Source organism: Lupinus angustifolius, chromosome LG02, assembly GCF_001865875.1.
Source record: "Lupinus angustifolius cultivar Tanjil chromosome LG02, LupAngTanjil_v1.0, whole genome shotgun sequence".
NCBI classification, from domain to species: domain Eukaryota; kingdom Viridiplantae; phylum Streptophyta; class Magnoliopsida; order Fabales; family Fabaceae; genus Lupinus; species Lupinus angustifolius.
Window position 1 is genome coordinate 19,067,810 of NC_032010.1, and position 68,005 is coordinate 19,135,814.

At 33.5% G+C, this 68,005-nt stretch overlaps 4 protein-coding genes across 6 annotated transcripts; 3 read left to right on the forward strand and 1 right to left on the reverse strand.

Annotated features, from left to right (window-relative positions):
• LOC109337724 (ubiquitin-conjugating enzyme E2 34-like) lies at positions 25,878 to 30,677 on the forward strand. Of its 2 annotated transcripts, none has more exons than XM_019574761.1 (10): positions 25,878 to 26,042; positions 26,852 to 26,976; positions 27,704 to 27,758; positions 28,059 to 28,097; positions 28,193 to 28,256; positions 28,350 to 28,411; positions 28,528 to 28,567; positions 28,754 to 28,781; positions 29,966 to 30,057; positions 30,162 to 30,677. In XM_019574761.1, the coding sequence occupies exons 2-10, from the start codon at positions 26,920 to 26,922 to the stop codon at positions 30,439 to 30,441; spliced, it is 717 nt and encodes a 238-aa protein (XP_019430306.1). In that variant the 5' UTR covers positions 25,878 to 26,042; positions 26,852 to 26,919; the 3' UTR covers positions 30,442 to 30,677. The 2 variants fall into 2 exon arrangements, with proteins under 2 accessions (XP_019430306.1, XP_019430312.1); XM_019574767.1 differs by having other exon boundaries at positions 25,880 to 25,963.
• LOC109337708 lies at positions 31,930 to 36,684 on the forward strand. 2 transcript variants are annotated; one of them, XM_019574745.1, is made up of 7 exons: positions 31,930 to 32,115; positions 32,685 to 33,059; positions 33,162 to 33,214; positions 33,561 to 33,598; positions 33,719 to 34,037; positions 34,813 to 35,111; positions 35,969 to 36,684. In XM_019574745.1, exons 1-7 carry the CDS (start codon positions 32,103 to 32,105, stop codon positions 36,543 to 36,545), a joined length of 1,674 nt encoding a protein of 557 aa, XP_019430290.1. In that variant the 5' UTR covers positions 31,930 to 32,102; the 3' UTR covers positions 36,546 to 36,684. The 2 variants fall into 2 exon arrangements, with proteins under 2 accessions (XP_019430290.1, XP_019430296.1); XM_019574751.1 differs by having other exon boundaries at positions 32,688 to 33,059.
• On the forward strand, positions 38,432 to 41,388 carry LOC109337715. The gene is made up of 3 exons (XM_019574752.1): positions 38,432 to 39,798; positions 40,000 to 40,249; positions 41,004 to 41,388. The coding sequence occupies exons 1-3, from the start codon at positions 38,573 to 38,575 to the stop codon at positions 41,178 to 41,180; spliced, it is 1,653 nt and encodes a 550-aa protein (XP_019430297.1). The 5' UTR covers positions 38,432 to 38,572; the 3' UTR covers positions 41,181 to 41,388.
• LOC109337735 (protein STRUBBELIG-RECEPTOR FAMILY 7-like) lies at positions 50,953 to 58,891 on the reverse strand. The gene is made up of 16 exons (XM_019574777.1): positions 58,608 to 58,891; positions 56,669 to 56,798; positions 56,489 to 56,560; positions 56,346 to 56,411; positions 56,185 to 56,256; positions 56,008 to 56,079; positions 55,799 to 55,870; positions 55,649 to 55,714; positions 55,485 to 55,547; positions 54,973 to 55,280; positions 54,464 to 54,753; positions 53,854 to 54,125; positions 53,167 to 53,299; positions 52,342 to 52,478; positions 51,963 to 52,119; positions 50,953 to 51,355 (listed from the first exon to the last, which is right to left on the reverse strand). Exons 1-16 carry the CDS (start codon positions 58,702 to 58,704, stop codon positions 51,212 to 51,214), a joined length of 2,151 nt encoding a protein of 716 aa, XP_019430322.1. The 5' UTR covers positions 58,705 to 58,891; the 3' UTR covers positions 50,953 to 51,211.

A 68,005-nucleotide genomic window follows, 5' to 3' on the forward strand; every position in this document is an offset into this window, starting at 1 on the left:
TAATATACCTATTAATCTTATTTCAAATGAATCCCTTTGAAGGATATTTATACAAGAAGAATGCATATTACCTAACATTCAAGTAACCTCGCCTAATATCCCAAAATAGAAATATAGACAACAAACTCCCTAACCAACTTAACTAATATTTCCTAATAAATTTTTTAGAAGAATCGACCCATCCCAGTACAAAATATTGAAGAAAAACCATAATATGTTGTTCTGAATTCTGATGTGCCAAGTAGAGGCCTTATGCGCCATATGACTCGGTCATGACCCAAGGCCACGGTCAGAAACTCATGTGCCTTGGTGCGCAGTCCTTAGTCAGAGATTCTCGGTCATGGCCATGCACCTTGATCAAAGATTGTTGGTCATGACCATGCGCCTTGGTCAGTCTGTCTTGGTCATGTCCCATGTGCCTCAGTTAGTCTGTCTCGGTCATGTCTCATGCACCTCGACCAACTTGTCTCGGTCACGTCTCATATGCCTTGGTCATTTTGTCTCGGTCACAGGTTACTCAGTCGGTCATCCTGTCTTAGTCATGACCCATTGTCCTTGGACATGATACCTCGATCATGTGTCAATTTGTCTCGATTATCTTGCCCATCCTCAATTCCCCGGTCATAATATCTCGGTCATGTACCATCTTCCCTTGGTCATGAGCGAACTTGTCTCGATTAGGTTGGCCATGTCTCTTGGTCACGATACCTAGTTTTTGATGGGTAATGTGCTTGGTTGATTGAGTGTGTTTGGTTGATATCTTCAATATCCTCACCCTTATATGAATGATCTTCTTCTAAATATTGCATGTCCAACATGAAGATCTAGCATTATGCAACCACATAAGCAACTTCCTTGTTGAAGTTAGAATTTGATTTGTTTTTTAATTTCATGCAAAAGTAGTATTAAAAAACTATCCATTTAACAATATGCTCATAGTTAAGACCTGAAGAATATAAACGATGTACAGGACCACCCTTTGTTTAAGTCAAGAGTAGGGACAAATCAAGGACTATATAATTACAGCCTAACAACCAAGCAAGTTCATGTGCAAAAATAAAGTTAGTAGTTAAATTAATTAATTGCTTGTGTAATGAGATCTTGTGCCTATATTATATGTTTTGGATGGCAAAGGGGAAAAGGGTCAGAATGCTAAAGAGGCTTGGAATATGGAAATATTCTTCTTTAGCTTAATTATTGAGTAATATTTATATGAATTAAGGCTATGCACATTCAAGAATGATAGAATACGCACTTCTCACTTTTAGAAGCTATTCTATTTTGTTGTATAAAAAATTCAAAAGTAGATCATTTGATCTTTAACCAAGAATAAGTGAATGTCATACCTATCTGTATTGTTATCTGGACTCCAATAACAATTTCCTTTTCAATTAGATATTGTTCTTTTCCTCATCCTTCTTAAAAGCAATTCAAATATACTATAAATATGGAAATAATTGAGACTTATCAAATCAAGCCTCTTCAGCCGGTAGGTTGTATCATTTTTGTAAACTTCACTATTCATTATGGATTTAATATGTATTTATTGACAGTGTAGAAATTTTTACACTATCGACAAATTATCTATCACTGACTTTCAAACAAAAATAATACAAATTAATGGTTGATGATGTACTGATAATATAAAAAAATTTACACTATCAATATATAGATTTTAAACTCATTCATTATATTTCCTAACACATTCAACAAATTAGAAGCAAGGTCGACAGTGTACTATACTTATTAATTAAATTGAATGTAACATTTAATATTTAAGTCTAATATATTAGTTAGACTCAAAATATAGTAGGACTTTCTTCTTGTATGGAAAGCTCCCGTTTCTAAAGATTTATGCACATGACAAAAACTTAATCTAAAAGACTAACTTATTAATGTAGAAGTTTATTATGGTAAAGATTAGTCAAACTTAAGTTTAAGTCGATCCAAATAATTTATTATATAAACATAAGTTGTTCAAACGATAAAATGATAAACTCTAATAATGACTAATAAGATAAAAATAAACTATAGATAAACTCAAATAAAATGAAACTAACTTAAAGATAATGTTCTACCAATTCAAATATATCTAACAATTAGGTGGGAGAACTTCATGCCTTAAGTACCACGTTGAGTTTGTCATGCTATCCAATGTGGAACTCCTAGCATTGACGTCTCTTTCAAGGGTCTACGTCCATAATGACTTTCACTCTGCCAGTGTTGACTCAATGATAGCCCTTTTTCTTTTTGGCAGCCTCCTATCAATATACGGTAATATACTTTAATCCAACCTATAGTTAGTCCTTTACATTGCACAACTTTCAATGAAAGCACCAATTGTTAGGAGTTAAATACACAAGGAAAGACCAATTCAAAAGACATTAAATTTGCTATTATACCCAATGTGAGACTTCTAACATATTCATAGACAAAAATAACTATTCTTAACTCCTACACTAAAATATAAAAAAATATTGTTTTACTCAATTAAAAAAGAGAGCTTCTTGATTACTAAAGGTGAACATTAGTACAACCAAACTTCCAAATTGATATTTTAGCATACGCACCAGAAAATTGGTGTATAAAGAACCAAACGGGTGTCACAAATAAATACAAAGGGATTATGAAATCCGCAAGAGCTTGCTGTGAACTAACCTTTCAACAAACAATTGTTATTCTAATTTGATTTTCAAAGGGTTGTTTGATTGGTTTTTACTAACTAAATGTAATTTAAATATTAGATGATATTGCTGGAATTTAGATGTTGGGGTTGAACTTTACTACTCACTATCCATGCATACTAAGATCAATCACACAAAATAGTTGAACAATGATTCTTACACATCAAGGAACCACAAAGGTACTAAAAACTAACGTCTTAGTCAATTTAGTAGTTTATGCAATAAAGCTCTATGTCTAGTATCTTTACACACAAGATGAAGAATCATGACCCATAAAACATACATCTATGTCTAGTAGTCTATGCATGTGAAATTGAGTTAAGTGCAACACCTCAAATCTATTAATCACCAATGTCTTGATCATATTAATAGCTCATTAAAATAGCTTTATGTCTAACAACTAAATTAACAAGATGAAGATATATGAATAGTTAATCATATCTCTATGTCTAGTAGTCTATATTAACATGTTTTAGAGTTATTCGATGTTCATACGAATCTATGTCTAGAAATCATATTAACACAGACACACATGTGTCCAATTAGCACAAACTTATGTCTAAAATTATTTTACTAACAATATGAGTTTCTAATTTAGACTATAAAATCAGAATTTCTTCCTAAGTTCATACATCCAAAAATTATACAAGGGAGATCGTCACTCTCCAAATAAGCATTAAGCATAACATAAGCACTCGTAGAAATCAATACATCACAATTAAACATGAATCGAATCCAAGTTTAGACAACAAGTGAGTATTATATTCAATCTCAGCAAGGGAGAAGCTGAACTAAACATTTTCATGAAAAACTAAAGCAAAGATACAAGAGGAAATATGATTTGAAAGATAAGAGATACCTCCTCTATGAACTTACATCAACTCCTCTAATTATTCTTCTTAGCATTTACATCTTGTTTCAAGCCTATACTAGCCTAGAAGCTAAAGGAAATAAAAAACATCCTAATTTACACTGAAACGATATGTATGAACTATTGTTGGTATCTCCAATGTGTTTTTGGTCCCATTTTATCAATATGACTTTTTTAATGTTTCATTGGGTGTACGTGAGCTATGGTTAGCCCATCTCTTCGTCTGGCTCGACCTCTCGCCTAGTCAAGTTGCACTTGGGGCATCATCTACGCTCAACATGACTACATTTGGCACAATTCTTGCGCTTGACGCAAATTAGCTAATATGACCTTAGGTTGATTTTTAGTCTCTTCACACCAATCCTTGCCCTTTAAGTCATGAAGTGACTTGAAAACTAGAATTATAAGATTAGTGCAATAATTCATCAAAAATGCTAAGTATGAAAGCACAAAATTAGCTTTTAAAATCAAAAGGTATTATTTTTTTTCTTATAAATTAAGGTAATTTTCACACCTAATAATACAACATTCCTATACAATTTAAATTAGGAAGGTTAATGAATATCCTTGGCATTGTTTTAAGAAATCATTTTTTGAATATTGACAATTATATTTATCACATTTTCAATTAAAACACATAAGCATAATTTGAGATCCATGTGCACTATTATGAGAAATAAGAATAATTAATATAGACTATTAAATCTTATTTGAATTATCAAAATTAAAATATATATGTACATGACTTTTTTAAGTGATCATAGGATTAATAATTAATTTTTAATCTAAACTATGATAGTTGTAAGACTTAACTTCTTTATTACTTAACTTGATGAGTCCTTCACTCTTACTATTTGACTATCTTATGACTCCCGATCGCTCTTAAAGTATATATTTGACAACTACTATTACATATATATATATATATATATATATATATATATATATATATATGAGTGTGTAGGAAGAATAAGCAAACTTCTCTCATTTAAATATACAATAACTCTTTTTTAATGAGCATCTTAAAATTAGAGGATCTATATTTAAGTTGTGTGAACATTCAATTTTTTTGTAATTGGATAGAAAATGAAAATACATGATAAAATATAAATTAATGTAATACAAAAGTTTTAATCATATTTGGTTAAAAAAATGATAAATGAAATATTTTGTTTTAAACAAAATAATTTGAGAGAAGAAATTATCTGAGATTTCAAACTCATATAGAAAAAGAGAATTTAGATAACAAACAACTAGTTATAGACAACCTCAAAGTCAACCTCCCTCCCAAATTTAGTTTTTTCTCAAAAAATAAAAATTTTGTTTGATTTGGTGAGAGGATATTTTATCATTTGATAGGATTAAATGTGAGATTTAATTTAAAATAGAGTATGTGTCAATTCCTACTATAGATATGGGATTTGACAATCCATCCCAAAAATACCAAGAAAAAATTAGAAACACACCACAAAATCATAAGAGAGACATATATGTTGTTACTCTCCTCTTTTCTAATGTCAAATGTATAGAGAGATTTGTGGTATTCCCTTCCTCCTTTCTATTGATAGATGTAAGTATGCACTTTCTTTTCATCTTCCTTTTTCATTTTATGTAATTTTTGTAGTAATAATTTTTCTTTTTTATTATGTCACTAAATAATGATTAATTTATTAATTTCCATTTTTTAAATAATAATAATAATAAATATTTATTTTCATTAATAAATTATGGTATAGTATTAATAAATATTCTTCTTCTCAATTAAATAAATTTTTTAAAGATTTGAGATGTAGTAATACAAAACTTATACTTTTAAGTGGAGTTGTGATGTAGATATGAGTATTGGTTCCTCCCTCACTTAAAGTTTGTCAGTGAGTAATTAATTTAAAAACTTATTCCTTCAAGCTTAGATGTTGTGAGTACACGAATGTTGATGCCTCATTCACTTGAAACGAGTAATTAATAAAAATATATCCTTCTAAGACGATATAAAGAGGAGACACTAGAACTGCTATCTTATTATCTTATTCTCCATTTGGTAGAATAGAAAGATAGGAGAAAGGGAAAGAGGGGAGAGAAGTTAAAGAGAAATAATATTTTTCTCTCATTTGATGTAAAGGAGAATATGGGAAGACGGAGAGAGAAAATTAAAGTGCAATGAGACCCATGCATTGTTTTTCCTCTCAAATGGAGAAAAAATGAAACAAATATATGTTGTCTCAAATCATGTCTCGTATGAACGATAATTAAGCAAAAATAGAAAACATAATGAGTATTTAATTTTTTTTCCTAGTGTACAACCAAATGGAGCATTAAAGTGGATAAACATAAATAATTGTTAAATCATCTTTCAAAAATAAATAAAACAAACCCAATCAACAAACATTTTTCTATAAAGAACTATGTAGTCTTAATTCTATAATACTCATAGGAATGCGTGGGAGCGAGATTATATCTTATCAATCACAACAAAAAAAGAAATAATTTTTTTCCTTTGAATAATAAATATTTAAACAAATTTAGGATATAGAATAATTTGTGCAATTAGTCAAGGTATGGTTTTGTAATGGGGGGAACTGGTGCTAATATTTTTACAAATGCTTAATCGATTCTGAACTCAGATCTCTTATTGAAAAGATCATTTTATCCTAAATGCATAGAAAGGGTTTTATGTGTTTTAACCACAAAAAACGTAGTGGTGACTTTAAAAAGTTACATAATTGAAAATTGGGTCACAACAACTTTGATACATCATTTTTGGACTACCAAGAATATTCTCTCACCTTTTTGGGTAAGGAATTAATCTCTTTCGAGGTTCGTGGTTGCCCCTTCCAACAAGTGTCGCTCCCAAGAATCAAATCATTGATCTTTTGGTCATCCTGAGTATCTAATGGGACCTTACACCACTATTAAATCAACACCTTGTTGTTGCATAAACTCTTATTTATATTATTTGAACCAATTTTGTTTTACAATTGAATATTAATTATGAGTAATATTATACACATAATTAAATTTAATCGTTTCTCTTATAATAAATTAAATTATATCTATTTCTAACTCATTTTCATATTTATTCTTACAGGGATCTAAAAATTAATATAAAAAATGAAAGAACAACTAATTTTTTTAATATTTTCATACATTCATGTTCAAAATAACAATGTCTTTATCACAGTATTATCACTTTTAAAGTTTCATAACCTTTTCTATCTATGCGGTAACATAACACATAAATATACTTGTGTTTTTTATTTTAAGGATAAAATCGTATTATTATAAATTAAATGATAAAAGTGTCGTATATTATTTTGTTATTTAGAACACCTAGCTCTCAAGTACCATAAATAATATTTAATTGCTTCATGATGATATATATCATCCACTTTCCACTTGAAAGGTTATGAAGTACCAACTTGTCTTCTTTCATGTAGTGGTCCAAAATACTCATGTATGAGGTCTTTCCTATGCAGTCACATTCTGCACGTGGAATGTACACGAATATATAATCATAGTTTCTTCTATTGTGTGCCACATTAGGAACCAAGTGAGACTATTATTTGGTGGAATTTGTTTTATGGAATGTAGATGTACACAATCTTATTCTAATAAGTAAAATAATTGTTTTCGAATATTGTGTGTACACTAGTTTAGGATTTTCTTCATAAAAAACTCCAGGGGGAATTAAGGATTTTGTCTCTTAAGATAACTACTTTCAATATTATAATAAATGCATTTTTATCAACAATTTTTTTTTGGAAAATCCTAATCTAGTATCCATGAACATACAACAGAAAAACCAAATGTAATGCTAAATATATTTCACTCACAGCAAAAATTAGAATAAAGCCATGAGTTCATTATACGGTTTTCTCATTTCATTCCTCTCTTGTTGGATCTCTTATATTATAACCCTCCCATCAAGAAGTACAAATATCAATATAGTTATATAGGTGAAAGCGTACAAATATCTTCTGTCACCAACTAAGAAAGGCATTCAATTGTACTATCAATCATCACAATAATTGAGTAAAGAATCTTAAACTTATTGACTTATGAGCAATCACGTCAATTTTGGAAACCTATTCCTCTTTCTGTCACTTTAATTAGTAGATATATATGTTTCTACACGTGCCCTCTTAAAGTCTGATTATTTTAATACTCAATTATTTCCACTAATTAGTTGTACCAGAAATTCAAATTGGAATAGTTCAAAACCATGATTTGTGCCTTTGGCATCTTGTTGGTCCCCATCCTCAAGTGTCTTATATTTTGGTCCTTTGTGCCTTTACAATTTGTGATTCATGTGCATTTTGCGTAAATTAAAGGACTATATTCAAATGCGTGAAAAAAGGGAGTTTTATGCACTTTTTATTTCTTATTAAATGGTCTTGGTCATAAATGTAGTTCTGTCTACTGTAATTGCAATAATATGTGACTCATGTAGTCATAATTGTGATCTCTAAGATTCCCAACACCACAAATATGTGGTCATAACAAGTGAGAAGAAGATAAGTAAGTTTGTTAACAAAGCTTGACCAATTGTGCCTACATACTTGAGAATATTGAATGGTTGTCAATATGTATTAATAATAAGGATTACAAATTTTAGCACACTCATAAACTCAATATTCATATGGTGTTTCTAATCGGTGTATATTATAATTGAGAACTCAACTCCAATATATAACATTGATTTCTCTCATTCATTCCAATATCAAACAATGTGAGACTTCAGACAATAATATATTTCAAGCATTCTCATAAACCTCACCTAGATTGAAATAGACGAATATATCGCTCATTAATAAATCTATATAACAATATCCATCTTAATGAATATCTAGTTTCACTTGTTCAATCCCTAACTCTCTTCACCAGCTCCATCACATGAGAGCATCTTTCACCTTTAGCGTAAGTTTTTTCGAGTATTCTTGATGATGTCATCAAGAGTCTGACTCTTCTTCAAACTTATGTGCATCTTATTTGTCGCTAGGAGGACTGTTGTTACCATAGCTTGCAACAATTCTAAGTGGCACGAAATAATACTTATTGGCTGAGTCACGATCAGATTGCTTTCTTTCAGACGTTTTGTGGCACTGTCCAAAATGTGCAAACAGACTATCAACCATGCCACCCCCAAGATAAAATAGCCCATATCTCTATTATCGAATTCTTACTACACTATAAGAACCGATCTCGAATACACCCACCTCAATATGGACACCAGTGCTAATTATCGAAATACCCACAATATGGGTAGTCGTGCCAATTCTTTTATCATTATCTAATTACCATTGTCAATTCTCGAAATGCCCACAATATGGCTATCTGTGCCAATTCTTTTTCTTCAATACTGACTACTAGTGCTAGTTCTCGAAATGCCCATAATATGGCTACTTGTCCTGATTCTTTTCCCTCAATGTTGACTACTAGTGTCAGTTCTCGAAATTCCCGCTATTTGGTTGCCTATGCCAATTCTTAGTACCACAGAAAGAAATTGGGAGAAGTTTGCTGGAAATACATCTACAGAAAATATGAGAGAGAAAGAAAACGTTGAATGAAATCACATTCAACTTGGGGCGAGTTATAATGAGGGGAGAAAACTCTATTTATAACATGAGATTTTTTTCATGTCCTCATCTCTCCAATGTGGGACTTGGGAGTTGTTTTTTTCAAAAATCTTATATGTGGGACTTGGGAGTTTTTTAGATTTTATACTCAAAAGTTCCCACTAATGACTTTCAACAAACCAAATTTGAACAAGGACTTTCGACACAATGGGAACACCTACACTAGATTTCAATAACAATCATCCTATTTAATATTCAGTCCAACTAAACCATGAAGCTTCATTGAAAAATTTCAACTGCACCATCCTTGTCTATTCCAATAATCATAGTTCAAAAGAACTATCATACTTCACCTTAAAAGAATATACCTACCACACACTTTGCACCAATGTCTATTCCAATAATCATAGTTCAAAAGAACTATCATACTTCACCTTAAAAGAATATACCTACCACACACTTTGCACCAATGTCAATCAATGTTCGTGTCATACTCATGCATGCAAGTCAATGTTTGTGTCATACCCTGCCTTTCTACCAATGTCCATGTCACACTATGCATTCAATCCACTAGCAATTAACAATCTTCTCCATGACACCACAAAAATATCATAAGGATACACTACTTCCCATATCAAATGAGAAGTAATCCAATCACCTGGATCCTTATCTCCACATGGGTTTCAACCTAATATATAGACTTTTGGGGTTCCAGATCCAATACATATATTGTCCCCACCAAACACCTTCAACATAGCTTATCCAACCAACATGTCACATTTCTTTGCCAAAAATCCGTAGTTACCAGTTGCGTTGAACTTCTATTTTATGAATTTGACATTTGGGTTCTAACACAAATTGCTAATGTTATGGAAGCGATTGTTGCACAACGTTAATCAAATACAATCAAATAAAAGAGTGAGAGATAAATAAAAAAGAAGACAAAAGAGTTTGTTAATGAAATTTAACTAATTGTATCTACATTTCAAGAAGTGTTGAACAACTGCCAATATATAATAATAATAATAATAATAATAATAATAATTGATGCATATTATAGCAAGAAACTTTGATTCAACATATAATATTGATCTGTCTCTTTAATTTGGAACTAGATAGTCCAACATATACCAAGGTGGTCCTTCATTTTCAGTTCTACTAAATAGCCCATTGAACATATTACAGAACAATCTGCTAATCTGTCCATCGGGACAATTGAAACAAATTCAATTTGAGTGTGAATGACATACCCAAGAAACGGGTGATTGTATGCCCCAAGATTGGGAGAGATTTCAAGCTTACAAGCCCACTTTTTTTGAATAAATCTAGTCCACAACCAGAAAAAATCATTAACTCAGTGGTTAGAGTATTGCTTTCAAACGGCGGGAGTCATTGGTTCAAATCCAATAGTAGGTAAGGTGTAGGTAGAACTTATTAGATACCGTTTGTTGTGATTCACGAGTTAATCTATCAACTGATTAACTGTTGAGTTATTTCAGTTTGTTTAGGTGAGTTTTATGTCCGATAATCGATAGAATTAATCGATTACCTGGTTAACAAATTTTGTTTTCTATTTTAGTAGTTGTTGTATATAAAAATGTATTCTCATAATCTTTGTATCAATTCAGTAATGAGAAATATTATTCAATAATACGAAGTGTTATTCAACTCAATAGAGTACAATTTTGATTCTCTATTCTTTTTCCTTCTTCATTCTTTAACCTTTCATTCTCATCATTCTTAATTCATCAAGAAGCTTTTTTGCATGACTCCTACCATTTTAACACCGATTTTAAATAAACTCATTTAACTTTAAATTGTTAATAAGATATAAATGATAAAAATTTGATTGGAACTATTAGTCTTGAACTATGTAACAATATCTCCTCAAAAAGATAAGATTGGCCATTTTCATTACCAATCAACAATCACGGAGGCCATAGGGTTATTTATTTTTGTTTTGGAAGGGGGAATCAGGTTGACAACTAACCAAAAGCCACCAAGAGTTATGGGTCAACTACATGAATTAACAACATAATTAACCACCATCAAGAACCAAACTTTTAGTAAAACCATATAGATCAAGGTGAATTCATTCAATAGTTTTTCCATTTTCTACATTTTCTCAAATCTTTTTAATTAGACTATTTTTCATTTGTTCCACTGATTAGATGAATATGATCACATATCCCAAAAAATCATGTCATCATATTTCAAGTCAATCACATTTTACCAAGTAATATAAAAAAAATGTTTTCTGTTTTTATGATTTTTCTTTTTAATTAGATGTCAATTTTAATTAGATTGTGACATAAATAAAATACCAAAAGTGGGACATGTGATCTTCATTCCGATAGAGAGAATTCTCAAATGCCAAACTTCCTTAAACAAAGTAAAGTCAATTTGTATCACAAACTGCAGTTGATTGTTGTAACAAAGTAAAGTCAATTTTATATATTACTAGTAAGTTACCCGTGCATTTACACGTGGCAATAATTTTTTGGCACATGGTTAAGAATAAACATGTTATCCGTGTATTCGTATGTTTAATAACACATATGTTATTCATGTATTCATTTGATTAATAATACATATTACCCGTGCATTCTAATGGTTAATAACACACATGTTACCTGTGCATTTTAATAGTTAAGAACACACATGTTATTCGTGCATTCATTCATATGGTTAAGAAAAAAATATGTTACTTGTGCATTCATATGGTTAAGAGCACACATGTTACTCGTGAATTCGTGTGATTAAGAACATACATGTTAAATATACATTCTAATGATTAAGAAACACACATGTTACATGTGTATTAACATGGTTAAGAACATTCATCTTACCTGTGCATTCATATGGTTAAACAATCACATATTACTCAAGCATTCTCATGAGACATTGATTTTGACGAATACTTAGAAGCACATAACTATGAATATTATTAAATGTATATTAGTAATATTGTGTAATAATTTGATAAAATAAAGCGAAATATATAGAAACACGAAAAATGTGAATTAATTTCATTGGATATGTTTTCTAAAGTAACGACACAATGTCTTCATAACTTTTGTCGCATAGTAAGACATAATATATTAATCGTTCATAAATTGACAAATTGTGCAACATAATGATCAAATATATAGTAAGGCATGATAATATATAATTGAGTACAAACTATTATTATCATAGTAATATGAACTCATATGATCTAAATATATATTTGATCATAAAAATCATGAGTTTCATAATTATTGTTACAAAGTATCAAAATATATAAACTAATATTGTTATCTCTGCAATGTTAATAACAAAGGTAAGAAACAAAATAAAATAAATCAAGTGTATTCAATGGTCTATATTTAAATATTTCATGTATTTTGGATTCCCAAAGAGGGTTTGCTATAAATTAGTTTGTTATTTCTTTTTGCATAACAACAAAATAAGTAAGTCTATGAAAAATAAACAAAAAAATAAATGAAAATGAGAACTGACCTATAAAATAAGAACAAATCTACAAAATAAACACACATCAGTCAAAAATGTACTTTAAAGAATATTTTTATTTGTCATTTAATTTTATATGGATTCGTTTATTTTGAAAATATATTTTCTCTCTCAACTAATTATAAGTTATGAACATATATTTCCTCTCTCAATCAATTGTAAGTTATAAAACACTCATAATGTATTTGTATTTTATTTAATATATTTGTACCTTAAAAATGTAACTTCTATATGTGTATTTTATTTAAGATTATATATATATATATATGGAGCTACTCAATGACAACAATGCTCATATAAAATATATATATATATATATGGAGCTACTTAATGAGAACAATTCTTATATTAAAATTGTGAGAATAGTAAATCTGGCCTTATAATCAATCCTGTATTATATATATATATATATATATATATATATTAAATCTTATGTTTAAAAAGAATGAGTGAGATGAGAGACTTTCGGCAATTTGAGATGCAACTGATAAGAATGAGGACATAGGAGTTAAGAAAAATCAATGAAATCAGTAATTATTATCAAAATTATTTTAAGTTTTAAGTGAAATATAATTATAGCATTTAAGTCTTTAATCAAGTAATATTATTATCAATTATAAGACAACAAATGACAAATATAAGATTAAATTATAGAATAAAAGAGTGCACATGTTATCGGTGCATTTGCATAGTTAAAAATGCAGGTGAACATATTTACAGAGTTAAGTGAGAAAAATAAACAAAACGATCTCAATTATATTTTCTTTGTTCCAAATCTTAACTCATATATTAATCATCATTTGCAATTTTCTTAGAATCAAATTGAGCTATTGTGCATTTATTCACATTTAAATTGTAATGAATGCAATCAAATTTTGCTAATAAATATTACCTTAATAATCATGTATCATTACACAATTATTAACAAAATTATTTCAAATTTTAACTGAAAGATAATCATATCAAATTATTATTATTATTACAATAAGAAGACAAATGGAAAGCATAAGATTAAATTATGGGATAAAACACAGTAAATGAATAAGGAAGGGAATGAACAAATGTAAAGTCACATTCCTATTGTTGAATACAAAATGATCATAATTATTATTATTTTTGTTACAAATTTTAAATGATGCATTAATCCTCACTAATAATTTTTTTAGAATCAAATTGAGTTATTATCCATTTATTCACATTTAAATTGCAATGAATGAAATCAAACTTTGTTCATAAATATTACATTAATGCTCAATATCGTTACACAATTATTATAAAAAACATGAATATGCTCAATATCGTTACACAATTATTATCAAATTTATTTCAAATATTAACTGAAATATAATCATTTTAACTAAAAGATAACAATATCATTCAAGTTCATAATCAATTGAATTATTATCATTAAATTATGTAATGAAACACAATGAATGAATAAGAAAGGGGATGAACGAATGTAAAACCACATTAAATGATCCTAATTATTTTTTTATTTGTTCCAAATCTTCAATGATGCATTAATTCTCACTTGCAAATTTCTTAGAATTAAATTAATTTATTGTCCATTTATTCATATTTAAATTACAATGAATGAAATCAAATTTTGCTCATAAATATTACATTAATATCAATATATTGTTACACAATTATTATCAAAATTATTTCAAATATTAAGTTAATTATGATCATACCATTTAAGTTCATAATCAATCAAATTATTATCAATATTACTACAAGACGACAAATGATAAACGTAAGATTAAATTATAGAATGAATGAATAAGAAAGTGAGAGAACAAATAGGAAGCCACATTCCTATTGGTGAATGGGGGTGAAATTTGATGAATAATAACCTGAGTTTTCATTATATTTATCTATTTGTGTAATGAAGAATGAAAGATTGTGTGATGAAGAATGAAAGAATGAATCATAACATAAGTAACATAATTCATGTTGTACAATAAAATAGATGAACAATGTAGAACAAAAATAAAAAAACATAGAATCAATATTATGCTACTTTTGCTCAAGATTAGGTAGCAAAATGACATTTTAACATTTTTTTAGAAAATTAAGGAGAAATGATGTAAATATCAAAATGTCAGAGATTATTTACTTTTTTCTTCATCTTTATGATATCGTCACTGTTCATGTCATTTTTAACATTACAATAATGATTATTTTGAATAGAAAATTCTATAAACGAATAAAGAAACAACAAATGGAAATAGAAAAACTAACCTGCAATGATGCTTCAAGGGTGAACAAACAATAAGAGACACTAGATCAAATAGAACTATCATTGATGTCCTTGTCATTAGAGACATCTCACTCCTCTAGTTATCCAACAATAATAACATATCTTCAAAATAAACAAAAAAAGATTTTAATACAATATCTTCAAAGAAAAAAATCAATGAATAGATCTACATGCATAAAATCATTTTAAAATAAGAAATTTTGAAATGGAAGAATGATATAAACCAAGAAGAGAGGAAAATGGTTGAAGAAAAGTAGAGTAATGAAATGAAGGAGTGAAAGAGAGATGAGGTTCTCTAATTAGTAGTAAAATGAGAGAGAGAAAATATGGAAGAAAGAAGAAGAATAAATGATGAATATATGTATCAAGAGATAATAACAAATGTTATGGTATGGTGGGGTGTATTGGAGGTGGTAGAATTCTTTGAGTGAGAAAACTTTTGTTGTGAGTGTGACATGTGACAATTCAAGGAGGTGGTGACACATGTATGTAAGGAATGTTTTTTTTGTTAAATAATAAATAAATAGATTGTATAACACTTGTCTCTCCATTACCTATCATTTAATGGAAAGAATCCTTACTCATAAGTTGCGAGAGATCATAAAGGCTCCACATGTTATCAATAAATCTAATTTGAGCCACTATAACAATAACCTATTTGTCAACGTTATTGATAAATCAATTTGTTTTTTATATTCAACGAGAATAATGTACTATTTCATTCAATCAGTAAGTATGTCCATTGTTTGTACCTAAATATTGACCAGGTCAATTTTTAAATTTGAACCCGTCTTTAAATAAGATGGGATGCGTGAGAGACAAGTCCAAAATAAGACGAGTCCAAAATAAAACGGGTCAAGATAGGGACGGATCCGAGTTGCAAAATGACAAAATGACAAAGATAGTTTTTTTTTCCAAATCTATAAGCAGACACAATAAAAATGATCACAATATATATAAACTCAACTAAAACCTGCATCTCACAAACAAACTACAAACTGTAAATTGCATCATTCAAACTAAAAACTATCACAATCGTGTGACTGAAAAATATAGAAGACATTGAAAATTTCAGAACAGTTTAAACTGTCAAGTGACAACATAAATTGAAGTGTTCTTGTAAATGATAAAAACACATGAGAACTGAAATGATAGCAACATGTCAATACTCAAAAGTTCATACAAAAATAAACACAATAACTAACTTTTAAGCACCACAGTGTCCTTCACTCTCACCTAAACAGTCTTTCACTATCCAGAAGAATTAAACAATAAAAAAAGGGTGAGTGTTCCAGCCCGGTCATACCCGGGCTGTCATCCCTCTACTTCGAATATCCTATGCAACATTCCATACATCCTCATTACCCGCCCTAGATGGACCCACTCGTGGCAGATGGCATAAATGCTCTTGATGCAACATTAATGTCTCTGACATGCTATTTAATGCACCTTCGATATACCATTTAATGTACCCTTGACTCGTCATCAGTGTCAGACAACAAACCGCCTGTCACGCTGCTTGTACATTCTACCTACCCTCGACAATTCGACAGGAGCAGATCCACATGACAAGCAAGGATGATCAGAGTACGTCCCTTGTACCCGTTAGATGCTAGCCAATGACCATATGTCATCTCAGCACTTTCTGGACCCTATAGATAGAAGAGAACACACATGGATTATATTTAATTCCACATTTTCTCATTTATTGCTACACTTATTGCTCCAACTTCTCTCTTATTTACTTCATTTATCTCTCTAGAATACTCAACTGACTTGATCATTGGAGAACCTTTTTAGGTACTTCCCCCGGAGGGTCCAGGCGACATTCCGACCAGACTCCTGATCCTTTATCTTCTACCGGGCACTCACCACCTACCAATCTACATCAATTACTGACCATTCCCTCCTAGTACAAAAGAACATTGACGTCGTCTGTGGCTTACCTACAACATGGTAACCACTCGTAACCAAGCTCGACTACCCAGCCAAGTAGAACCGCTCAACACAAACATTCCCCCGAATCATAACACCCCTTCCATTGACCCCCCAACACTGATCCAACCATCTTAATAAGGTAGCCAAAACCATCCACCCAATCCCGCCCAAGAAGCACCCACAACCCAACAGCTCCTCCAAATGATCCAAACTCAAGGCCAAATTATCCAACAGCAGGCCCAACTACTAGCCGATCTTCACAAGCATAGACCCGAAACCAGTAACGGACCCTTGATGCAAGTTGTTGATGAGTACTCCGCTGAATCTGCTGAGGCTTCCATACTAGTAGCCCCCCAATGTGAAAACCACTCACATAACCCATCCCTCCAACCATATCTCTTCACGAGCAAGACACCCTTTCACTGAAACCATCATGTCTTCACCACTCCTTAAACATCTTACCCTCCCCAACAACATTGACCAATATGATGGAACAAGTGACCGCATGATCACTTAGATGCCTTTGAAGCCTCAATGTTGTTCCATAGGGCGACTGACCCTATCATGTGTCGGGCATTTCCCCTTACTCTGAAACATGCTGCCTTGCAGTGGTTTACACGGTTGGCACCTAACAACATTGATCAATGAGCCACTCTTGCTAACAGATTCAACATCCAGTTCACAACAAGCAAAGAACAACCCCGCTCTTCCTACACTTTATTCGATGTACGACAAGAATCGCATGAACCCCCTCGAGCTTATCTAGTCAGGTTCAACTTGGAGGCTATGAAGATAGGCACCCTAAGCTCGGAAGTGGTGGTGCATATCTTGGTAATAAGGTTGCAGGACGACCTCTTCAGACAGGAGTTGGCTAAGTATTCAGATCTCACAATGGAAGAACTCAGGTCCAAAGCCTAGCAATTCATTAACATAGAGGAAACTCATCCCAACAGCCCACCAGTCGAACATAGAGAATATCAACCCCCCTCACGGGAAGCCAAATGGCCAAGAACACACGAACACCCTCGGGATGATCCACCCCTACAACCCAAAAACCCAAATACACCTCCTACACCCCCTCAATGCTAGTTGTACTATAATCCTGCAAAAAGTTATAGCCACCCATTTGGTCCAACTACCCAAACCCAACCCAGGCAGAAAGCTAGGGACCCAGGACCGCTCCAAATATTGTGATTTCCACACCTTCTTTGGACACATAACAGAAGAGTGTACCCAACTGAATGACACTATTGAAGACGTGATTCAAGATGGACACCTCCGACACTTTATTGCTTGGGCTCACTAAGGGCGGTCACCACCTCTATGTCGATCTAGTCCTCCTCGAAGACGTTCCCTCTAAAAGCTCAATAGGAACATCCTCCTAACACAGACTGGGGAGATCGCTACCGTCCCAACAATAGGCGACAAAGGAGTCTGGTGGACATCAACACAATATCCGGTGGATTCGCCACCGAGGGTACATCTAGGGCAGCCCAAAAAAGGTATGTCCGGGAAGTCATGCAATCAACTGTTTGGAACCCCTACCAGTATCAAGTTCATCAAACAACACCCCCGATCTCTTTCGACGACCGTGATTATGAAGGCATCATCTGCGGTCATAATGATCCCCTCATCATCACCGCCAAAATGAACAATAAAAAGGTGGGACGATTATTTGTCGACCAAGGCAATTCGACATATATCATGTTTCAAGATTTATTCAGAAAGATGGAACTCAAAGATAAGGATATGTTACCTTATGAGGGAAAGCTTGGCGGTTTTACTGGGCAAGGGGTCACCCTCGAGGTTACGTTGATATATAGATTACTGTTGGAGAGCAACCATTAACCCGTACAATCCAAGCTAAATTCCTAGTTATTGATTGTGTCTCGGCCTACAATGTCATCCTCGGACGACCAACCTTAAACCATCTCAAAGTAATAATCTCCATGCCACATTTATGCATGAAATATCTCTCATCCAACCTCCGGTTATGTACAGTTAAGGGAGACCAACCGAGCACGAGAAGTTTGTTATCAGATGAGCCTACATTCGAGCCACATATCAGCCTAGTCACCGCCCCACAGTAAAGACAATGGGATGTACACCCGATCGAATTGGATGCCAGAACAGACGAGGGGGAACTCCGCCCTCAGCCAGAGGGGGAGAAAACCTCCCTTCAGCTCGGTCCCTCAAAAGCATACCTGGTGTATATTGGCAGCACTATCAACGAAACTCAAAAAGCCAAGTTGGTCGAATGTTTGAAAACCAACAAAGATCTTTTTGTCTGGTCTGCTGTAGACATGCCAGGAATTAACCCCTTGGTCGCTTGTCACCATGTCACAACTTACCCAGGGACAAAACGAGTGGCCCAGAAGAAAAGAAAGATTGGTGGCGAAAGGACCGCCGAGGTTACCCAGAAAATTTCTGAACTACTCGAAGCAGGGTTCATCCGAGAGATTGCATACACCACTTGGCTGTCAAACGTCGTGTTTTTCAAGAAACCATCCGAGAAAAGGCGTATGTGTGTGGATTATACGGATTTAAACAAAGTGTGCCCAAAAGATCCATACCCGCTTCTGAACATTGACCATCTTGTAGACAACTCTTCCGGGTACCAATTATTATCATTTATGGATGCTTATTCCAAGTATAATAAGATATCCATGTACCCTCCAGATCAAGACAAAATCGCCTTCATTACACCCAAGGCGGCCTACTACTACACGGTCATGCCCTTCGGCCTGAAAAATGCAAGGGCTACATACTAGAAAATGATGAACACCGTTTTTGGGGATCATGTGGGAAAGTACATAGAGGTCTACATGGAAAATATGATCACCAATAGTTTACCAATAGAGGATCACGTGACCAACTTGAAGGCTATCTTTGCCCGGTTGCGCAAGTTCAATATGCGCCTCAACATAACAAGGCCAACATAACAAAATGTCAGGCAATTATAGACATGCACAGCCCAAAGTCAATTAAAGAGGTCCAACAACTTAATGGGCGATTAACGACATTTGCCAGGTTTCCCCCCGCATCCGCTAAGCACTCTTTCCCACTCTTCAAACTCCTCAAAAAGAGCAACAAGTTTATTTGGTCATACGCATGCGAAGAAGCTTTCCAGACTTTCAAACAATATTTGGCTACTCCGCCTTTGCTTTCTAAGTTTACACCTGCTGAGACACTATATGTCTACTTAGCAGTAACAGACGAAGTCGTGGCAATCGCTCAAATAAGAGAAAGTGAAGATGGTCAACATCCAGTATGTTTCACCAGCAAGACCATACAAGGCCCATAACTCAAGTATCAAAAATCGGAAAAGGTCGATTATGCCCTCTTGATGGCAACGAGATGGCTACGATAATATTTCCAATCTCACCTTGAAGTAGTCAGAACTAATCAAACAATCTGTCAGATTCTACATAAGTCGGAACTCGTCGAGCGGATGATCTCCTAGTCTCTTGAACTCTCATAGTTCGATATACGGTATGAGCCCAGAACGACTATCAAGAGCCAAGTCCTATCTGACTTTGTTACTGAGCTAACTGGAAACCCATCTGTTATGAATAGGTATGAACTATCTACGTTGATGGATCGTCCAATCCCCGGGACAATGGAGTAGGAATCTTGCTAGATAATGGCTGAGGGGTGACCATTGAACACTCACTCACTTTCACCTTTCCCACTTCAAACAATCAGGCCGAGTATGAAGCATGTATTGCTGGTCTGCAGTGGGCCAGAGAAATTGGAGTAGAAAAGATCTCTATATGCAGTGATTCCCAACTCGCCATCTCTCAGATTATGGGTGCCTATCAGACAAAAGATGTGTTACTCAGAAAATACTTGGCCAAGTTTGAAACAGCCTCCATCCAACACGTCCCAATGGAGTACAATATGTAGGCAGAAAGAGCTCGAGTAACAACAGATTGATGGTCCAAGGGACAGTTTTGCAATCTAGTGTCATGACCATCGAACAAGCACGAATCTCGGATGATTGGACCGACCCAATCATAAGATATTTAACCAACAATGACTTACCGGCGGATCAGAAGGATAGACAAAGATTCCTCAGGTTCAATTCGTGGTTCATCATAGTCCAAGGTTGTTTGTATCGCCGAGGCTTTTCTACTCTCATGCTTAAATGCCTCGGCCCTTATAGGGCTCGATATGTCCTCCAAGAAATCCACGAAAGGAGTTGCAGTCATTATCTCGGTGCATCATCACTAACCAAGAAGGTACTATGGGTTGAATAGTATTGGCCGACCATGGAAAAAGATGCCTCCGAGTTCACCAAGAAATGTACCCCATGCCAGTTGTTTGCTGATCTCCATAAGGCCCCGCCTGAAGAGCTAACAACAAAAATGACCTCATGGCCATTTTGCAGATGTGGTATGAATATTCTGGGACCATTTCCACTGGCAACCGGACAACTTAAATTCCTAATAGTGGCGGTCGACTACTTCACTAAATGGATTGAAGTTGAGCCCTTATCCAACATCACGGCAACCAACATCCGGAAATTTACTTAAAGGAATATTATAACATGGTTCGGGATACACGCTGCAATTGTCACTAACAACATGACTCAATTTTCCGACCGCAAGTTCAGGGAACTATTGTCGGGCCTTCACATCAAGCAACACTTCACTTCAGTTGAGCACCCTCAGACAAATAGTGAGGCATAAACGTCCAACAAAATCCTTCTGCGGGGGATAAAAAGAAGATTGCAAAAAGCTAAGGGAGCATGGTCGGAGCAGTTGCATCATGTCTTATAGGCCTACCGCACAACTCCTTACTTCACCACTAGGGAATCACCTTTTAATCTCACTTACGGGTCCAAATTTATGATTCTGGTAGAGATCGACGAGCCCACCTGGTGAACAATGCACTTTGATGAAATCTCCAAATTGACTATCTTGAGACACAACCTGGACTGGATAGAAGGCAAGAGAGACCGGGCCAGAATTAGAGAAACCACCATCAAAAGAAGGACCACTAAAAAATATAATAGAACTGTGGTTCCCAGAGATTTTGAATCATACAGTTTGGTGCTCAGGATGGCTGACGTTGGCAAAGCAAAAGGCAAGCCATCTCCCAATTGGGAAGGACCCTACTGAGTAACCAGCAAAATCGACAAAGGTGCCTATAAGCTCGAGGACCTGGCAGGGAAGGAGATCCCCTGTACTTGGAACGCGACGAACCTACGACACTTTTTTGCTTAAAAATGTAAATCTTGTGCCAGACCTTTAAACGACTGAGCAAATGATGTAATCAAATCCAACTTATATGATAACAAGATATTGTTCAGATGTCTTTTACAGGCCACACTTGATCGCCAACAATATACCCCTCAGAGGCGTGAGCCAGTCCCCCTATGATGGCGGTTCATTCTACAAACCCATGTCAGGACCAAGTCCTCTTGGTCGTCAATAATATACCCCTCAGAGGCATGGGCCAGTCCCCATCTGGCAGTGATTCATTCTATAAACCCAAGCCAAGACCAAGTCCTCTTGGTCGCCAACAATATACCCCTCAGAGGCGTGGGCCAATCCCCCTCTGACGGCGGTTCATTCTACAAACCTAAGCCAGGACCAAGTCCTCTTGGTCGCCAACAATATGCCCCTCAGAGGCGTGACCCAGTCCCCCTCTAACAACGGTTCATTCTACAAACCCAAGCCAGGACCAAGCCCTATTGGTCGCCAACAATATACCCCTTAGAGGCGTGGCCTAGTCCCCTTCTAACAGCGGTTCATTCTACAAACCCAAGCCAGGAGCAAGTCCTATTGGTCGCCAACAATATACCCCTAAGAGGCGTGAGCCAGTCCCCCTCTGACAGCGGTTCATTCTAGAAACTCAAGTCAGGATGGGAGATAGGATGAGGTTCCCCTAACCTCTTGATCAACCCACCAGTAGCGGCAGTCGCTACCCGCCATATCCTCTGGGATAACGAATTGATCGACCTGGTAAGCAAAGTTCTGCCCCATGATAAACCTGTCATCAAAATAAGTGTTAGAATTCGAACTAGACATACTATTCAAGACCGAACGCCACTTCTCTGAGAAAGTTGCCCGGTCAATCAAGGCGGCCCCATGTCCGACCTTTTTCTTCCTTAGATCATGTAACAAAGTCAACATGGATAACTGGTCAGGTCGCCTCCAAGAGGGACGACTATTGCTTGGGGCAGAAACGTATTGGGCTCATTGGCGACGACACCGAGTTACATTAGTAAAAATGGGTGGAGGTCCAAACAGGATCTCCACCTCATCAAGGCTTGAATCCTCGCCTAACATTGCCATGACTGGCTAAAATATTATTAAAAAGCGAGAGAGAAAAAGAAGTTACCGAGTTGGTGGAAATAGAAGATTCTGAAGGAAGATCGAAGATCGGATTCAAGCGATGTGTGTGCTCGGCATGAGACAATTTCTTAGAAAAGGCAAAGTGATGAAGAATGAAGGAAATAACCCTTATTTGTAGGGGGAAATCCAAGCCCATATCTCCCCAAGGGCCCAGCTCAAAACACACATCCACCCGTTCAAAATCACTCGAGGATAATCTAACAGTGACACAAAAATCTAGACGATAGAACTAAAATGAACAGACGCGTCGATCTATCATTCCAGGCTCAGACGAAATGCCAATCATCCCCCCCACGTGTCTACCGAAAACCCTCAGTCATCACGACCTATCCATATACCTACCTAGCAGACCTACCCCTATTCCGTTAGGCCACGTCAAAATGGTCCAAGTGTATCAGTCGGTCATCTCTAACCAACCTAATAGACTGGGGGCAACTGTTCCAATCCTATCATACCCGGGCCATCCCCCACCAACCTCAAAGAGTTTACCAGTTCGATCATCTCTAACCAATCTAATAGATTGGGGCAACTCTTCCAGCCCGATCATACCTGAGCTATCATCCCTCTACTTTGAATATCCTATGCAGCATTCCACATATCCCCATTACCTACCCTAGATGGGCATACTCGTGGCAGATACCATAAATGCTCCTGACACAACATTAATGCACCTGACATGCTATTTAATGCACCTTTGATATACCATTTAATGCGCCTCTGACTCGCCATCAGTGTCAGACAACAAACCGCATGTCACGCCGCCAGCACATTCTACCTGCCCCCTACAATTCGACAAGAGTAGATCCGCAGGACAAGCAAGGACGATCAGAGTATATCCCTTGTAACCATTAGATGCTGGCCAATGACCAGATGTCATCTTAGCACTTTCTGGACTCTATAGATAGAAGAGATCACACAAGGAGTATATTTAATTCTTCATTCCCTCATTTATTGCTACACTTATCGCTCAAACTTCTCTCTTATTTACTCTCTTTATTTCTCTGTAATACTCAACTAACTTAATCGTCGGAAAACCTTTTCAGGTACCACCCCGATGGGTCCAGACGACATTCCGTCTAGACCCCTGATCCTTCATCTTCTACCGGGCACTCACCACCTACCATTCTACATCAATTACCGACCATTCCCTCATAGTACAAAAGAACAGTAAGGAATAAGGATCATATGATAAATGGTGTGGATATGTTGTTTGAGCTGAACATAATGGATATTGATAGGTTCTTATTCAACTATTCTTGATATATAACTACAAAGGACAGGTCATGTGACCCGAGCATAGACCCGAACCCATCATTTTTTGATAACAAGTTTGTCCATTTTAATCGGATCTGTCATTTTTTGTTTATTTAGACGGGTCAAACTCGTCCCTAAGTCAACGGGGTTGGGACATGTTTACGGGTCGGGCTGAGTCTTGCAAACTCCTACGTAGGATAAGATTGAAGACTGAAAAATAGTCTTGTTTTTTTAGGGAAAATGTAGTTTAATGATTAATGTATTTTATTAACCTTTAGTAAATAAGTGAATAAGTCTTACAAGGAAATTTAAAAAAGATGTTCATTTTTAAACATCAAGATAGATGTATGGCTTTACACATCACTAATTTCTCGAAATGGAGTTCAAGGTTTGCTGGTTAGAGTTAGAATTGGGGAATATTTTAGACCTTATATCAAGCTTATAGAGGCAAGTCTCAAATTAGAAATGCTTATAAAGTATGTACAAATAATGTTCTCATATCTACATAGAAATTTTTTTCATCAAGTATGAGCAAAAAATTTATGAACTATTTTTTTGGAAAATATTAAAATCAGTTCCTGAGAAAAAAAGTTAAAAATAATAATTTTATATTACAAAACATGAATTTAATGCTTCAAGCAATAATAAATATAATTTTTCAATGCATACAAACATTATCTGAAGTTTTTTTGTTCTCAACACTCAAACCCTCATATTGAATTTAAGATAATATTTTTGTCCAAGTAGACCTAAATTTCTTTCATAAAGAAAGACATATTACTATGTTATTTATATTTAATTATATTAACTCTTTTAAAAGAGTATTCAGATAAATAATAAATAATGTAATTGTGTATAAATCTTTAACGTTATATAGTGGTGATTACTCAAGATTATATGATTTTTCTAAAAATTAAATAATGTTAATGACAAAATAAGAAGTGAAATTACACAATGTTTTGCCTTTATATATATTTATATTATATATACAGTATAAAAGTATAAATATAAATAGGGAATGAAGTATCTCCTGGTATAAGGAGATAAGTTATCTCCTCCTGCCAGTGAAATTATGACATGTGTCATGTTTCATCATTTTCTATAAAAATATTTTTTAAAATAAACAAAATAGTACACATGTCACATTTTCACTAGTTATAAGAGATAAGTTATATCCTGGTATGAGGAGATATAAATATATATATTACACCCAACTTTTTTTTACCCAATGACCAAATTAATACAATCTCAGAACATATACCAGTAATTACTTGAATATCCTCTTATAAAAAATATTTAGTTGAATATTCCACATATGAGGCTGATGCATTTGGTAAAGAGATGGAAAGGGAGGGGTAAAATAGTCCAAGTAATAAAAGCGATGTTCAGTTTTATTTATTTAGAAAAAAAATGAGTTGCGTTGTGTCGTGACAGAGAGCCATAACTCTCTTCTCTACCGAGATTCAACGCCGTCGTTTTAGAACTCTTCGCTTCTCTCTTTGAAGGAAGAAAATAATTAAAGCAGAAATATCATATTTTGAATTTGTTATATTCCAATTGGAACAAAAAGGAATCGGATCTCAGGTGATTTTATCATTATTTTTCATTTACTTATTTGTTCATCGATTTTGTTAGGGATTTCAATTTGCTATACTTTTTTAGCCCTGGGTTTTTTTAGATTGGGTCTGATCAAGGTTTGATTTTTATAATTCGATTGTGCAAAATTTAATTTTTTTTATTTATGGGTCATGGTTGATTTTGGAATTCGTAGTGTAAACAATGGGAAATGCATTACCCCCTCTGAATTGTGAATTTGTGATAATTTGAACCGTATAAGGTTGTTGTTTGTGATTTGTTGGTGTAGGTCTTATAACATTTGGAGAGCCAGTTATAATGGGAATCCCTTCTCAAAATTCACCAGCTCCAGTGTTGCATAAAATGAATGATGTTCATATAATTACATGCGTATCTGACTGAGTTGGTGTATTTTTTTGTCTTTAAGTTGACCCATATATTCCAATTCTATCATTTTGCAAAATATTGGAATCCTATTAGAGAATGATGATCTTACAGTTTATGAATGATATGACCAATTATAAAAGGTTCAATTCAGCTATGAAATAGAACTGAAGACTTACTGAGACCCTGATAAGTCGTGCCACATTGTTCATGATAGAATGATGGCTAGTTACGCTGTGTGTATTCGTGTATCTCAATTCTCAACCACCTTTTATATTCTACATTCTACAATGCATGTAACCTACTCTCCTTTTTTGTTCATTATGGAATTGTTTTGTTTTGTTTTGTTTGCCTTTTCTTCTATTTTACAGGGATTGATTATTGTGTCTTTCTTGTTTTATATTCAATTTATTGATATATATGCTCCTGGTCAGTGCTTTGCAGGACAAAGAAGAAAGTACACTTTAGGGCCTTGCTCTTGGTACTGTCCAGGATTTGGTGGATGGCAGAAAAATCATGCATCAAACGCCTTCAGAAGGAATATAGAGCTCTTTGTAAAGTAAAGCATCTTTTGTTTTTCTAAAATTGTGTTTTACCATTTATTTTTTCTCACAGTTTGTATGCCTATTGTGTGTGAATTATTGTCATATGGTTATGCTTATTCTGTAATCTCATTGGTTCACCTCTTCCTCTCTATTTTTTCTGTGTATTTTTATAATTTCTCAAATTGATAATTTGATGCTATGGTTGATAATAAAACAGTTAGAGCATGTGTGAGAGAGAGAGAGGGAACACACCATCCTCTATATGTTGCATTTATGCTCTTTATACAATTTTCCTGTAGTTTCTGATTATTTGTGCAAGCTGAATTACTCTACACTGTATAATCTACTTGGTGGATTAATTTTTGGGGTCTATATGGATAATCAACATTGCATTTTTATTTTGAAAAAGAAAACTAACCATAAATGATGGACTTTAAAAAACGTGTCAATGGGTGCAGGAAAGAATAAGGTTTTTAGCTTCTCTTTGGCGCTTGGATACTGGTCCTTTTTTGGGGATTGCCACTTTAAAGTTACATAGAGATTAGGTTGCCATTGTGCTTATTTAATCTCGTGCTCTGTTTTTTGTTGTCATTGTAATTTTCTTACTTTTGATCTGTTGTGGAGGATATCTTACCCTCCTCTCTTTGCATGTTTGTTCTTTCTTAGCCAATGTCTTTTTCTATCAAAATGAAAAATAATATGTCAATTTGATAGTGCTTAATTTTAACATTGAATTTGCAGGATCCAGTTTCCCATTTTGTTGCCCGTCCTTCACCAAATGATATTCTTGAGTGGCGTAAGTTTGTTTAACACTTTTACTTGCTTGTATCAATTTATGTTGAACTCTATTTGCCAAAGAGCAGAATAAGATTATGTTGAACAAGTGACATGTGTTCATTAATGTTGTAGAACAAGTGACCAATAAGGTCACAAGGTAATAATCTGATCTTTGCTCCAAGGCTCACCATCCTCAATATCACTATTTTGTCAGAAAAATAGAAAATACTGTGCTGTGATGTCAGATACTTGATTATAATCTGCTTGTTAGAGGATGGTTGAGACTTGATACTGATCTTATTCTCTGTTAATGTCTCAGATTATGTGTTGGAGGGAAGTGAAGGAACACCTTTTGCAGGTTTGTTAATTTAATAAATTGGTTCCAATTTATGTACTCCTTTGAGTCCTTTCTCAATTTCTATAGTATATATGTGTTTTTTCTTTCTGTTTTAGGTGGATATTACTATGGAAAAATCAAGTTTCCTCCTGAATATCCATATAAACCTCCTGGAATCAGGTGACCATTCTTGCTGCAGTTGTTTGTTCATTCTAATTTTCAATTATCTACTCTATTGTAATATTGATTAAATATATGCTTTCTATTATGTAGCATGACTACACCTAATGGACGGTTCATGACTCAGAAAAAGATTTGTTTGTCAATGAGTGATTGTAAGTCCTTTCTTCTGTTGGAGCAAAAATCAATTAGTATCATGAGTTGCCAATTTAATATAACGAGCAAAAATGTTGTACAATATAATATTTCTGTGATTTTGCTTCTTTTGCAGTTCATCCAGAAAGTTGGAATCCTATGTGGTCTGTATCAAGGTCAGAGTTATCCTAGCTACAGTTTGGTTTGTTTTTTAGTTTACTCTTTGACTTTTAAAATGTGGTTATTTGAATTTTATTGAGCCTTGTAAGAGTAGTGCAGTTTTTTACTGGTACCTGAGAGAAACAGTAGATGCAGATTTTTACTTTATAGCTTTATACTGATTTTCCAATTTTTGACTGCAGCATACTTACAGGGCTTCTTTCTTTCATGGTGAGTATGTCGTGGCTACTTCATATTTAATTGAATTCTAATTTCTTCCATCTCCTATGGCTTGTTCTTTGCTTAGAAGATGTTACTCCTGTCTTGCCTGTTTTTTTTGGAGTGGGTGGTAGGGGAATTAAACCCGTGTCCCTCACTTTTGGTGTGGACTCGGTTTACCACATATCAGTGTTGTCAAATAGCGGCCATGGCCGATTGTGGTGGCAGTTTCAGCATAATTCCACCCGCCATGTAAAATATGGCGCTAAATGGAGGCATCTGCCATTTGGGAATTTTGGGCCGCCATGTCAGTATGGGGTGGGGGATATGGCGAGTTTTCTGTGGTTTTTCGGATTTTTGAAGGATAAATTTTATGTGTTAACCAAAAAATCGAAGTGTGATCTTGGATTTTATTTTAAAAGTTAAAAACCCTAAATTAAAAAAGGACTCGTTCTCACATTCGAAGCTTCCTCTCCTGCTTTGCTCCCTCTCTGCCTCTCTCTCTCTATATATATCTCTCTCTATCTCTCTTACTCATTGTCTCCTGTGTAATCAACAACTCTAATTCTTATCCTTTCTTCCCTCCAAGGTAGGCCGACACCGACACTGAGAGATGAAATCTAGGGGAGCGAATAAGATTAGGTACCCCAATAGACCTAGCCGTAAAAAATGGATACTAGGCTTTGTGCATATCGACCCATAAAAACCTCAACAACTTCTTTACCTTTTGGTTTTTTGTTCTGTGACCTTATGGGACTTATTAGTATTTTTCATTTTAACTTTCTAGTGACATTATAAGACTTTATGAATTTTATTGAACCTTATGTCATTTTATTGGTTGCCTTAATGTGTTGCTGTGTAGTTTATGCTATTATTATTTATTTTATTTTATTTTGAACTTTTCTATATAAATTATATTCTTAATATTTTTGTCAACCTCCATTGACAACACTGCCACAGATCCATAGCTCAAATTGTCGATATTACTCATCTTTGTTGTATATATTATGTCAAAATGAAAATTAATGCAATTTTCTAACTTTGTGTTGGTAAACTCCCAAGTCCAAAATGTGTTTATAGTACTTATTAACAGAGTCAGTTTAATTCCCTGGGTGATTTTAGTTGTATGTAGTTCACAGTGTATATGCAATATTTTCATTAGAGCTTTTGATATCTGACAGACTTCTCTTTTGTAGATGGACAACAGTCCAACCACCGGCAGTGTAAACACCACTACCGCCGAGAAGCAGCGGCTAGCAAAATCTTCCCTTTCTTTCAATTGTAAGAAGTAAGTATAAGTATATTGCACCAGCTACTCATGATAAAATTGAGCAAGGTCTCTGTAAATTTTGTTTCACAAAAAAATTGACGCCCTCATAATTTCCCCGACAGCGCAATATTCAGGAAAATGTTCCCTGAATATGTGGAGAAGTACAACCAGCAGCAGCTTTCTGAGCAAGTTGCTTCCGAGAAGGTATTGTCGGAAGCTTCTCATGACAAAAGTTCAAGTCCTGTTTTGGAAAAGAATTTGAATTCTACAAGGGAAGACATGAAAAAAGTACATGATTTGAAAGAGGTGAGCAAAAAGAAGCAACCATTTCCAACATGGATGATGCTATTACTCTTCTCCATCTTTGGGGTAGTAATGGCATTACCACTACTTCAGCTTTGATAATAGCCAATGAAATCTTAATTGGTATATATACTAAAGATCCATATATGGTTTTCCTGGAACTGGTTTTTATATAATTCTGCTTAGGTTTTTGTCATGTCTAACAGGGATTTGTATAGAGAAAATGGACATGGAGGCTACGTTATATCATGTCTTAATTTTACTCCTTTGTGTCTATGTTATCAACTTTTTGGTAGTCAATGCTAAGAAGTTACATGCTTCATACTTGTGATGTTCCTCTATCTGTTTTAATTGAGGTTTGTGTAGTGGTATTGGTTGGTAAACACATTTAGCTATGGTTTTCGTTCTGCATTTTAGAAGCATAGGTAAATGGAATTAGATAATCATATATTATAGGTAAAAATTTCACGGTATGCAAAATATCAGAAGGATTATCCATCTCCATCTGCATGTTCATCTCTTTTTTTGTGTCATGGATGTTTGCGACACATAATTGGTACACTTTGTGGGACATCTTGTAATGTATATTCTATGGCACAGTCGAAGGCTCGATCCCTTTTATGATGTATAACTTACCTATATGAGTTTTGTTTTTATCATTAAAAATTTCACATATCTATATGTATGTGTTAATCTCAAATGTTCAAATAAGGAATAATCATTTCTTGATTACACTTGTCTCAATCTCGTGTCAGTTATGTAGCCTGTTTTTTAGGTTACCATATTTTTACTCTGGAATTTGGAATGTACGGAAACATTGATTATTTTTGCATTTAATTTGTTCAAGTGTTTTTTATAATCTAACTAAAGTGAATTTTATTTCCCATTCAAAATTTATATTTAATACTATATTATTACTCACTAAGAATGGATATGATTCACTATATTTAAGCAAATTAAATTACAAAACCATCAAAGTGAGAAAAGCAAAAAGGAAAGCACTCGGGTGAAAAGTGGATGTTACACTTGCGTGCAACTTTCAATGATAAAAAGTTTTTCTCATTCACATAAAAACCGAAAAGTAAATAAAAATTGAGTGGCTAGTATTGTAATAATTTGTTTATAACAAAAGTACAACCAAAAATCTTAATCTTACTAGGTGTAGTCGACTATATGGGTTAAACAATATCATAATGTTTTATTATAAATCATGTTCATCATAAAACATTGATCTTAATCTTTCTTGATCTTTTCGTTTATAGGTTTCTATTACTTCCATCTTCCTTCCTCTAAAATTAGACTACCTCCATTTGACCTAAGTCACTAAACTAGATTGGCAATTCATTTTTTATTAAACTTAGATTAATCAATATATGCAATTTTGGAACTATAATAAAAAATAATATAATCGAAAAACAATATTCCTAAAAATTTAAAATAAGTGTTAAAAATAAAAAAATAAAAGCATTTTTTAATTGAGGTGGTAATGTTTGGGTGAGAAAGAGGCCCATGAGTGAAGCTTATGGGCTAAGTTGGGTTCATCACAAGTGGCTGATGGTTACGTTATCCAATGAGTGTTGCTTCGCCCTATGTGGATGCTATGTTTCGCTCGCAGTAACACCATCAACTTTCTTCTTCTTCTTCTTCTTCTTCTGAAGTGCTTCATCAATTCTTACCCATAAATGATAGATACTGGTTCCAACAAATTATGCATTCACTGCTATGTTTTTATGATTTGCATTTTCACTGAATGAGTTTCCATGCCTTTGTTTGGTGAGTTTTCACACTCTTTTCTCTAATGGGTTTCCCTCTAATGCTTCAAAATATTATTTTTCTTACTATATCATTTTATATGGTTTCGGCGAACTTTTAAAACCTTAACATATTCGCGTCTGTAACAGGTGTACCCATATTTATAACCTTGATGTGACTTTATAAGAATGTTTTCTAGGAATAATAGTCACTTCAAAATAATAGCTTTGTTTTGTGTCCTATTAGATACTTCAGCATTCTTTCAGACACTGCTAGTTAGATTATACAACTTTTTTTATTTTAAATTTTCATTAAGATTGAAATATCACATTAGTTAGATAAATGTTGTCATTTTATCATGTTTATAATGACCCAAATTTAAATTTTAAAAGATGATTTTTTTCTTATTTAGTTCAGTATTTGTGTTTTTATCTTACTTGTATACTAATTTTATTATGGTAGCATAACTGTGTCATGTCCTATAATGTTTAAACTTATCCTTGTGCCCGTGTCGTATCTGTGTCGAATGTTGCATCCGTAGTTTCTGGATTGTTAATTTGTTAGTGATAACCTTCATTTAATTTTGTCTGCAGATATTGCAAATGCACAGTTCTTCCAGTATCATTTGTGTTCACTCAGGGTGCGAACACTGTATAATGGCAAACTACCATCGGTTTCGTTTGCCTTTGGTAATGAGCATAGTGTTGTTTTGGGAAGGCGTAGCTCAATGATTAAGGCAATTGCTACTACCCTTGAACCAAAAAGTTTTATTGTAAAGGAAGATGAATGTTTGGGTTCCAAGGACTTGGAACTGCGTCTAAGTCATAATTCACATGAGGTTATGCTTGAATCTTCTAGTGAAGAGTCAGAAGAACCTGATGAAAAGGAGAGGTTGAGAAGAATGAGAATTTCAAATGCAAATAAAGGACAAACAGCATGGAACAAAGGGAGAAAACACAGTGCTGGTAACTGAATCCATCACCTTTCAACTTTGCTTCACTTTCCAGCGATTTCTGTCTTTGTTTTAGTTTGCTCTAACATTATCTTAATTGTTAACATTTGAGCAGAAACTTTGCGGAAAATTAAGGAAAGGACAAAGCTTGCAATGCAGAATCCTAAGGTGATGTCATGTAAGAACACGTTTATGTCTTTGCTGAAGAAAATCTGAATAATCTAGAGTCACTTACCACATTTTAGACCCTTCAAGACCTTACTGCACTTATAGTTATTGTGCTTTTAAGAATGACCCTCAATAGAAAAAACTGCTATAGTTTTAGCATAAACGTTTCCTCTGTTGTCAGTGAGCTGTTTCTTAGTTAAGTTTAATTTCTAATAGGGATTTCTTGTGAACTTATCTATAAATAATTAGGTGTTACATAATATATTCATGGAATGTGGTCACGTTTTTTCAATTGCAGCTTCGATAATTTCTTAATGAATTTCCTTAACAAAATCTGCTAATGCAGATCAAAATGAAATTGGCTAAAGTCCGGAGTCCGCAGACGTAAGCGAATGCCTTTCCATGACTATTGTTGTTTGTTACTTACTAATAAATGCTGCCTTTTTAGTTTATTACTTCTTTTACCTATATGATTTTACTTGACTTTCTCTATTGATTGCACAGTATTGAGACAAAACAAAAGATAGGTGCTGGAGTGAAAATGAGATGCAAAAGGAAGCGCGAAAGGAAAGTAGTGCAGGAAACTTGCTGCTTTGAGTGGCAGAATTTAATTGCAGAAACTTCTAGAAGAGGCTATGTTCATCAGGAAGAGCTTCAATGGAATTCCTATGAAATCTTGAATGAACAGCTGGAGCAAGAGTGGTTGGCGAGTGTCAAAGAAGGTAAACAAATACCAAGGCCACCATGTAGGAATAGAGCACCCAAAACCCTGGAACACAGAAGGAAAATTGCAGAAGCGATCGCTGCAAAATGGGCTGATCCTGTGAGTGCATATCTTAATACCTTGAAGTTGCATGATTTATGTTTTTTACAGGATTAAAAGTTTGGTACTTTTTCCACTTGGCTAGTGCACTAGTAAAGTCTCATAAAACTGGGTTGAAATGTATTCCTTTATGATTGACTTGAAAGTTCCTCATGTATTGTTTATATTTTGATGGGACACCTACTCAATTTGATTTGTTTTTTATACTTAATGTTGTCTCTCTTATGCATTAGGTAGAAACTAGAAAGACATAACATTTTTATTATCTAAAATTTTTGACATATCTATTGATCACCATTTTTATAATTAAGCTCCTTAATATTTTGTATATTGTGGGAAATAAATATTGTAATTGATTTTGATAAGGCACTTGGAGTAATTAGAGTATGAGGCTGAATAGTAACAAGAAATTCACCTTTTTTTGTAAAACCCTTCTATTTTGACCTATTTTCACAAACAAAAAATGCAATAAATGCTGAATTTTGTTAAAAACTTAAATCCATGGACAATGGTGTGTATTCTTCATCATACGAAAATTGAAGAGGATAGGGGTTGCAGTAAGAATGCCGAAAGTCAACCATACAGTGTCACCTAACAAAATTCATTGATCTTTGTCATTGTTTTCCTATACCAGAATAGGGTAACATGTTGATAGTATGTGTTTGCTGCTTGTCTACATGAGCTTGACATGTTTAATTCTCCGAGTTTTGACATGTCGATAGCTATTGGATGGGTTCTTGAGTTTTGACCAGTCTTTTTTTCTTCTGCAAATAAGGAATACGCCAGGAAAGTTTGCTCTGCAAAGACCAAGCTGCACGGGATTGAAAGGAAACCAAGAAGGCCAAGTGGTGCACAATCCAGAAGCAGCAACCATATAGTGAAAATAAATGCTAACACTAACATTAATGTTAAGAGTGACACCAATGTTCTTAACCAGATCAAGTTGAAAAAAATAAATTCTCCTCCCACCTACAAGGATCCTTTGGTGAGTTCTAAGTTCGACATGATAAAGACTGTTAGAGTACAGCGAGCTGCTGCAGATACTGAACTGATTAAAGCCATTGAACAAGCAAGGTAAACTTTTTATTTATTTGACTAATAAGAACCAGTGGCATACATTGTATGATTTTACTTCTCAATTAAACGAAGTTCAATTTTTTTAAGATGTGCTATTTTTTAGCTCACTCAGCTAACACATTGGTCAAGCAGGAGCCAGAGCACACTCCCTCAATGTTATTAATGAAATAAATTTTGAATGCTGCAGAAAATGGAGAGATATATGTGATAAGTATATGAGAATAAGCTCTTGGATCTCTCTCTCTTTATATATATATATAGGGAGCGACTCACATAAGAAAAATGCACTATTGTGAGAAATGAGAACAATTAGTATGAACCATGAATCTTATTTGAACGGTCAATATTAAAAATTACATGTACGTGACTAATTGACTATCATGTGACGAATAACTAACTTTTAATCAAAATCATCTATGATTGGTTGTAAGACTCGATTTATTGTTCTCATATTATATGAGAACTGTTCTCACTTGAGCCACTCCATATATATATATATATATATATATATATATGTATAAGGAGATCTATCGAGTTAGATACATTTTTTTATGTGAGTGAAGGGAGTAAATATTTACCATTAGATATATTATATATTGGGTTAGATGGTAGGTGTAGAAGTGAAGATGAGATGTGACAGACTAAATGAGTTGGGTATAAAAGAATTGCTCAGAATTATGAATGACCTATCTATTAAGTATGATAATTTGTTCAAACTTGAGACCCAAACATTGTTTAATTCTGTTTTGCTTTTGAAATTAGCTCACAACATAACTTGTGCCATCTTTGATTCCTATTTTAGCATATTAACCTCATACACAGTCATGAAATATTAGTAATCTGTAATTGCACAGGCTATTGATTGCAGAAGCCGAGAAGGCTGCGAAGGCACTTGAGGTTGCCGCCACAAAGAGTCCCATTGCTCAAGCTTCCCTCATAGAAACTAGAAAGCTTATTGCTGAAGCAATTCAATCACTTGAATCCATTAATACACAAGGGATAACTGTAAGTCACGTTCCTTCTGTTGCTTCAAGTGAAGTCAATAATGAAAAGGATGCAGAATGCAATGTTCTAAACCAGTCACAGAAAGACGTAAACGGACACAGAACATTGTCATTAAGTGATTACAAGTTCTCCAAAGAATTAGGCAACTTTTCGTTGCCCAAGTTAGTTAATGGCAATTCTGAACTTCACCCAACAAGTATCGACGGATGTGCTTCCCGCCCTGTTGGTTACAATGGCAATATAGAAGAATCCAGATCATCAAATCAACAAAGGGAAACAGAACAGGATGAGGGTAGTGATCAGATAACATACTCTTCTCGGACCGAGGTGCGAATTCTGTCCATTAAAGATGAGACACAGCCTAGACCACCTATTGTAACTAAAAAGTGGGTTTGTGGAAGGCTTGTTGAAGTGGTTAAACAGTAGAATCTGTTGAGATGAAATTTAGCTGTTTTTTTTCAAATATAGACGTTATGTTGTATAAATGATAGTCAATGCTACACTATTCATTGAACAGTTTGATCATTGCTAACTTTTTTCTTCCTAACCCTCTTTTAATGCTTTCGAAGGTTTGATTTTTGAATCCTCCCATAATGAGTCATACCCAGTTGGAGAAGGATTGTCTTCAATGAAATGGAGGATATGTTTGATTTAGATTAAAAAAGCACATCCAGGAGAAAAAACGCTCACCATTTAAAAGTTTTAAGGTAGGGATGGCAATAGGACATGCTTTCAGTATTTATTTGAGTAATATTTGTGGGTACCTGTGTAGATAATGGATATACGCTAGTATCTAACCTGTTTTTTAAGTTTAAATATATGTAGTTATATATTTTTGTAATAATTAATATATAAAAAATAATTGTTACATAAATAATAAAATTTATATATTAAATGTATCATTATATTTTAATCATTAAAATTTATTATAAAATAATAAAAGAAGATATATAATTGTAAAATAAAATAATAGAATCATATATATAATATATAATTAAAAATAATTTTACAAATATGTGAATATCTGTTGTGAGTATCATAATACTCATTCTAACCCATAAGTTATTTTTGTGGATATACATAGAATGAGTATTTTTTGCTATCCTTATTTTATGACTAGCCATAGTTTTCACATTCTTGGTTCATTATTATTATTTATGTATTAATCATCTTAGATCACGCCAGTTTATCACTATATCATAAATATAAGTAGTCCATGAAAGGGTGAATAATTTACCAGCTGTATATAAATATCAATATAATATTTATGTATTGTCAATATAAAGATTTATGCATAATTAATGCATTATTTCTTATTTATTTATATTATTTTTATTTAAAAGTTAATAATAATTAAAAATGAATCATAAATGAATGATATAGTGATAGTGTAAAAAACAATTTACACGCTTGACGTAGGCATCTTTTTGTGATAAATAATTTTTCTTACATGTATCCAGAATTGAACATAAGTCAGCAAAGTAAAAATAATTAAGTAACTCTTCACTAAATAGTAGTATAATGCACTTTTTCAAATAAAAATCACTGCGGTGGCCCTCTCTTTTAAATGGTATTGGCAAAACAATAAGGCATCCAGATAAATGCACATGCTCAACCATAAAATAATTTGTTTGATAAGGCCATAAAATAACTTATAGTCAACTAATTTAGTTGATAAAAATTAAACTACTATTGTATTTAATAAATGACCTTATTTAACATATTACTAGTTATAGACTTAGCTTCTATTTGGTTGGAGAGAATTAGTAAAGAAAGAGAAAGGAAAGAGAGAGTTGTAAGAAAAAAAAATCTCTCTCATTTGGAAGGAGAGAATATGGAGAGAATGAAAATAAAAGTGGTAGGACCCACCAACTTTTTGTTTCTTCTCTAATATGAGAAGAAATGGTAAATGAAGAAGGTTTTTTTGGCATTTACAATAATACCCTTAACTTTATCAAATACTTATTATTATTTAAAGGGTAAAATTGTCATTTTCGTAAAAATATATTTTGTTTCCTTTCTAATTCTTTCATTTTTCTTTTCTATCAAACAACTCTTACAATCAACTCATTTTCTCATTTCTTTCTTTCTACTCATACTCTTTCTTTTTATCTTCTCTCATCTCATTTTCTTCTCTAAACCAAACAAAACCTTACGATAAGTAATTATAAGCAAATTAGTATAAAAATTTATACATAATTATCATATCATTTATTATTCATTCAATTTTTTTTTGTTGAAAATAGAATAATATTTAAACATGAATAATGAGAAAACTTATACATCATTTTCTCCTCACTTATTTCGCAATTAAAAAATCGGATCTATCAATTATTTTTCAACCACCTACTTATTTTCCTTTGCTTCCTCTGACTCGCTCACTCCTCCAAACCGAGTCGCACTCACTCACTAACTCGCTCCCTGACTCAATCTCCGCCGTGGCCAACAAACCAATGCAAATGGATTCGTCTTCCGACGAAGAAGACGACCGCCACATCCTCATTCAGCAGAACGAGAGAACAAAGCCTCGTACTCCTCCCTCCACCACCACCGCCGCCGACACTTTCCACGTCGAAGGTTACACCTCGCAATCCCCGCGCTTCAATTGCAAGCTTCAGAAGAGGTACATTATCGCAATCATTGCTCTCTTCTTTGTCCTCCTCTTCTTCCTCTTGCTCCTCGTCGATCCTCGCCGCACCAACCTCACCTCATTTAGATTCGATTCCCTCACCGATCGAATGAAGGAATCCGAATTGCGTGCCATTTACCTCTTGCGCCAACAGCAGTTAAACCTCTTAACCGTTTGGAATCGCACTTTTCAATCCAACGCTTCCAATTCGAATCTGGAGGATCTGAAATCCGCAATGTTTAAGCAGATTTCTGTGAACAGAGAGATTCAGCAGGTTTTGTTGAATGCTCATAAGACAGGGAACACGGTTGAGCCTGAATTTGATTCTGGAAACACTAATTTGGGTGATGATATCAGTTTTGATAGGTGTAGAACAGTGAATCAAAGCTTGACACAGAGAAGAACCATTGAATGGAACCCTAAAAATGATAAATTTTTGCTTGCTATATGTGTTTCAGGACAAATGTCAAACCATTTGATTTGCTTGGAAAAACACATGTTTTTTGCTGCTGTTCTTAATAGGGTTTTGGTTATTCCTAGTTCTAAAGTGGATTACCTGTATGATAGAGTTATTGATATTGATCACATTAATAAATGTTTGGGAACAAAGGTGGTGATTTCCTTTGAAGAGTTTTTGGATATTAAGAAGGATCATTTACACATTGATAAGTTCCTGTGTTATTTCTCACTGCCTAAACCTTGTTATCTGGATGACGAGCGCCTGAAGAAGTTGAGTTCTTTGGGTTTATCAATGAGTAAACCTCAGCCTGTTTGGGAGGAGGATATTCGGAAGCCGAAAGCGAAGACGGTTCAAGATGTTCTGTCTAAGTTTACTTATGATGATGATGTTATGGCAATTGGGGATGTTTTCTATGCTAAAGTGGAGCATGAATGGGTGATGCAACCAGGTGGGCCAATTGCTCACAAATGCAAGACTCTGATTGAACCTAGTCGCCTTATTTTGCTTACTGCTCAGCGTTTTATTCAGACATTCCTGGGAAGGAAATTCATTGCTTTGCATTTTAGAAGACACGGATTTTTGAAATTCTGGTGCGCCCTTTGTTCCTTCATTTTTAAAATATCCGATAACAGCTATATAAATTGATCACCTGAGTATGATACGTTAGCTGTAATGTTTGCTTGCATCTATATGTTTTCTGCATAGTTAATTGCTGATGACTGTGACTATAGTTTTTTTTTCATTTTCAATCCTCATCATATTGCCTGTAATGATCCATTTTCATGTTACAGTAATGCTAAAAAACCAAGTTGCTTTTACCCCATTCCTCAAGCTGCAGATTGCATCTTGAGGGTGATTGAGAGGGCTGATGCGCCTGTTATTTATCTTTCAACTGATGCAGCAGAAAGTGAAACTGGTCTGCTTCAGTCACTAGTTGTTCTGAATGGCAGGCCTGTTCCACTTGTAGTACGCCCAGCTCGTAACTCAGCAGAAAAATGGGATGCTTTGTTGTACAGGCATGGTATTGAGGGAGACTCACAGGTGAGATGACAGTGCCTCTTTCTATTTGTATGGGGTTCTGTGCTTCAATCAGGATTGTAACTGACCTCAATTCCTATCAATGTCTGGTCTTTGGGTTGTTCCAGAATTGAAATAACTGTTCCAAATGCATAAATCTGTTGATTATGCTTTGCCTTTTCTACTTGCATTTGTATGCTGCATGTGCTGAAAAGATTATCGCTTCTTTCCTCATTTAGGTTGAGCGTTGCGAAGCTTTAAGGCACCCTTTGGTGTGTAGTAAATAAAATCTAATAGCTTTCCTTCTACCATTCAAGCTATCAACATTTTACTATCAGCACCATGAAAGTTTTAAGAAGTTTAGACCTCTGCTGTGTTCAGCTTTGTTGGTTGTAGTTGTCATGCATTGATTTTCAATTTATTATTGGTTTAAAATTGGAGATAGAAGTTTAAGAATGCAAAATTTCAGTTGAGTTAGTGTAATCACTAAAAAAACCTGCAGTGGCTTATAACTTTATACTCTAATCGTAGTTGTGAAATTCTAATTACATAACTCTTGCCTCTCTAATCCCTACAACATAAATCTCAACTTGATCACCTGGTCTTTTTTAGGTAAAATTGATGCTTTCGAAGAAATAAACTCTTCCTTTTCTCCTCCAGATTTTTTTGTGGGATTATGTAATGAAAATAGATAAGTGGGGAAGCCACTTTGTATGCTGACTACTCTGCAGTTAAATTTCCATTTTTGACATATATTATTAATATTTTCACACTGCAGGTTGAAGCTATGTTGGACAAGACTATATGTGCCATGTCTAGTGTGTTCATCGGCGCCTCCGGTTCTACTTTCACCGAAGACATCCTCCGTCTGAGAAAGGACTGGGGATCAGCATCCTTGTGTGATGAGTACCTTTGCCAAGGTGAAGAACCAAATGTAATAGCGGAGAATGAATAATGATAGAAACGATTATTATATTTGACTAGGATTTGTCAATGTGAGTAGTCATGTATGATAATAGAATTAGCGATTTTATTCATTAAGTTTTCTGTTATACATATTCTTTTACCACAATGAGTATAATTTGTATGATCCACACATTCATCCTGAATTTGGCCACAAATGAAGCCCAGGAATCCAAAACTTCAATGATTCTTGTATGATAGTTTTAAGCACAAGGTGGGTTACTGTTGAATTTCATTATCCGATAAATCAGTCATCATACTGATATGATATGACAGTTATATCGGACATATCACTAAATAGATGAAAGTTAACAAAATATATGTTAAATCGAGTACATGTCAAATCGTATAACGTACCAAATAATAAAATTAGTTTGTATGTGAAAATATTTTATATTTTTCAAAATGACATATTAGAGGTTTGAAAGAATCTTACCAAATGTTGTGAAAAGACAAACTCCTCTCTTTCAACTTCCCATCTTTGCACTATTATAATAAAACAAATAAGATTGAGAATCCAACTTAAAAACTAAGGGCACCTTTAGTATAAGTCTAATTCAATAAATTTTCTAATGATGTTAGGACCTAAATACATAAATTCAAATATCCAACTCAATATTCTAGTCCATTAAATGGAAAAGCTCATAGGTTAATATCATATTGAGCTCGCTAAACTATTCAATGTTGGACGGCTAAATAGATAAGCGTATTGAAATAAACTTAAAAGAGCTAAGAAATGTCACACAAGTTTATTTTCATTAGCAGTTCAAAATCCCAAACAAATTATATAAGCTCCTCCAAACACCCCCTAAATACATAGAAAGGATTTGGTGTAGAAATTAGATTACATTAGTTATATAAAAAATATACTTTTGGACAAAAAAGGATATAGTATTTGCTAGCAAAACAAGATATAATATGATATAATAAGATAGAATATGATATGATACGATATGAGAAGACGGTAAGCAACAGAGAAAGATTTATTAGATACAGTAAATATAGTCATCAAATAATACTAAAAGTTCAATGGAACTCAAGTATATGGTTTACAACTGAGATACCATATTAGCTAGGGATGTTCAAATTCAGACTAGTCCAAAAATAAAATCGAAAACCGATCCAAAATAGACCGAAACCGAAAAAACCGAATGTGTTTGGATCATGTTGGACTTTAAAGACCGATTGGTCCGGTCTGGATATTGGTTTCACCTCTTGGATCCAAACCGATCCAGACTAGACCGAAATAGTATGTAAGTTTTAAGCGTGTAATACTTTTAAGTGTCTTCCAAAGTTAATCTTAAGTCTCAACTCCAAAATTGTACCTATATTTTATTTGTTATATTCTATATAACATAAACACACTAACACACACACATATATACATATATATATATATATATATATATTGTTATGATTTAAATTAATACACTTTTTTATAACTTAAATAAACAAATTCCACAACCAAATGAAGATGATTCAAATGTCCATTATGACTAGGTGTTTTATTATCAATTTTATTGTTGTGAAAGTATTATTGTTGTGAAACACTCTAACAATTAAAATTTTGTTGTAGATACTCATATTGTTGTTGTTGATATCTTATTATTTTGTTGTCTTGTTATTATTGATGTATAATTGTTATTGTTGTCATTTTTGGCTTATTATTATTGTCTTACTATTTATTACTATTTTATGATCTTGTTTACTTATATTATTGTTGTACACATTTTAATGTTGTTGAACATTATTTTTATTGTTACTTTATGCTTAATATTTTGTCATTTTTATGAGTTTTGAATGTAAGTATAATTTCAATATTTTATAAAAAAATTGATCCAAATCGAGTCAAAGCCGCATATAATATCTAGATCGGATTGGAATGAATATTTTAATATATACAAATCAGACCAGCCCATACCATATGTTAATTACGTGTTTGAATCAAATCATTTTTTTGTGTGCCTAAAAATCGATTTAAATAGACAACGAACACCCCTAATAATAGCACATCTCCAAGTGATGTTTCAGCAAGGAATGTGGGGATATCTTTCAGAGTCGTTGGAAGAATTGCCAAGTATGAGAAATTGCATAAAATTGTTTCCTCCTGTCATGGTTGTGTTTTTCTGCACTAGATGCGGGAATCTTGGTCTTGTGCTAATCCTTTTTTTTTTTTTTATAATTAGGAGTTCCAAAACACTTTTTCCTGCTTCAATTCTCATTTGGTTAAATGTAAACTTATTATTTCGGTTTCTTTATTTTGTTATCATTACTATAATGGAAGTGAACCACTTACATAATTTTCCCATTTATCATACACAATGTGTACTAAATTCACAATACTATGTATTATGTTAGTTATAAAGAAAGTCTCATAAAATTAATACTAAAAGTGATGAACTTTATATCTTAAAAGTACCACATATCCATATGGTGTACTAGGTAACTATGAGGGGAACTTATTATAAACAAAGTTGCATGATTCACCTTCAACTTCTATTTATGATTTCTTTCTTCTACAGACTTTCTTAATTTTCCCACGTAACCTTAGTCTATTACTTTAGGTCTCATCTTACTATAACTATCTATTGCTACCCAATTATTATGCTTCCAACTCAGGGACTTGTTATCTAACAAGGTATAGTTGAAACTTACAATACGTTAGTGTTTGGTAGACCTCTAGTAACAAGATGGGTTAAGATATGTCTAATTGGGAATAATACACCTTCAATTATTTTTAATACCAAAAGTGTCTTAACTATTTTTCCAAAATTCACCTTTCTGACCTGGTTCTTTTTTAAACTCGTCTCAGCTCATATCACTTTGACCAATTTGTTACTCATCACAAATTTGTCTCAAGTAATATGCATTTTCAACAATTATAGTTATAGTAATTGTATTTGCATTGTTAGTTTGTTTCTGGGGTTATAGAGACTTGAATTCATATGAATGTAGACCATAATTGGAATTTGGAATGACTCAATCAATTGGCAAAACTCCTATTGACACTTCCATGGTTAAAGTTTTTTTTTTGATAAAGAAATAATGTATTAAACTGAGCACAAGGGATGTCCACCCAATTCAAAGAAAGATCAACTGGTGATCTTTTTAGTAGCTAAAGCAATACAAAGTTTTGGATCCATACACCCATATGTAAAAGTTAAAGAATTTTTATTTATAAAAGAGGTGAACCAAATCCAAGATCTAGTTTGGATTAAATGAAAAAAGTGAATATAACTAGGCTCCTTCTCCAAGAAAATCGCTTCATTTCTCATAACCCAAACTGACCAAACAACCGCAAACCATAACATTCTCCAAACTTGTGCACCTCTACCTCTTTCTAGAGAACCATAAAGATTGAAGAACTCAAGAATTGTTGAAGGGAAAGTAATTGGAGTTTGTGACCAAGAGTAAAAATCTTTCTACACACTTGAAACAAACTCACAAGATATGAATAAGTGATAAAATGATTCGACATAATTTTTATATAGTGCATATCAAATTATCTACTCTTACTATAATATTCCTCTTAAACAACTCATCCTTTGTAGGAAGCCTTCTTCTAAGGAGTTTCCAGACAAAGGCACAAAGCAACAAATATTTGAAGACACACAATTAATCCAACAATTTTTTAAAACTTTACCTAAAGGAGATTGTTGTTGATTCACCTGAGCCAAGTAAGTAGATTTAACCACATACACCCCTGAGGCATCTAGCCCCCACCTCCATTTATCCAACATCTCTCTTTTGCATGAATGGTTCTGAATCAAGACATACAAGCTGCTAGTAATAGACTCCTCTCTACCAAACAATGGTGTTCTCCAAGGAATTTTCCAAGACCACACATCATCCTTCCAATAGTCATAATCTCCCACCCGAACAAGCTTGTTCCTAGCTAGATTAAATAATCTAGGAAAGACCTCTTTAAGGCTATGATTACCCACCCAAACATCTTGCCAAAAAAGAGTTTGAAGTCCATTACCAATTTCCCTCCAAATATTATCAACGAACCAACCACCTGTATCGCTTAAAGGAGAGCCGACTTTACCTAAATCCTTCCACCATATCGAAGCATTGTTTCTACTCTTCGAATACCAATCAGAACCATATTTTGAAGTAATTACCTTCACCCAAAAAGCATCATCGTCATGTAATCTACGCCATCTCCATTTCCCCAATATAGCTTGATTAAACAGACCAAGATTCTTAACACCAAGACCTCCTAGCTCCTTGGGCTTGCAAACAACATCCCAAGCTACCCAAGCAACACCTTTACCACCTCTCTTATTACCCTAAAGAAATCTTCGCTACAACCTAACAATTTTAGCTAATCTTTCCTTGGCGCTTTGTATAGAGAACACATATAGGTAGGGATGTTTGATAAGACTAAATTCAGAAGAATTACTCTCTCACTAAAAGAAATATGTTTACATTTCCAAGAAGCAAGCCTCTTAGACACCACATCAATCATACACTGCCAAGTGAAAAGTCTCCCCAGATTTGCCCCAATAGGAATTCCCAAGTAAAGAAAAGCAAATGAGCCAACTTAAAAGCACCGAATCCACCAGCTTTATACCAAAAATAGAGCTCTTGTTGGAGTTAACCTTCAAGCCTGAAGCTAACTCAAAACATCTAAGAATAGTTTCATGCACCAAAGATTTTTTTCTGAAGGCTTACAAACAATAACAGTATCATCGGCAAACTAAAGATCAGAAACTTCTATACCACTGCCTCATATTTTTTACCCCTAAAAAACACCAAGAGATGTAGCCTTCCTGACCAATCCAGCAAAGCCTTCTGCTACCATAAAAAAGGAAATGAGTCATTGGATCCCCCAGCCTAATACCTCTAGAGACTAAGAAGTGAGCCGCTGGACTTCCATTAACCAGGACAAACATAAAGGTTGAAGAAAGACAAGCATAAATCAATTTTCTCCATTTTCCCGAGAACCCAAACCGCATAAACATATTGTCAAAGAAGTTCCAATCAATATAATCATAAGCTTTCTCGAAATCAACTTTTAACAAACCCATGAATGAAGGCCGACTGAGAAGGGAAAATTAACAAACTCATGACCCCTTTAAGTCTACCAGCCAAGATCTTAGCAAGAATTTTATACAAAGAACCCACTTAGGAAATCGAACTATAGTCCTGGATTTTGTTTAGGCTCTTTGTCTTTGGAATCAATGCAATGCAAGAAGAGTTCAAACCTTTGAGAAGCTTTCCATTAAGTTGGAATTCTTGAATAAAAAGGATGACATCCTTTTTAACCACATCCCAAAAATCCTGGAAGAATTTGAAATTAAAACCATCTGGCCCTAGGCTCTTGTCAGTGGCACAACTCCAAACCGTCATTCTGATATCCTCTTCCAAAATATCCACATCTAAGACACGAAGTTGATTTTCATTCAAAGTTTGAAACTCTACCCCATCCAGTTTCGGTTTTTCCATAGGCACGGAAGAGAATAATTTTTTGAAGAAGTTTGTTATCCCAGACCTCATAGTCGAATTCTCCTCATACCACACCTCATCAATCCAAACTCCCCTTATCTAATTTCTCATTCTCCTGTTGTTAATACAAGCATGAAAGTAGCTTATGTTTGCATCCCCTTCCTTCAATCACTTACTCCTAGATTTTTGTCTCAATGGGATATCCTTCAAATTAGTTGTTTCCCACCCATCACCCGTTAACTTTTTGTGTAAGGAAAGTTAAACAGAATCAAGAACCGAATTCACACCCAAAATGTCCAGCTTCTGAATTTCAAGGGTTAGATGTCCCAATTTTGAATCCAAACAACCAAATATTTCCTTATTCCATACCTTTATATTTTATTTCAAGTAATTTAGCTTTTCCTTCACAATGAAAGCCTTTCTTCCTGTACAACCAGCCTCACTCCACTTTCTAGAAACCAAATCCGCAAAGCTATGGTGATTGAGCCAACAATTATTGAACCGAAAAGGAATTGGTCCCTTCTCAACCTTTTTCTGCCTCACAACAATCAAGCAATGATCAGAAAAATCTATAGTCAAATCCCATTGAGTTGTGTCCGGCCACTTCAAGAACCACCGTGCTGATAAGAGGAATCTATCAATCCTGCTCATAGCTCCACTTTTGGATTGGTACCAAGTGAAATTCCTCTCAATTAGCGACATATCGATCAATTCCATATCTCTAATCCAATCATTAAACAATTGAATATATTTTTTACAACTCCCCTCAACAACTCATCTCCTTTCATACACACTTCTAATAGAATTGAAGTCACCAAAACAACATCAAATAATGTCTTCCAAGCTAAGTTTCAACTTACAGAGCTCTTCCCACAATATTTTTTTATTAACCAGTAAGCAAGGAGAATAAATATTAACCATACAACAATTTACTTGACCTTTCAACCAAGTTCCCACGATAGCAAGAAAACAAGTGCCTCTGTAAGAATTAATTTTCCGGAATTTATTCTTGTCTCAAATGCTCATAATTCCTCCTGACCTTCCCACTAATGGAATGAAATCTCAATCATAGTCATTATTCCCCCAAAGACTATAACAAAGATTTGTAACACATTCTTCTAGCTTGGTTTATTGAAGACCAATAAAATCCACATCATTATTTTTAATTACCCTCATAACACCTCTTTTCTTCAAACCGCTCCCTAACCCCTCACATTCAAGGACAAACAATTCATTGATTACCGACTCATTCCATATGATTAGAATTAGCAAAGCCAATTCTATCTCTCTTTTCCAATTCTTCAATTCTCTTGATCAATACTCTATCCTCCCCTTCAAAAGATACACCCATGTTTTTACCTAAGCCCCAAATCTTCTTAGCACTTTGCTCCTCACTTATGTCTTCTTCAATTGTGATCAACGGTGCTGTAGAGACAAAGATTGACTCCCCAATGGAAGACTCCAACATCTCTGGAGAGCCTCGTGAGACACTTGTTGGAACAAAGGCATGATCAATTTTTTCTCTTCTTCTATAAACATTCATCTTTTGTTTCATATACACTTTTTGTCTCAAACATGACAAAATATGATTATTCAAATTTAATGGTACCTTTAGTGATTTTTTCTTTTTCTTTTGTTTCTTCCCTTGTTCAAGTTTATTGATCAACAAAGAAACAATAATAGGATCCCCTTCAGAAACACTTATAACATCAGATAATGAATCATTCACAAAGGAGATATATTTTTTCTTGGCCCAACAAAGTGGAACCGTCAGCATTTTTTTCAGCAGAATGGGCTGGATGTGAGTGTGAGTGGCCTAATTCCTCTCTCCTGACGTGTCCCGCAAGTGACATGAGGTGGCTGCCTCCTTTTGTATCCTTCACGTGTTGGCTGCCTCCTTTAGTTTTTTAATTAAAACATTAGTGGACCCAAAAAATGATTTAGGCCCATCATTATTTAGGTCAAAATGAAGAGTGTTTTTCCCTTTCCTTGACCTCTCTTTCTCCCACACGACAACCTCAATATCCTCAACTTCATCCTTGTCTCTCACATCCACTTTCAAGCTCACTTTGCCAGAGCCTTTCCCATCACTAGAAACACATATTGCCTTTTCCATATTTAATTCTTCTTCCTCCTCTGACCTTGCCCCTGCTCTATCTATAAAGTTGGTTGTAAAAGCTTTATTTTTTTCAACTACTTATTTCCTTGAATATAGACTTCCACCATTGCTCCTCAATACTAAAGATCTGTCGAATATCTGTGTCCCTCTAATTTGAGCATATACAGTTTCCCTCCCAAATAAATTATTTTCACAGAGAAAAAACCTTATCTATTCAGAGTCTCCGGTAAGTTATTAAAATCCTCCCACTTTATAACTCTCCTACCAATTGGTTTTTTAGATTGTCAATGATGCCTTCTGGAACATTATATTTCAACACCCTTGTCTTCTCTGAATCTATTGGACTGAGGGCATATTTCTTATTAATCAGAACTTCTTTTCAGGAATGTTGATTCTCATCCTTAGCTAACACTTTAGGTTGAAATTCATTCAATTTAGGAACCACTTTTGTGGACAAGGTTTCCCTGTAATTATGGTCTTCCTTCCTTTTGAATCTAGGACTATTGATTTTGATTTTGTAGTTCCTAATCCACACTTGTTCAAGTGCCTTCAGCAGATTACCATCACCATCTGATTGTTTGAACCTAACAAAACCAAATCTATTGCCTCTCTTGTTTCTTTTATGTGGTATGATCACATCCCCACACTTCCCAATTTGGCAAAAACAGACCACATCTCTGAAATTCCATGACTTTATGGAATGTTTGTCGAGAAAAAAGTTGTACAATTTGATTGGAGTGACTTGAAGAAACCTTTCGGATTGTGTATGTACTCTTCTCCATTGTTAGAAAGTCTATGAATGTTGGTATTGGAATGTCTTCCCCTGTCTCCATCCCCACCACAGCCCCTGGAGTCACCTCCCCTTCTTTCTCTCACTCTCTCTCATGATTTAAAGATATGTATGTATAATAACAATTAAGCCTTAATCTTATATAATTAAAATTTGAAAATAATATTAGATTGGGCATGATCTGAATTTTGTAAACTTTGCCCATTGAAGATGGGAATAAATATGTAATTGCAGTGTTATGTTCTATATGTAAAGCATCAAATGTTAAATGGGGCAATTTTATTTACCACTTCAACAAGTATAAACATACTAAGTTCTTCATTTTTTTTATCCTCACTCATCAAAAATATCTTTTTTAAATCAAAGTAACACTCATTTCCCATATTCAAAACCTAAAACCCTCACACACTCACCCCCAAAAAAAAACCTTCATCCTAACGCAGACACAAAACCTTCCAACCCTCACATAGATCCACATGCTTATCTTTCCCTATCAACATTGAGCTTACTGTGTGAGGGTAAAAGGGATGGTTGAGTTTGATTAAAAAAAATGATATTTTTGAAAGTTATGATATAAAACATTTAAAAATGGGGTACATTTAAACTTAGAATAAATAATCATTTTAGTTCTTATGTTTTTCGATCTTACGAGTTTAATTCCTTAAAAATTGAAAAACTCAAAATAATCTTAAAAAATTTCAAATGTGTGTCAAATTATCCTTTTTAGCATGTTTTATAACATTTGATATGAACTAATTTAACTGATATTTGAAATTTTTAGGGACTATTGTGACTTTTCATTTTTGAATGATTTCATTGGTAAAATAAAAAATAAAAAAACATGAGGGACTAAAATAAATATTTACTCTTAAAATTTTAATAGATGTTAATAGAATTGCACATACAAATAGGGGGTTTGATTCCTATAAATGTCACTTGTTAAGGGGGGCAAGTCGTATACTCCAAATATATTAGATAGATCATCACCTATAAATTAGGGAATACCCTTAGTAGTCCCTAAAAAGTTGTGGATACAAACACTACATGCAACATGTATGTCCTGTTATACCTTTGGAAATCTTGTCGATTGTGTTGTTCCCTATTTCCATATTAAAATTTTATTTCACTTTTTTTGAGTTGTAAATAAAAAACCTTGCATCATCAAGAATCATCAACCAAAAAAAGTCCTTGACAATGGAGTTTCACAAATTATATAGTTTAATTTTCCCTTATCTTTATTACATAATATTTGTACCAACAATAATTATGAATCAATGATTACTTTCTGACTAAATTGACATGTAATAAAATTTACCTAATTCCAAAATGTTAAAGCAATGGAACCTTTTTCTGGAATTGAACAGGGCTAAAACCAATGGAAAAATAACTACATGGACACAGCAGAAAAAAAAACTACTACAATAAATTTTTGAAATTTACATTACCAATAAAATAACTAGCTCAGAAACAAGCTTCAAAATTTTTGTCTAACATCAATAACCGAAGGTGCAACCATTCTAACTAGGAGTAACTGTTTGTGGGGTCAAAAGAATATTATGAAAAGGGTCAATTATTATTTTCTGTTTAAGCCATTCTATCAACACAGGTTTATTTGTTCTCATTTAAGCAAAACTCTATCAACGCCAAGTTTCTTTGGTCTCATTTACATGTCTTCTAGATCATCACCCCCTTGGTTGGATCCTCCTTGATCAGCTCCATATGTTCGCTTGCTCAAGTTAGCTCGTTGCACTAATCGAACCAGTGCTTGAACCACTTCCGACATAGGTGGTCGGAATTCTGGCTCCGGCTGCCCAAACAATACAAATTAGAATACCATCTTAATGTATTAAGATATGTAGATATTTGTAGGGCTGTGGCTGCCTATACGCCACTTAGGAAGCTGGCTAGAGCCTCTCAAAAAGTCCATTTACGTTGAAACAAACTCATTCTTAATGTTATAATAGCTATTAATATTCTACTATTGTCATTTGCAAGTGGTGAGATGGAAATTTCACAACACTACTAAATTTCTAGATATTGTCCTGTACATTTTGGTTGAGTTGAGCACTTAAGACCTATGTGGTTGAAGAAAACATTTTTTTTTTGCTAATAATTACAAGTAGGATACATGTTTTCATTTTCTCTCTTAGTTTAAAAGATTTGTAGTCATTAATGAAAACATGAAACAAAATGGAAACTAGGTGACATACTTGTAATCGTTAATGAAAACAGAAAATGTTTTCTTAAACCAAACATGTTCTTATGAATCTAAAAGGGAGATCCCAAATCAATCGGATCACTGCGATGAGCAAGCTAACAATGTCATGTTAACCGATTTATGTAGACCCACGAAAACAAGCAATCGTCTACCTATTCATAAAAAGAGAGAAAAGATTTAACATGACTGACATTACCTGAACACAAAGAGCAATAACATCAGCAATTCGAGACAGAGACTTAATAGGGTATAGCCCTTCTAGTACAGGATCAACCATTTTGGCCAATGCATCAATATCATGAAGTTGAGGTGTTGCCCATCGAACTAAAGACTGCTCAAATCTTGGCCTTGAGCTGTAGAGGGAATGTTTTAACAAACAAAAAGGAAGAAAAAAGTGAGAACATGATATCAATGCATAATTTCAAAACCAATAATATGTCAAGTTCCTCATAGATGCAATAACCTACAAAGAAAGTAGAAAACTATATATCTATATTTTCATGTATGTTCCCAGTAACGTTTGAAAGCATTTGAGTGCATAAAACAGTTACATTAATAGTGAGTCAATATTTCACCTATCAAATGGTTTCCGACCACTGAGAAGTTCCAACATGACAACTCCAAAGCTATATACATCGCTCTTAAGACTATAATGACCAGACAAGCCAACTTCGGGGGCATCATACCCAAGTCCAGAATTATTGTTCAAAACCTGAACATGAGATAAAAGTTAGAAATAGAACTTCTAAAATTTTTGTATCATATAAATGCTACTGGGCGAAAGACAAAGTTGCACTCCTTAAGATCACTGTCAACAATATTCTTGCTTAAGTTTGAAACAAATACATGTCATGTCCAATGGGAAGTATCAGAGAAAGTAAAGATTTAATTTTTCCTGTTGATAAAGTACATGGTTCCTAGTTGGTTCGAACTTTGAACCCTGGATCATGCATGGTTTAGCACAAATACAGTGAGTCTCTGCATTGTCTTTTGTCTATACTTAACGCCTAATGAGCTCGTGTCATGTTAGAGATATAAAACTATTCTTGAGCCTTTACTTAACATCTTAAGCTTTAAGGAAAGTTAGTTCTTGACAATAGGCAAGGCAACTTGTGCAAATGGTTATTCTTATTCATACCAAATAAATATGTTCAACCATTCACTTTCTCTCCCTAATTTTCATAACGTTCGTGGCAACATCCATGAAGAACCAGAGTTTAGAGAAAGTACAATAACTTCGAAATTAAAAAATGAGAATAAACAGTGCATAAATATATATATATATAGAATAGTTGCAAATTTGAAATTAAAATATCTTGTAACTACATGGCCAAACACAACCGCATCCATTTATAAACACAATAATTCACAGCATAGAGTTCCATAAGCTACAAAATTACCTGGTTGGCATTTGGAATATAGCTTGCCAATCCACTGTCTGAAAGATGAGGATTAAAATCTGTATCAAGAAGTATATTGGCCGACTTAATATTCTTGTGAACAACAGATGGCGAACAAGCTTCGTGTAGGTACCTACAAAAAAAACAAGAGTCAGGTTATTGATTTTGGGAAAATATTTAGATTGGTACTTGATGTACCTATGTTGCCTTGTATTAAAAGATCTGTTTAAAAACTTACATTGCAAGTAAAAGTCCCTAGTTTATTCGCAATGTTACACTTTCCAATTTACTGATAATGTGTCGACTTACGAGTTGTTAGAGTATCAAGTTTGAAATCATACCCAAATTATTATTTTCAACTTTCAAATTAGAACATTATGTTTAGTAATAATCATGACATTTTTATCTCAGGGAAAATACAGATGAAGTTAATAGATGCATTTGTGAGAAGACAATGTACAAAATAAATAAGAACAATCTTAATTTTGAACCAATCGAGACAGGTCGTGTAAGCTAAAGCCAAGCAAAATATATAAAGCAGGAACAAAGACGGGACAAAAAGAAGCCAGGAAGTAGGGCTAAGAAGTCAATGAAAGATTAGACTTATGAGGTTTAACATAATATAACAAGATACAAAACTTAAAAATGCATGTCAAGATTTCTATTTACACTAGCAAACAAACTTACTCTAAGGCACGTGCAGTCCCCAAAGCAATTTTGACACGAGTATTCCATATCAATAGTTTACTATACTCATCAGGTAGGTGAAGGAAGTCATGCAGTGATCCATTTTTGTGAAACTCATGAACTAGGAGGTGTTGCCCATGCTCTGAACAATAACCTACAAGCTCTGTAACATTTGGATGATGCAAATGAGAGATACTTGAAACTATTTCTGTAAACTCTTCAGACAAATCATTGGGAAGGACAGATGAATCTATCTTCTTCACTGCAAAAACCTACAACATTTCCAGCAATACAAATACAAAGTCAAAATACTTAATAAGCATATGCATTCGAGACACAGGCTATTATTGTAAGGTTCATGATATTTATTGGGGGATATTGCTATTCAAGTAGTGTTCACACGCACAGGGACTTCTAAACTTTTTTGCCTGTGTTTTAACAACCTTACGTCTTTAAATGTGTACCATAAATACATGCGCTTACATGCTTATGTATCAAAACTACTCGGATATGAACCACATATAAGTAAAACTTGTAGTGTCATGACATTTTTTGGATTGTTCTATATCTTCGCCATCAGATTTAGACATAGAAGTGGATTGTTCTATACCTTTCCGTCATCAAAATCAGCACGGTATACACGTCCAAAAGAACCCTCACCAAGAAGATGATCTACACTGAAGCTTCCGGTAGCAATCTGCAGGTCGGCTATTGAATATGATTTCACATTTGCACGAGCTGGTATGGTCTTCTTGGCAATAATGGGCTTATTCGAAAAGTCATCCTCATCAGCTGATTTATGACGATCCAAAGGTGGAGGCTTAAGAATTATTGGGGGTGCAGGAGGAGGATCAAATGTCTTCAAATCAATTACAGACGAAGATTGCATATAATTCATGTCTGCATCATGACAGATATTAACATGTCAATTTGAATAATAGCAATGTGAAAAAGGATAAGCTTAACGAGGAAATATTAAACTGAATGCATTAAGACAGACAAGTCAGTTTCTAATTACTCATTTATCAAAATCAGAAATACGTATATAGTGAACGGTAATATGGGTGACCACATCATAAAAGAATCAAAATGATTTTCAATAGTATGCAAGATTCAGACCATGTGCTTCATTTGAGGTAAGAGGAGCTAAGGGCTGATTGTCAAACTTTTCCATGCTTGAAGACGGCTTCTTGGATTTTCTCTTCACCAGAAAGAATGCCAATATTGCCCCGACAACCAAGATGGAGATCACAATTCCAGCAATGGCACCACCTCCTATACCCGATTTTTTGCCCCCACCACTTGTGCTAGAATCCGAAGGGGTGCTATGTCCACCAGATTTGTGATCTCGGATGGGTTTTGTTATTGGAGGTGTGCCAGGAGGAGGTGGGGGTGCAGGTCCTGAGCTCCATGTATTACCACCCGTTCTGTCATTAAATTAAAACTATTTTACGTTTTATAGAATATATGATGAAAATGTAGATTCTCAGTTACAAACAAATTGCTCGGAGCGACACTTGTAGAGACGGGCAACCACGCACTCCGAAAGGGATTAGTTCCTTACTAAAAAAGGTGAAGGGATACCCTTAGTAGTACCAAATAAACAAATTGATGATGTTGGCAATGCTTACTTTAGGTTTATGCCTTTCAACTGTTCAGGTATCCAGCCTGAAAACTTATTGTTTTCCACATTCCTGACAAATTTTTAAGAAAATAAATACAACTTGTAAATTGATACTGTTGAAATATAGGATAAGATATTGAACATATGTCATATGAAACAGAAGATACACACAGATTCTCAAGAGGCAGATTCGCGAGGACGTTAATTGGACCTGTAAACTGGTTGTTTTGTAGATTCCTACAAAAATGTAAACAAGTCAACTCATAATGCAATGAATAACATGAAAATATTAACAGAAAAATAAAAAAATTGGACATTTACATGGTAGATATGCTTGAAAGTGAGCTCACAGTCTGAGGGAGGTCTCCTGTCAGAGAATTGAAAGAGAGATCCCTGCAACAAATAATAGATATAGTGGGCCAATGTGATACGGAGCATTTTTCACAGAAACATAATATTAAAAATCGAAATATGGTCGATAGCCGTCTAGACTACATTTTACATTATTGAAAGGAAGGAGGAAATCTTACAATGTAGATAAGGAAGTAAGCTGTTGAAAGTTGACACTCAGTCCTTGCTGGAGCTGATTATGACCAAGATTCCTACATTATAAATATTAATATAAAAGGTAACTCCTTTGATCTGGTAAGGAGATTTATAAGGTCTAAAATGCGAGTGTACAAGAAGTCAAGAAGATAATTACACACAGGTCCGTAAGAGAAGTCATTCCAGAAAGAGAATACGGGACCGGCCCATTGAAATTATTATTAGCGAGATTTCTGCATACAAAGTAACTAGAATGTTAGAAACTATAATATAAGAACAAAAATAAATGTAAGACTGGCAACCATATGTCATATAAACATACAAGCGAGTCACATTTGGAGGAAGTTGGTATGGTATGGCTCCACTAAGTTTGTTGTTACTCAAGTCTCTGCGAAAATTTACCAGGTGAAAATAATAGCAACATTACATAAAAACTGGATATGATGAATGGGACCATTAACTTACAGTGTGGTTACAGCTGTCAAGGATTGTAGCTGGTAACCCAAATTTCCACTTAGTCCAAGACCAGGTAACTTACTATAAGTAAAAAAACAAAAACGAAAATAAAAATTCATCAAGCATCTCTAACATCAACATAAAATAACAATTAAAACATATAAAGTGGATGTGAGATTGAGACTTTACATCTCTGTGACTCGTTTGCCTGAGCAAGTAATGCCTTTCCAAGACTGTCCACAAGGATCGTTACCATTTTGAGGCCAATTTAGCTGGGATGGTGAGTTCATACTTTGAAACATAACCTTTAGCGCATTAACTGCGTCAAACATTAAGAAGAAGACATTTGGCGAACCTCAGACAAGTATAATGGAAATTTGTATCCTAACATGTCAGTGCTTCTCTGTTTAACCATTCATTTTACGTATTTTAAGATATATAGATTTGTAGCAAAAGAGTAGAACCTATTATGCTAGCGTTTACAAATATATTCCTTCTAAGCATGAGTGAACACTTTCTCAAAATTGAACATTTGACAATTGGTTATTCATGATATTGATTTCAAACCCGTAAACATCATGAAATTCGTCAAGGATTCCAAAAATGGTACATTGCAGACTCTTGGCTGTAAATGGCATGGATATGATATTATGAATTGTTTAGTGCATAGAAGTTTGTGAAAAGTAACATTTCTAACTACTGGGCAACATAAGGGAAAAAGTCATTGCCGCAATTTAACCATATACCGAATTACAGTAAATGTGCAAGGATTGTAAATCACCACATGTTCAAATTTTAAGAGTTCATCTTTTGAGGATTACTAGGAAATTTAATATCAGATCTTCACCAAGCAGATATGTAATATTTTCATAGTGCCACATAGCACAGCATATTGCTGTTTAAGGATATAAAGACATGGATAACAAAATAAGAACAAAAATATGCACAGGATTACCTCAGGCATGAAACATAAGATGTAAAATAAGCATTTTTATTCCCTGTTATCATTTCCACACCTTAAAAGAACCCAATGTACTAGTTGTGTTGTTTTAATAGCTCCATGTCTGACACTTCAAATTCCATATTACAAATATGGCCAGTGAAAGTTGAGCTATATAAAGCTTAGACTAACTTAGCTACAATTTTTGAATGAAGGACAAATGCAGCTACCACATTGTCTGGCTATTGTTAATGATATTAAAGCAGTCAATCTCGTGATACAAGGGCATGACCGGCATGCTGAGACCCACTAAGGAATAGGGACAATGGTGCCAGAGTTAAAGAGGAAGACTGCATTATGGTGGATTTTACCAATAAGGCATTGGTCTAGTAGTGTAATACCTCACTAGATCCTCATGTATCATCCTAGGCCAAAGGTCAAAGGTTTGACAACCTGCGATTCGTTGCGACAGAACCCTTTCGGTGCTATTGTTGTGCTCCTTTCTTTATAGGAAGGGGTAGAATAAATTCCATAGATTTATTTTCGTCATTATTATTCGCAATTAGTATTGAGGAACTAAACCTAATAGTTGGGAGCTACATTTGTTGGGGGAAGTCACATACCCGAAAGAGATTAATTTCTTTCTCATAGGGTGACGAGATACCCTTGGTTATACCGAGAAAAGTATAGTAGACTTCTAACAACACAAAAATGTCAGTCACAACTCACATATGGTTTAGTATCTTACAAAGATTGTTATCTATAGCCCCTTAGAGGAACAAAAGGAAGATTGAACTGTTATTTTCGTTGCTAAATATTTTTTTAATGAATTAGCCATCACAATACAACTATACAAAAAGGACAAAATTTGAACATCACACAGATAACAGAAAACATAACTCAAACACACACAAACAGAGAAAATCCTTCCGTTGTTGAAATAATTGATACGCAGAACCATAATTAAACCCGCTAAAAAATCCAGGAATCTGAAGAATCAGTAAGGGCCAATTGCACCACTTAAAAGTTCAGCTGAAAAACTTCTCATACACACAAAAATAAACAAAACAATGCATAGCATTAAGAAATAATATTCACTCACAAGTCACAACACATCCAATCACAAAAGCACACAGATTAAAACAGCAAAACCTTGAAAGTGAGATAGATCAAAGAAAAGACACTGACCATCATTTGGATCTGTGTCACCATTGGTGGGAATAGGGATCAAACCAAAAATGCAGGTGCTGATCAAAATCAGCACCAGCCTTCGATCCTCCACCATAACCGCTTTCTTTGTGAATCAATCTTTATTCGCAAAACTTGTTGCTACCCAGAAACCAAAATGGATATACGATCAACCCCTTTTCTTCAAGTTTTGATTTTTCCTTAATAATATTATTATATTGGTTCATTTCATGCTTATATATGTTGCCACCATTGTAGAGTAAAGCAGAGAAGAACGAATCGCCATAATAAGAAAGAATCCACCGCCACGTAACTATTAAACTGTGGGGTATATTTTAATTTGGAAAATTATTTTTTTAATAATTTTTATTTATTATTAATATTTTGCTAGTAAAGTTATTTTTTAATTAGAAAGAAATATTTGCAAAACTTTAAAACATTTCCTTGACTGGCCATTTGGTTTTGCATTTATGTTTTTCTTTTTACTTTCTTTATGAAGCCAATTTAAGTAGATTTCATGATATATTTAAGTTTGAATATATAATAGTAAAAGTTTTATGGAAAATGATATATTGAAGGAAAGAAAAAACTTGTATTTTAATTTTGCAACAAAAATTATTTCCTTATAAATTCTTATCTCAACGTTAAGAACTATTATAGGAAAATCCTATATTTATTTATATTATGTATATATCCGTTAATAAATATTTAAAATTATGGTAGAATCACTTGAAGAAATTTGTTAATAATAATAATAATGAGAGTAAACACATATTCTGATTACTCCAAACTTTTGTCTATATTAATTTAATTCCTATATAATTGAAAAATTCAAAACAATCTTCAAATTATCAAAAAAAAAATCGGTAATAACAGAAGTTGGTGCTAAAATTCATAAGCACGAGAGTGTAGTTAATACTAATTCTAATGATGGGAGGTGTGTTGGATTACTAGAGTGGATACAATGATCATACTACAAGGTTTGTCGGTGCCTACTACCAAGGACGCTAGGCATATTTTGTTTATTAAATTTATCTTATAAAAAATCTTTGGTGATCCGGAATCTAAGCTAGCCATGTAACCAATAATGCAGTTAATTAGAAATTCATAATTTCTAATTAAGGTGTATATCATATATTTAATATAATTATATTAATTATTTATTTTAGAGTTATAAAATAAATGATCTGATTACTGACAACCTATAAGACTTCTAAAACTGATAACAAATATGAGTTTAACGAGTGGATATTCAAACGGTATGTCTATATGGGATAATGAAAACCCTATAAGTTAATACATAAGGAACAATTACAGTCCCCAATACACCAAATTATAAATTGTTTTCACCTCTCCCAATCAGAGAGAAAACGAAGGTCCCAAAATGAATTAAGGATTTGGTTGAGGAAGTCATCATACCAAAACTCTCTCAAAATGTATATCAAATGAGTAGATCAGAGAACATGGATTCATAGATTCATGTATGACTTTGTATCTTTATTGTATATTATGTGTGAGAATCAAGAGATTCAAGATCCTAGGATTGTTATTTCACCAATCATTAGGAAATATCTAACAAGTGGTATCACAGCTTTAGGTTAGCTTCTAAATTTTATGATTCTCCATTAACAATGTTTTTTCCCCATTTTTTATGAACCTTAATTTTTTAAATTTGTGGATTTTTTATGCTTCCGCTATTGGTTATGAAAATTGGGTATTTATGAATAATGAGGATAACTTTCATGTGTTTCCGCTTATTTGAATCATGATTAATTTGTATTATGAATCCTTGAAACATGTGTTGAAGTATATATTCAGATATGTGCATGAACATTGCATTAACTTTTATGACTCGTCATGCAATATGTATATTATATGTGCACTAATGTCTTACTGTTGGACATTGACTTTTGTCACTTGACAATTTTGTAATTTGCTGAAGTATATGTATAAGGTATTTATGTGTTAAGATATATTTTTTATTTTATACATATGCCATCTGGAATTCATGACCTTGTATATATTGTGAATTAAAATATACATATATACATATGTAATTGTTTCCAGCTTGAGGTTGTTGTGATGTCTAGAATTTACTGATTAAAGTTAATATATATAATGGTTACAGTTAATGCTTAAAATTATATATATTACTATGTTAGTGTGTGAAAGTGTATATATATCGTTGAAAGTGCAAAGTGTCAAAGATAGCATTAACAATTATTTGCCTATGTTTTGATGAACACAAGGTTCTATTAAAGCTTGAAGATGGCTCAACAATCAACATGCATTATGCTCATTTGGTCATATCTAGACTAGGATATAATTTGAGTCAATATTCTAAGTAGTATGGGATGTGTGACGTAATAAGTGTGTATAAATCGATTTTCATTAAATTGTAAAAAATGAAGATTGTCATATTAAATAATGTAGTGTGTTTCAAAATTTATTCCATCATCATTTTATATTGATAATAATGTATCTTCTCATATCAGGAGATAACTTATCTCCTCTAGCCATTAAAAATGTGACATGTGTGCTATTTTGTTTATTTTAAAAATATTTTTATAGAAAATGATAAAACATGACACATGTCATGATTTCACTGGCAGGAGGAGATAACTTATCTCCTTATACCAGGAGAGACTCCATTCCCTTTTCTAATATGACGAGTGACAATACTACAAAGGAAAGTAAAGATATATAAATTTAAATTTTTTATTTTGTTTCATTACAAAACGCATCAATAATTATAAGGAAGTATTATTTAAATACACAAAAGAGAAGAGAGATTTCATAATAAAATTTTATATGCAAATTTACAAATGATTAATTTATTTTAGCTAATGTATAATTATGTAAGAATAAATTACATCGATATCCTTGAATTTTAACTTAAAATTACACTCATCGCCTATTTTCTTTTGTAAGGATTACATTCAACTTTTGTACATGGATATATTTTAGAAATGCTCATTCTTATCTTGATCACATGTTCATGCATTATATAGATTGATAGAGAGATTATTTGATTTCTGTTTGATTAACTCACATGATTCTTGATGGCTTGAGTGATTAGTGAGTGGGTTAATCTTTAGATCTTTTCTTGTTATATTCCAAACATTATTGTGCTTAGTATACCTTACTGTTTAATCTGTTTTCGTGTATTTCTGGATTAATCTCTTGTTGTCATATCACCATAGAGATTGAGGTTCTTCACCAAGGCTGGGAGATCTTAATTTGAGGACAAGAATCTTGGCTAAGGCTGTTTCGTGAGAAGGGTTTTCTCAGGCGAAGGGTAGAGTCAAACTAAGGATTTAGGGATCCTAGATTTCAAGAAAGAAGTGTCATATGTTCTTGTAATTGAATTGGTGTGCGTATTCATACTTTAAATCAATATTGTGAAGAATAAAATCTCTCTAGATCAGAAGGGGAGGCCTGGATGTAGTTTGCAGTAGACCGCAAACGAACCAGGATAAAAATCCACTTGTTCACTCATTTTCTCTCTGAATCTTCTTTTAGTTTCTTGCTGTTATAAATTGAATCCGTAGCTAATATTTTGGATATTTGTTTACTGCCATATGCTAATTGTTTGTGCTTAAAAATATTTGCATTATCTATGTTCAATTGTTTTTAAATAACTGTGCAATCTGCCTATCTAGTCATTCTGTTTTGTGCATGAGTTAATCGATTAAGACTAGGTGTTAATCGATTAACTGGGTTGTTTCCAGAAATTGGGTTTTAGTGCAAGAAGCGGTGATTGATAATCGCTACACCTATTCAACCCCCTTCTCGGTGTTCCTAGGCCACTGATACCTAACAATTGTTACATATATGTTTTAAGATATGCATGATCATATTCAATTTGAATTTTTTGATAATGATTTGCATATATTTTTTTTATGCTTTTCACTCTGGATCTGCTTTGTATTTGATTAAGATTGTATCTTTTTTTTATCTGTTGATATATATTTAATATATATTTTTTATTTGGAATTATATTATTGGATTAGATTTTTTTAATTATAAAAGATATTAAATCGGAATGTTTTAATTCCAAGATCATAATTTTTTTATAATAGACTCATATTGTTTTCCTTTTGTCTAGTCAATTATTTTTAAATTAATTGATGCAATATGTTGTCAAAGTAACCTCTATTATGGAAATTGATTAAGATTACACATATGAGCATGAGATTATTTCAGTGAATAATGTTCGGTCCAAAGGAAGACACAATTTGGCCAAGTAGTAACAGACATGTGATGATAAATAAGTAACAATTATAAAGTTTTTTTTCCATGTGAATAATAGTTGGTCCAAAAAAAGACTATTGTTTGACAGAACTAATTATTAATATTTGATCATTATATTGAGAGTACCACTTATAAATTAATTTCTTTGTTGAAAGACTAGAAATTGGTATTATGTTATGTATCTTGTGATGAGTCTATTATATGAATATGTTTTGTTTTATATATATTACATTACTTGTTTGTTTAAATGGTCGGAACACTTATGGTTTGTTGCATTGGTTGGTGGTTGATTGCATTATTAAGTGGTTGCTATTGTTAAAGCATTGTTTCTGTTTGGACAGTTTGACGTGCCATATTTAATTATGTATAAAATGATAATATTTTTTACGGAAAATTCATAAGGACCATCACTAGAATTCGAAACGCAAATCATTGTGATAAAAATGATGCAATGATACCAATTGGCTATAGTGGATATATGAATTTGTATGTGAATATAAATAATATATGTTTTGGATTAAGTATTGAATCAAATCACTTGTTTTGTAACCCAAAATAAATAACCGATATAATTTTATTAATATATGACGCCCACCTTAATTAGAAATTATGATTCACTTGTTTCCTCAACTAAATAAATTTTGTTTTGGAAAATAAAACTGTTTGACATTTTATATGAACCTATTAAATAAGAAGTCGCCAAAGTGACATATTTTATGCAAATTCTTCATAATAAATCTCAAATGCTAGTGCGTATATGTATCCATGTGAGTATTAATCTGCCCAAAGGAAGATTATTATTTGGCCGGATTATATACACATATGCGATGATAAATATATGATTATTATAAGGTTCCATAGGTGAATGATAAATCAGTCCAAATAATGATTTATATTTGACATGCATTATGAAATGTCAAGCCAATTGTATGTTTGAATTTTATACGAAAATAGTGATCGGCCCAAATGAAGATTACTATCTGGCCCAAATTACAAACATACTTGTAGAAATAAATATGTGATAATCATAGGACTTTCCATGTGAATAGCAAGTCGGTCCAAAGAAATACTTATTGTATGATAAGACTAATTATCAATATTTAATTACTACATTGAATGTATCACTTACAAGTTAATTTTTTTGTCCAAAGACTGGATATTAATATTGTGTTAGGTAACTCATGATGTGTCTCACCATCATTTGAATTTAAGTATTACAGTTGAATGTGAGTTTAATTGAAATAATGATTGCAATTTGTTTTGTTCTTTTACTAGTGCTGCAAATATATATGCTCATGTTAAGAATATCTCATTGCTGAATGAGACAAACTTTAAAGTCTATAAGGAAGCCGTAGAAATTATTCTCAGCTGTATGGATTTAGATCTCACACTTCAGGTGGAGAAATCTATTTCTAATCTAGAAATCATCGATGATGTTTAAATTGAGAAATTTGAACACTTTAACCAAATGTGTCTAATGATCATGAAACGTTATATTCTTTAAGTGTTTCAAGGCTCTATTTCTGAGGGTCAGAGTGCAAGGAAATTCCTTGAAGAAATAGAATCATACTTTTCCAGAAATAAAAAGGCGAAGATGATTAGCTTTTTAGCTAAACTCATCTACATGAAATATAAAGGCAACGAGAACATAAGGGAGTACATTATTATGGAGATGTCTAATCTCGCATCAAAACTCAAGTCACTTAAGTTATATGACTTGCTCATGCACTTGGTTTTAATCTCGCTTCATACACACTTTGGGCCATTCAAAGTGAGCTATAACACTCTGAATGACAAATGGTCTCTCAATGAGTTTATATCTCATGGTGTGAAAGAGAAAGAAAGGTTTTAGAGAGATAAGACTGAAAGTGCTCATTTGGCTATGACATCTCAGAATAAGAAAAGAAAGAACAATAAGGATGTTGTGAAAGTGCTATTTGTGTTTTTCCTTAGAGAATGTTGAATTGCTCCACAATACATTATGTGAGGCAAACCTAGCATGCAAGGTGTTGCTGAGCAATGTAACCGAACTCTTAAGAATATGGTCAAAAGTATAATTAGTCATTCTTCCTCACCAGAGTCTCTTTGGAGAAAAAAGTAGTTAAAAAAAATCCTCATATGAGCTTTGGACTGATACAAGATCAAGATTAAAACACTTGCACATTTGGGTTGTCCAGCTGAGGCACGACCTTATAGGCCACATGAAAGGAAATTGGACTCAAGAACAGTTAGTTGTTATTTTGTTGGCTATGTTGAACACTCTCAAGGCTATAAGTTTTAAGAACCCACTTCAAGACTATTTTTTTAGATGGGAAATGCGAGATTTCTTGAGGAAGCTGATTATGGAAGGAAGAGAACATAAGGAATATTGTCTTTGAGGAAGAACCTTTCACTAATGGTGAACAAGTTCTTATGTCTATTGTCATTCAAGGGACAACTTTGGTAATAGAAGATAATGTTCAAAATATTGTTTATGACAATATACTAGAACAAGACAACAACGAGGTTCTCCCTCAAGTACTTATAGAACACATTCAACAACCTCAAGAAATAGAAATGTCATTAAGGAGATCCAATAGAGAGAGGAGAAGTGCAATTCCTGATGATTATATTGTATTTATTCAAGAACATGAGGATGACATCATGTTAACATAGGATTAGGATGATCCATTGAACTTTTGTCAAGCCATGAAAAGTTCTAACTCTCAAAAGTGGATTGATGCCACGAATGATGAGATGAAGTCTACACATGATAATGACATTTGGGATCTTGTCGAATTACCAGAAGGTGTGAAACTTATTGGTTGCAAATGGATATTTAACACCAAGAGGAATTCTTAAGGTAATATTGATAGATATAAAACTCGTCTAGTTGCTAAAGGCTACACTCAGAAAGAAGGCATTGATTATAAAGAAACATTCTCTCCAATATCTTCTAATGATTCTTTTTGAATAATATTGGCACTAGTAGCTCATTGTGATTTAGAGCTATATTAGATGAATGCTAAGACTACGTTTCTAAATGGTGACATTAAAGAAACGATCTATATAGTGCAACCAGAAAACTTTGTGTCAATTGGCTCAAAGTCTATGGTATGCAAATTAAAGAAATCTATCTATATCCTAAACATGCTTCTCGTCAATGGAATCACAAGTTTCATGAAGTTATTACCTCGTATGGTTTTGAGGCAAATAAAGTTGATGATTGTGTGTACCACAGGTTCAGTGGGAGTGAAATTATTTTACACGTATTACATGTTGATGATATACTATTTGTGAGTAGTGATATGAGACTATTGCATGAGACCAAGAGATTTCTAACACAGAATTTCAAAATGAAAGATATTGAGAAAGCTTCTTTTGTATTAGGTATTCAGATGCTAAGAGATCGCTCTCAAGGTATCCTAAGGTTGTCATAAGAAAGCTATATAGATAAAGTCCTAGATTGATTTGATATGAAAGAAAGTAAACCAGGGGATACCCCTATAGCTAAGGGAGACATGTTTAGTTTCGAACAGTACCCCAAAAATGACCTTGAAAGATACGAGATGCAAAAGATTCCTTATGCATCTGGAGTAGGAAGTCTAATATATGCTTAAGTTTGTACACGTCCCGACATAGCGTTTATCATGGGAGTTTTTAGGAAGATATTTGAGCAATCCTGTAATGCATCACTAGAAGGCAATCAAACATGTTATGCGTTAAAGAGGACAAATGAGTACATGCTCACTTATGGGATGTCTGAGAATTTAGAGATCATTGGATACTCTGACTTCAATTTTTGGGTGTCTAAACCATAGACACTCCACCTCTAGACATATGTTTATCTTGGCTGAAGATGTTATCTCTTGGAAGTCTGCTAAACAGACACTCATATCTCCTTCAACCATCGCTACAGAGTTCATGGCTTGTTTTGAAACATCAGACTATGATATATGATTGTGGAAATTTTATCACTGGCTTATGTATGGTCGATGGTATTAAAAGACCACCAAAAATTTATTGTGACAATAAGTCTGTGGTTCTTTACTCCAACAATAATAAGAGTTCTACAAAGTCAAAATTTATTGACATCAAGTTTCTGGTTGTTAAAGAAAGTTCTCAAAATAGACAAATTTCGATAAAATATATATGGATAAATTTTATGCTAGTTGATCCACTGACCAAGGGTTTGGTACCTAAAGTCTTTCATGAACATGTTACTCAAATGAGTGTTGCTCATTCGGATACCTTAATTCAGTGAGAGTCTATATGTTTTATGATTTACTTTGGACATCATATATAGTTTTATGCAGTGTTATGAAACCCGAGCCGGACGTCAACCCGGAAGAGGTCTCATACAGGTTCTAATCAGTTTGACCGGTTAGACTGTCCGGTTGGACCGGACAATGTCATAATATTATATGTAATTACATATTATATAATTAATTAAAATAAGTTAATATGAATTAACACACTTATCAATATTATGTTTTTCATAATGCATATACATATAAATTAAAACAAAAATGTTTCAAATAAGATTAAGTCTTTTATAATTAGAATTAAAAATCAAAACACAACTATCTCATATAGAAATTAAATATTCTAATTCATTCAAGTATCATTGTCTTCATTGGATCCTAAGTTGACATTGTCGGTTAGAGATGTAGTTGGAGTATCTACATCTTCTTGAGGAAAAGAGTCAAAATTAAGCTCTCCATCAATAGTAACATTTCGTTCTTCAACAATACCTACAAAATAAAATATACATTACATTAATTTGTAGAGCAATTAGAAAGTTGTTGTACATTATAATTTGTTTAAAACAAACCTTCATCATCCTTTGTTAAATCATATATTGGATTTGACAAGTCATGATAGAACATTTTTTCTATTTCATCATAATCAACCAATGTGGCTTCTTCTTCTTCTTCAGTAATCCAAAACTCAATGTTCTTCATACTCTCATAGTCAACAGGATCAAGTGCTCTTCTTTTATTAATGACCCTAAAATTCCAACAATTATGAAGTTATGATATATCAATACAAAACAGAAGTTACATAATTATAGTGCACATAAACTTAATTAAAAACAAACCTATTTTTCAAACCCAAGTTATAGTGCACATAGACTAGATCATTCAATCTTTTGTGTTCCAGTT

Coding starts and splice junctions, on each gene's coding strand:
- LOC109337724 (XM_019574761.1), top strand. CDS start 26,920: ATGGCAGAAAAATCATGCATCAAACGCCTTCAGAAGGAATATAGAGCT. Junction 26,977..27,703: donor AATATAGAGCTCTTTGTAAA/GTAAAGCATCTT, acceptor TTGAATTTGCAG/GATCCAGTTTCCCATTTTGT. Junction 28,568..28,753: donor CCTATGTGGTCTGTATCAAG/GTCAGAGTTATC, acceptor TTTTGACTGCAG/CATACTTACAGGGCTTCTTT.
- LOC109337708 (XM_019574745.1), top strand. Junction 33,060..33,161: donor AGGGAGAAAACACAGTGCTG/GTAACTGAATCC, acceptor ACATTTGAGCAG/AAACTTTGCGGAAAATTAAG. Junction 35,112..35,968: donor AAAGCCATTGAACAAGCAAG/GTAAACTTTTTA, acceptor GTAATTGCACAG/GCTATTGATTGCAGAAGCCG.
- LOC109337715 (XM_019574752.1), top strand. CDS start 38,573: ATGCAAATGGATTCGTCTTCCGACGAAGAAGACGACCGCCACATCCTC. Junction 39,799..39,999: donor CACGGATTTTTGAAATTCTG/GTGCGCCCTTTG, acceptor TTCATGTTACAG/TAATGCTAAAAAACCAAGTT. Junction 40,250..41,003: donor GTATTGAGGGAGACTCACAG/GTGAGATGACAG, acceptor TTCACACTGCAG/GTTGAAGCTATGTTGGACAA.
- LOC109337735 (XM_019574777.1), bottom strand. CDS start 58,704: ATGGTGGAGGATCGAAGGCTGGTGCTGATTTTGATCAGCACCTGCATT. Junction 56,257..56,345: donor CCTCCAAATGTGACTCGCTT/GTATGTTTATAT, acceptor CTTTGTATGCAG/AAATCTCGCTAATAATAATT. Junction 51,356..51,962: donor TTATTGCTCTTTGTGTTCAG/GTAATGTCAGTC, acceptor TTGTTTGGGCAG/CCGGAGCCAGAATTCCGACC.